Raw genomic sequence first — 72089 nt, 5'->3', positions numbered from 1 at the left:
AACCCAAAGATTCCATCCTTGGCCACCAAGTTTCATCTAGGGTTAATTTGAATTTCATTTGGGTGCATTTGGCATTGTGAATTTCGGTCATGCACTCTCCAAATGCAACCCTAGATGCCTCCCTGTCGCCACCGGCCCAAACGGGCCTCGGCGGTCGCGAAGACGGTCGAGCTCGTTTTTATTTTAGTTTTGAAAATGTATTGGATTATTAGAACGACTTGTTCTCAAACTGAGACCTTGTCGATCTTATCCAATTTATTTATTAAAAGTCTCACCGATCCATGTTAATCCCAAGCGGGACCCTCCATGGATTAGTGGTTTTCGTAGTAAAAGGGTTCATGGAGTCGCCACCAATGTTTTACTCAAAACATTGGAAAAAGGGATAAGGCAATTGATTTTATAAATCAACTTCGGTCATTACAACCAGAGTTGGGTAAGGGAGTCGGTTACGTGTGGGGAAGGTGTTAGCACCCCACAACGCCCCTTTCGGGTTCCCTATGACAGATTATTTCTAAAAACAATAGTACAAAATTACTAAATTACCCCTATTTATTCTAAGCAATTATAAATTAACTATCTACATGATGACAGTTTAAATACACACAGAAAGCAGTAAAAGGAAGGACTTTAAGAAGAAACCTTTGAAGCGTGCTTTTATATATTTCAAGTAAAACTGGGAAGCTTTTTGGCGTTCCCTCGCTCTACAAGCCCGCTCGCTCCCTCCTAGAAAATTTTAACTATGGAAATCCGGAGGATTTCCCTTCGACTAGGTTCGAATCTCCAAGCTAAATGCTCGGAATTCCAGAACTTCGTCGGATCGACTCCCAGAGAGATTTCTAGGGCAGAACACTGCTCAAAAACCCCAGAAAACTCAAGGAGGGAGTCAAAACTGTGTGGAAAAGTGTGAAATGACGTCCAATTGACGTCATATTTATAGGGAACAGGCCCAATACGGGCTACAGAATCAATACGGCCGTATTGAAATTTTTGAACTTCAATACGGCCGTATTGAGTTCAATACGGCCGTATTGAAGCTCAGAAATTTCAATATGGCCGTATTGAGTTCACTGCGGCTGTATTGAAGCTTCAATACGGCCGTATTGATTTCAGTACGGCCGTATTGAAGTTCAGAAACTTCAATACGCCGTATTGAGTTCACTGCGGCCATATTGAAGCTTCAATACGGCCGTATTAAGTTTAGTACGGCCGTATTGGGCTTCATTCCCTCCACTTCCTTATTTTAAGCTATTCTAAGACCTCTAGACCTACAGAGAACCCTCCTAGGGCCTTCCAGGAGTCCTTCTGGCTGATCTTCCTTCAGTCTTCGAGAGTCTTCAAGCTTTATTTCCGACCCGGACAATTTTAGGGGTCTACAGCTGCCCCCCCTTTACTTAGTCAAACGGTCTTTTGGTGTACCGGCTGACAAGTAAAGGAGTTGACCCAATTGTCCGGGGAATAAGCCATCCTTCCGACTTGTAGTGTCTTCAGGTGGGAAAATTGTTGAGTAGCCTCTCCAGGTTGAGTATTAGTCGTCGCCTCTCCAGGTTCATGCATACCTCGGTGCTCTCGACAACTGGGTAGCTGAGTACTGCCTCTCCAGGCCTGTGCATACCTCGGTGCTCTCGACAACTGGGCAGCTGAGTATTGCCTCTCCAGGCTTGTGCATACCTCGGTGCTCTCGACAACTGGGCAGCTGAGTATTGCCTCTCCAGGCTGGTGCATACCTCGGTGCTCTCGACAACTGGGTAGCAGAGTATTGCCTCTCAGGCTTGTGTATACCTCGGTGCTCTCGACAACTGGGTATCTGAGTATTGCCTCTCAGGCTTGTGCATACCTCGGTGCTCTCGACAACTGGGTAGCTGGGTATTGCCTCTCAGGCTTGTGCATACCTCGGTGCTCTCGACAACTGGGCAGCTGAGTATTGCCTCTCCAGGCTTGTGCATACCTCGGTGCTCTCGACAACTGGGTAGCTGAGTATTGCCTCTCCAGGCTGGTGCATACCTCGGTGCTCTCGACAACTGGGCAGCTGAGTATTGCCTCTCCAGGCTGGTGCATACCTCGGTGCTCTCGACAACTGGGTAGCTGAGTATTGCCTCTCAGGCTTGTGCATACCTCGGTGCTCTCGACAACTGGGTAGCAGAGTATTGCCTCTCCAGGCGGGTGCATACCTCGGTGCTCTCGACAACTGGGCAGCTGAGTATTGCCTCACCAGGCTGGTGCATACCTCGGTGCTCTCGACAACTGGGTAGCTGAGTATTGCCTCTCCAGGCTGGTGCATACCTCGGTGCTCTCGACAACTGGGTAGCTGGGTATTGCCTTTTAGGCTTTGATATGATTTTGTCTCCACTGTCCACGATGCTGCTTCGACGGTTTTTCTGATTTTGTGCCACTGAGGGCTGGATAACGCAGGGATCCGTCTAGGGGATGTGCAGTCATTCATAGGTTCCTGTGCCCCAACTTGCATTGCATTGTTGGTACCCATTGAGGAATTTCTGTTTCCTTGGGGTGTAGACACAGATGCTCTTCTTGAATTGAGCGATGCCTTATGTTTGGCTGACGTCCTTCGACGTTGGTGGAGTATCCCGGTTATCTTTATTCGGGTATCTCTTTTGGGTTTTCTGATTTTTGTCGCCTCTGTGTAGGCTGTTATCCGCTGGGGATTCTGTCGTTGATTTTGATTAGCCTCTTCTGTTAGGCGTATCAGCTTGACATTCAATGATTGGCTAAAAAGCCAAATTCCGCTTGGGGAATTGTTATTGATTTTTTCTCTTTTTTTTTTTTTGGGTTTTCCTTTTTGAAGGAGTGCCTCTTGTGTAGGCGACTGGGGATTTGAAGTTCAGTGTTCGGCTGAGTGCCAGATTCCGCTTGGGGAATACTTATTGATATTTTTGATTTTTCTCTTTTTGCAGGGATGCCTCTGAGTAGGCGATTGGGGAATGAGGGATCTTATGTATCCCAGAGTATTATTTAGGAAGCCTCTGCAGGCTTAGCCTCACTCAACACTTGAGTTGGAGAGCTATCTTCACTGAGGAAGTTTAAATCCTTTGACTTGGATATTCTGCTTGGGAGATCGTACTTCCATTGGGAATTTTGTCGATCTTGCTTTGATAGCTCTCGCTGGGGATTTGTTCCGTGAGCTTGAGTTGAGGTTTCTCTGGGGAGTATTATTTCTGCGAGCCTCTCCAGGCTCATTTATTCTGTACAGTTGGGGAGTATTATTTCTGCAAGCCTCTCCAGGCTTAGTTATTCTGAAAGAGTATTATTTCGGCGAGCCTCTCTAGGCTCGTTTATTCTGTGGGAGTATTATTTCGGCAAGCCTCTCCAGGCTCAATTATTCTGTATGAGTATTGTTTCAGCAAGCCTCTCCAGGCTCAGTTATCCTGTATGATTTGTTTGTTGGATTTTCTATATCCTTGCCTTTTTTATTTTCGGCTTTTTCTGTATTTTTGCCTGTTTGTTAATTTTGGCTTTTTCTGTATTTTTGCCTTTTCTGTTGTTTTTTGGCTTTTTCTGTACAGAAATGTCTCAGTTATTCTGAGAGAGTATTATTTCGGCGAGCCTCTCCAGGCTCAATTATTTTTGAGAGAGTATTATTTCGGCGAGCCTCTCCAGGCTCAATTATTCTGAGAGTATTATTTCGGCGAGCCTCTCCAGGCTCAGTCATTCTGAGAGTATTATTTCGGCAAGCCTCTCCAGGCTCAATTATTCTGTACAATTTTCTTGTTGGATTTTTTTTGTATCCATGCCTCTTTTCCGTTTTCGGCTTTTTGTTGACTGCTGTCATACACAAGCAATTTTCTATTTTTTTTTTTTATTTTTTTTTTTTTTTATTTTATGCAATTGCCTCATGATAAGGTCTTTGAATGTGCAACTAATGTGTGTGTGATGCACAAATGCAAATTTTTATTTTTGCTCATTTATTTAGAAAAGTGAGTGGCTCTCCCTATCCTCTTTTTCTTGGAGGAATCGACGTGAGGGAATATCTTTGTGAGCCTTTTATGCAGGAGATTACGGATTTTATAGGAACCCCTCCAATTTTCTTTATTTGACCGATTATTAAGAGAGTTTCGTACAATTTTTGAAACATCAATTTAGAGGCATAATCACATGGTCAAGAGAGAAAAGAAATGAATAGATATCTTATTGATATTCACAAGTGTTTTTTTTACAGAAAGATATACAGAAGGAAATTTCTGAAGAATGGCTGGCCAGGGTAGGCTATATACATTGGGCTTAACAATTATATCTGTAATTGTTGCTCTTTACGTTCCCCTAATTGCTTCGGCCTGAGCCAGGAGTGTAGATGCTGCAAGACGCTTGCTTCTAGAAGATAATCACTTGAACCGCCTTTCGGTTTTCGATTCAAGCGATCGTTGCTTGCTTTGCTTTTACATCTTATTCTTTTGCCCCTAACTTTTGCCTAGGACGTATCCTAGCGGGGATAATTTTGCCGTTGTTTTGCCTAGTACCCTTGTACTGGCGGGCTTTTATTTCTCCCTAATTTTTGCCTAGGACGCCCTTTTCGGGTTTTCATCCTAGCGGGCTTATGCAAGCAACGTCTTCAAGCATAATACTTCTTTACCACGTCAGTGTTGACTGGGTATCGAAGTTCTTCTCCATTCATGTCTGTGAGGATTAATGCTCCTGCTGAGAAGACTCGTTTTATCACTTATGGTCCTCCGTGATTTGGGGCACACTTTCCGATTTTGTCCTTTTGAGTTGGTAGTAATTTCTTCATTACCAACTCTCCCTCATGGTAGACTCGAGGGTGGACTTTCTTGTCAAGAGCCTTTTTGATCTTCCTTTGATAGGCTTGACCATGGCATATGGCGTTCAGCCGTTTCTCTTGGATAAGGTTCAACCGGTCGTATCGGCTTTGAACCCTTTCTGCCTCGGAAAGTTTTGCTTCCATGATCACCCTTATATAAGGTTTTTCGACTTCGACGGGTAGAACTGCCTCCTGAAGTCCTATAACCATGAAGAGCAAAGGGTAATATCTCGTGTCAGTCTTTAAATGAGACAACCATCTTTTGCACTATTTTCTTGATGTTCTTTTTGGTTGCCTCGACTGCCCCATTCATCTTTGGCCGATATGGGGAAGAGTTGCGGTGTTGGATCTTGAACTCTTGGCACAGTTCTTCCACCATTTTGTTGTTCAGATTAGATCCATTATCAGTGATGATTTATTTCTCCATGCTTCCACTAGATTATTCTAAAATCTTTTGGGACAAGAGAGAAAAGAAGGGAAAAATATTTTTTATTCTGAAGTTTGTGTTTTAGAGGGGATTTATTTTTCAAAAATAGTTTTTGTAAGAATGGATGGCCAAGGTAGGCTTATGTGTTTAGGCTTGTTTGATTAAACACTTATGAAGTTAAAAAGTCGTGTTGTGATTCGACAACTTGGATAGCTTCCCTTGAACCTTTCTTTTTGAATTCGGTTCATGGTACCAACATGGATTTATTTTGTTTTTTGATTGTCCTTATTTTTGCCTAAAACACCCTTTTGTGGCGTTTTAGCGGACCTTTGTTTTTGTTTATTTTTGTAACCCTAACTTTTGCCTAGGTCACCCTTTCGTGGGATTCCTAGCGGGTTCTTTGCTCTTATTTTTGCGCAGTCCCCTTTTTGGGTTTCCTGCCGAGCTTCTTTTATTTTGAAGGATTTCTTTTTATCCATGATGGCACTTGTCGAGGCCAAGGGAAGGTGCTCCAAGTTGTCACACACACTTCCACATAAAAATGATGTGGGTTTATTATTATTAAGATGATTTTAACCTCATTCATGTTTATTCAAACAGGGTTAAAAAATGTGGTTTAGAATTTTATTATAAGCAAGAAAAGAAGCAATGAAGAATGATTTTATTATAATCATAGCGGAAACATGTGTCCTTATTTCATCACTGATATGGGTCCCAATGTTGACCTCTCTTATTTCTCGGCCCTGCCCCAAATTCATGGTCTCCAATTTCTCTTGACACGATTGGAGTAGACGAGTTTCTTGATCTAGCAGTCTTTGCAGATCCGGAGAGATGGTCTCCTCATCACTGCCCAACTCAACCCATTCATCCTCAACTTTTGGATCCCGATCAGAGCGAACAATTACAGACATAATTATTTTATTGGTTCTGTTTAGGTTTAGAATTATTAATGTTAATGAGGAAAGAGAGAAAAGAACAAAAGAGAGAGTAATGTATGAAAAATGCCTCTTTATTGATATATGTATGTAAAACTGTACAAAACCCTTATTTACATGAAAAGGTCCTCATGATCTCGGGTACTGATCATGAGTCCCTATCATGGCTTGTTATTCTCTCTACTCCTGCTTTGGCCGAGGATTCTTGCTCACGTCGGGCGCTATCGAATCAAAAGTGATCCACCCGGCATCAATAAGGTCTTGGACCTTATATTTGAGAGCTCTGCAGTTCTCCGTTGAATGCCCCGATGCCCCCGAATGGTATAAACATTTGTCTTGTGGTTTGTACCAACTGGGATGAGGTGGATCAATCTTCTTTAGTGGAACGTAAGCTAGAAAACGTGCTTCCACTAGCTTCGGCAGGATGTCGCTATATGTGGTCGGAAGTTTATCAAACTTCTTCACAGGTTTGAATTGCGATCTTCCTGACTTCGAAGTGGAAGAAGACGAAGAGATGGTTATGGCACTGACTTCTCTCTCCTTCTTCTTCCCAAAGGTCTTCTTAGCTTTAAATGATTGGGAAGGTTTAGCTGGCTTCCCGCTTTTCAACTCTTGTTCCACTCTTCCTCCAACATGATGGGACTCATGGTCACTGTGCTCAGCCCCTTGTATGTTGTGGTGACGCATGAGTTCCATCATTTGCGCCATTTGCTCTTTGAGCTGTGAGAGCTCGGCTGTAAGCTCCTTATTTCGTTCCTCCAACGCGTCCATTTTCTTGTTGAGCTGAGAGAACTCGGTTGTGAGCTTCTTATTTTGCTCCCCCAGCGCTTCCATTTTCTTGATCTTCTTTGCGCGTGTGAGGACAGAGAGATGACCAGCCACTTTCTAAAATGAATTTTTTTAATCTAATTAGTTTATTCATGAATACGCTCTTGACATGAGCTTGATAACCCTCCATTTTTAAGGCGCTGCCTTTTTAAAACAGAGTGTTACTACCCTCCTTGACTTATGATCTCTCCTCAACGGAGAATCTCGATAATTATGGGTCTCTTTTACTCATGTCAAGAGGTATTGGTGAACCTAGAATGCATGGTTTATGAGGATGCATGATATCTTTATTGGTAATGATGCACATGCTCCTCACTTTTATTATATTTTCACACATGGTCTTTCCTCTCATGTCATGGTTTTTTCATGCATGGGGATTATTCTTTAGACCTTATCACGAGGTTTATTATTAATGCACAAACAATTGCACATAAGCATTTACACAAACAATTCACTCATCCACGAACAGTCACGAGCGAATCACGAGGTAGGGGTATCCTGCAGAAATGGTGCATATTCAAGGTAGGTTCTAACTGTTCTCACCAGTCCAAGGCCCCCAAGGTGCCCCCATTATAGGGACCCAATTCCTCTCATCGTAGGTCGATGGAAAGCTCCAACGCACCGTCGGACTCAAGTTCATGGTTATCACCTTGAGTGATGTTTTCCGACAACGGTCTACGGGCACCTATAGACCCATTCGACAACCGGCCGTACTAACATCCACTCCCTATGGTTAATCACTCATGCCCCCGGGTATAGAGGGAACTGTTGTGTGCAAAGGTTTGTGTGCAGTTTTTATTTCAAACAATTGCGTAAATTTAAAAATACAACAGTTATTTAAAGCCAAATAGATAAACATGTTATCATAGAAGTGAGGGGTAATAAAGTAATTTTAACTATTATTTGTTAAAAATAATCTGTCACTAAATGGGACTGACTCTCGAGGCTTCCCCAGTGGAGTCGCCATCTGTCGCCACCGGCCCAAACGGGCCTCGGCGGTCGCGAAGACGGTCGAGCTCGTTTTTATTTTAGTTTTGAAAATGTATTGGATTATTAGAACGACTTGTTCTCAAACTGAGACCTTGTCGATCTTATCCAATTTATTTATTAAAAGTCTCACCGATCCATGTTAATCCCAAGCGGGACCCTCCATGGATTAGTGGTTTTCGTAGTAAAAGGGTTCATGGAGTCGCCACCAATGTTTTACTCAAAACATTGGAAAAAGGGATAAGGCAATTGATTTTATAAATCAACTTCGGTCATTACAACCAGAGTTGGGTAAGGGAGTCGGTTACGTGTGGGGAAGGTGTTAGCACCCCACAACGCCCCTTTCGGGTTCCCTATGACAGATTATTTCTAAAAACAATAGTACAAAATTACTAAATTACCCCTATTTATTCTAAGCAATTATAAATTAACTATCTACATGATGACAGTTTAAATACACACAGAAAGCAGTAAAAGGAAGGACTTTAAGAAGAAACCTTTGAAGCGTGCTTTTATATATTTCAAGTAAAACTGGGAAGCTTTTTGGCGTTCCCTCGCTCTACAAGCCCGCTCGCTCCCTCCTAGAAAATTTTAACTATGGAAATCCGGAGGATTTCCCTTCGACTAGGTTCGAATCTCCAAGCTAAATGCTCGGAATTCCAGAACTTCGTCGGATCGACTCCCAGAGAGATTTCTAGGGCAGAACACTGCTCAAAAACCCCAGAAAACTCAAGGAGGGAGTCAAAACTGTGTGGAAAAGTGTGAAATGACGTCCAATTGACGTCATATTTATAGGGAACAGGCCCAATACGGGCTACAGAATCAATACGGCCGTATTGAAATTTTTGAACTTCAATACGGCCGTATTGAGTTCAATACGGCCGTATTGAAGCTCAGAAATTTCAATATGGCCGTATTGAGTTCACTGCGGCTGTATTGAAGCTTCAATACGGCCGTATTGATTTCAGTACGGCCGTATTGAAGTTCAGAAACTTCAATACGCCGTATTGAGTTCACTGCGGCCATATTGAAGCTTCAATACGGCCGTATTAAGTTTAGTACGGCCGTATTGGGCTTCATTCCCTCCACTTCCTTATTTTAAGCTATTCTAAGACCTCTAGACCTACAGAGAACCCTCCTAGGGCCTTCCAGGAGTCCTTCTGGCTGATCTTCCTTCAGTCTTCGAGAGTCTTCAAGCTTTATTTCCGACCCGGACAATTTTAGGGGTCTACACTCCCACTCCTATAAATACCCAATGCACCACACCTTGTAAATACTTTGGATTATATGAATTTGAGAGAGCATTTCTTTGCCTCAAATCCTATCCTTAGTCCCTAGGTTAACTTCGGCTAACCACCTTCATTCTCCACCCTTGGAGAGTGAAACCCTAGAGTGGCCTCCATCTACACTTGGAGTGAGCCAACCACCTTTGAGCACCCTACACTTCCGCCACCCTTCACTATCTCACGCCTATCATCCTTTGTCCACCAAGCATCCCATTTTCTAACCTTTGGTGAGCCTAGATCATGGGCAAGGTGACCCTCTTCAAGAAGCTATTCTCAACCATGGAAGGGAGGTCTCCATCAGTCTTTAGCTTGGGTAATATAATTCGTGTCAAGGTTCGAATTTGACCCTGGCTTGATATAATTCGTGCCAAGGTTCGAATTCGACCCTGGCTTGATATAATTCGCGCCAAGGTTCGGATTCAACCTTGGCTTAATATAATTCATGCCAAGGTTTGGATTCGACCTTGGCTTAATATGATTCGTACCAAGGTTCGAATTCGACGTTGGCTTAATATGATTCGTACCAAGGTTCAAATTCAACGTTGGCTTAATATGATTCGTACCAAGGTTCGAATTCGACCTTGGCTTAATATGATTGTAGACCCCTAAAATTGTCCGGGTCGGAAATAAGACTCGAAGACTCTCGAAGATCAAAGGAAAGTCACCCGGAAGGACTCCTGGAAGACCCTGGAAGACCCTAGGATGACAATCTGTAGGTTTAGAGGTCTTAGAGTAGCAAAAAATAAGAAAGTGGAGGGAATGAAGCCCAATACGGCCTCCCAGAAGTTCAATACGGCCGTATTGAAGTTTCTGAGCTTCAATACGGCTGCATTGAACTCAATACGGCTGCACTGAACTTCAATACGGCCGTATTGAGGTTTTTGAACTCAATACGGCTGCACTGAACTTCAATACGGCCGTATTGAGGTTTTTGAACTTCAATACGGCCGTATTGAATTCAATACGGCCGTATTGTAGTTCAAAACTTCAATACGGACCGTATTGACCCTCATAAACCGTATTGAGCCTCATCCCTATAAATATGACGTCAATGGGACGTCATTTGACACTTTTTCACTGAGTTTTAACCCTCTTCTTGAGTATTCTGGGTTTTTTTGAGCAGTGCTCTGCCTAGAAATCACTCGGAGAGTTGATCCGACGAAGTTCTTGAGTCACGAGCCATTTGCTTGAGTCTCGAACCTAGTCGAAGGGAAATCCTCCGGATTTCCATAGTTAAAATTTTATAGGAGGGAGCGAGCGGTCTTGTAGAGGGAGGGAACGCCAAAACGCTTCCCAATTTCTGTCAAGATATATAAGAAAGCACGCTTCAAAGGTTTATCTCTTTAAAGTCCCTTCTTTTACCGCTTTCTGTGTGTACATATTTAAACTGTCATCATGTAGATAGTTAATTTATAATTGCTTAGAATAAATAGGGGTAATTTAGTAATTTCGCACTATTATTTTTAAATAATCTGTCATAGGGAACCCGAAAGGGGCGCTGTGGGGTGCTAACACCTTCCCCACGCGTAACCGACTCCCTTACCCGACTCTGGTTGTAATGGCCGAAGTCGATTTTTGAATCGATTGCCTTAAACTTCTTTTTCCAATGTTTTGAGTAAAACATTGGTGACGACTCCATGAACCCTTCCTTTTTATGAAAACCGCTAATCCATGGAGGGTCCCGCTTGGGATTAACATGGATTGGTGAGCCTTTTAATAAAATTGCTTGTTTGACGAGGTCTCAGTTTGAGAATAAGTCATCCTAGCAATCCATATTTTTAAACAAATAAAAGAGTCCAACCATCCTTCGCGAATGCCGAAAGCCCGTTTCGGGCCGGTGGCGACAGATGGCGACTCCACTGGGGAAGCCTCGAGAGTCAGTCCCATTTAGTGACAGATTATTTTTAACAAATAATAGTTAAAATTACTTTATTATCCCTTGTTTGTATGATAACATGCTTTATTTATATGGCTTTAATAACTGTTGTATGTTTAAATTTTCGCAAATGTTTGAAATAAAAATTGCACACAAACCTTTGCACACAACAGTTCCCTTTATACCCGGGGGCATGAGTGGTAAGCCATAGGGAGTGGATGTTAGTACGGCCGGTTGTCGAATGGGTCTATAGGTGCCCGTAGACCGTTGTCGGAAAGCATCACTCAAGGTGATAACCATGAACTCGAGTCCAACAGTGCGTTGGAGCTTTCCATCGACTTACGACGAGAGGAATTGGGTCCCTATAATGGGGGCACCTTGGGGGCCTCAGACCGGTGAGAACAGTTAGAACCACCTTGAATATGCACTTTTCTGCAGGATACCCCTACCTCGTGATTCGCTCGTGACTGTTCGTGGATGAGTGAATTGTTTGTGTAAATGCTTATGTGCAATTGTTTGTGCATTAATAAATAACCTCGTGATAAGGTCAAAGAATAAATCCCCATGCATGAAAATGTCATGACATGAGAGGAAAAACCAATGTGTGAAAATATAATAAAAGTAAGGAGCATAGGCATCATTATTAATAATACCTCATGCATCCTCATCATCATTTATAAGTTCACTAATACCCTCTCGATGTGAGTGAAAGAGACCCGTGACTATTGAGATTCTCCGTTGTGGAGAGGTCATAGGCTAGGGAGGGTGATAAAACTTTCATCTTAAAAAGGCAGCGCCTTAAAGATGAAAGATTATCAAGCTCACATCAAGAGTGTATTCATATCATAAATAAGCTAATTAGAATAAACATTCATTTTAGAAAGTGGCTGGTCATCTCTCTGTCCTCACGCGCGCGCAGAAAATCAAGAAAATGGAAGCGCTGGAAGAGCAAAATAAGAAGCTCACAACCGAGCTCTCTCAGCTCAAAGAACAGATGGCGCAAATGATGGAGCTCATGCGTCACCACAATGTGCATGGATCACACCACAATGACCATGAGTCCCATCATGGAGAGGAAGAAGAACACGAGGAAGAGCCTCCACACGCTATACCTATAGGGGCTGGAATTGTAATCAAAGAGCCCGAGGTTTCAAAGGAACAATTCCACGCCCTAGAGGATCGGTTGAGGGCTATGGAGGGGCATGATTTTGACATCAAAGATGTCGCCGACATGTGTTTAGTGAGGGACATCCAATTCCCTCCTAAATTTAAAGTGCCGGATTTCCCAAAATATGTGGGATCGACTTGCCCTAAGAGTCATCTCACCATGTACTGCCGAAAGATGGCTGCATATGCCACAAACGAAAAGCTCTTGATCCACTGCTTCCAAGAGAGCTTGGCTGATACCGCGCTCAACTGGTATATGCAGCTAGATGGAAATCTAGTACATACATGGAGGCAGTTGGCCGACGCCTTTCTCAAGCGCTACAAATACAACATCGACCTAACACCCGATAGGTCAGATCTTCAAGCCTTGAGTAAAAAGAATGATGAATCCTTCAAGGCGTACGCCCAACGTTGGAGGGAGTTGGCGGCACAGATAGAGCCCCCGCTGTCGGATAAGGAGACGGTGTCCTTATTCATCAATTCGTTGACTGGTCCCTATTATGACAAGATGATAGGGAACACGACAACACTCTTCTCGGACATCATCACCATTGGAGAAAGGGTGGAACAAGGACTCAAAAGTGGGAAGCTGGCTAAACCTTCCCAACCATATGAAGCTAAGAAGGCCTTCGGGAAGAAGAAAGAAGGAGGAGTCAACGCTGTAACCATTTCTCCATCTTCTTCCACTTCGAAGTCAGGCAAATCGCAATACAACTCTGTGAAGAAGTTTGACAAACTTCCGACCACTTATAGCGATCTCCTGCCGAAGCTAGTAGAAGCCCAACTTCTAGCTTATGTTCCACCGAGAAAGATCGACCCACCTTACCCCGATTGGTACAAACCACAAGACAAATGTCTATACCATTCGGGAGCGCCGGGGCATTCAACGGAGAACTCCCTAGCTCTCAAGCACAAGGTCCAAAGCCTTATTGACGCTGGTTGGGTCACTTTCGATTCGACAGCGCCCGATGTGAGCAAGAACCCTCTGCCAAAACAGGAGTAGAGAGAAGGGCAAGCCATGATAGGGCCCCTCCACATTTTTCTTTTAGGGACTCATGATCAGTACCCGAGATCATGAGGACCTTTTCATGTAAATAAGGGTTTTGTACAGTTTTACATACATATATCAATAAAGAGGCATTTTTCATACATTATTCTCTCATTTTGTTCTATTCTCTCTCTCTCATCAATATTAATAATTCTAAACCTAAACAGAACCAGTAAATAATTATGTCTGTGATTGTTCGCTCTGATCGGGATCTGAAAGCCAAGGATGAATGGGTTGAGTCGGACAGTGATGAGGAGACTATCTCTCCGGATCTGCAAAGACTGCTAGATCAAGAAGCTCGTCTACTCCAGCCATATCAAGAGAAATTGGAGACCGTGAATTTGGGGCAGGGTCAAGAGTTACAAGAAGTCAATATTGGGACCCATATCAGTGATGAAATAAAAACGCAATTGATTCAATTGTTGAGGGAATACAAAGACGTATTTGCATGGTCGTACCATGATATGCCCGGTTTGGACTCCAACATCGTCGAACACAAGTTGCCATTAAAAGAGGGGTTTCGACCCATTAAGCAAAAGCTTCGACGAATCAAGCCCGAATGGTCCTTAAAGATTAAGGAGGAGGTAGAAAAACAATTAGACCCGGGATTCTTGGTTGTATCCCAGTATCCCGAATGGCTGGCTAACATTGTGCCAGTCATCAAAAAGAATGGGAAGGTTAGAGTGTGTGTTGATTATAGGGATTTGAATCGTGCCAGTCCAAAGGACGATTTTCCCTTGCCCCACATCGATACACTTGTGGATCACACTGCCACAAACACACTCTATTCCTTTATGGATGGATACTCGGGGTATAATCAAATAAAGATGAATATAGAAGACCGCGAAAAAACTTCTTTCATTACACCCTGGGGCACTTTCTGCTACAGGGTGATGCCTTTTGGACTTAAAAATGCGGGTGCCACCTACCAACGAGCGATGGTGACGCTATTCCACGATATGATCCACAAAGAAATTGAAGTATATGTGGATGACATGATCGCAAAGTCGAAGGACGAGATGGACCACATCCAATATTTGAGAAAATTATTCAATCGGCTTCGTAAGTATCAGCTTAAGCTAAACCCGGCTAAGTGTACTTTCGGAGTTCGGTCGGGTAAGCTTCTCGGGTTCATCGTCAGTGAAAAAGGCATAGAGGTGGACCCCGATAAAGTAAAGGCAATAATGGAAATGCCTCCTCCTAGAACTGAGAAAGAAATAAGAGGATTCCTCGGCAGGGTGAACTACGTCGCGAGGTTCATCGCACAATTGACTGACACGTGCAAACCGATATTCAAGCTGTTGCGCAAGAATCATTCCGAAACTTGGGATGAGAATTGTCAACAAGCTTTCAATAAGATCAAACAGTGCTTGGCCAATCCACCAGTGTTGGTGCCACCTGTCGAGGGAAGACCATTAATCCTCTATTTAACGGTACTTGATGAGTCCATGGGAGCTGTGCTAGGACAACAAGATGAAACAAGGAAGAAAGAACAAGCCATCTACTACCTGAGCAAAAAGTTTCTTGATTATGAAACCCGCTACACGCCGCTAGAAAAGACGTGCTGCGCGTTAGCATGGGCAACACAAAGGCTCAGGCAGTATATGATTAGGCATACTACTTGGTTGGTTTCCAAAATGGACCCAATTAAGTATGTGTTCGACAAACCCATAATCACTGGGAAGATTGCCCGATGGCAAGTGCAATTATCAGAATTTGACATCATACATGTCACCCAAAAGGCCATCAGGGGCAGTACCCTAGCTGATTACCTAGCACACGGGCCGACCAATGACTATCAATCCCTTCAGGATGATTTCCCCGATGAGGATATCATGAACTTACAACATGAAGAGCGCAAAGATGATGCGTGGACCATGTATTTTGATGGAGCCTCCAACATGCTTGGACAGGGGATTGGAACAGTGTTAATCTCCCCACAAGGAAAGCATATTCCCCTAACAGCAAGACTCAATTTCGACTGTACAAACAACATGGCCGAATACGAAGCTTGCGCGCTAGGAATCCAAGCAGCTATCAACAATGGTATCCTAAAGCTCAAAGTGTTTGGAGATTCGGCTTTAGTCATTCATCAGCTACGAGGTGACTGGGAAGTCCGAAATCCTAAACTAATACCATATGTTGAGCATATCAAAGACTTGACACATCTTTTTCAAAGTGTCGTCTTTGAGTATATTCCAAGGGAGGAAAATCAGTTTGCCGACGCTCTTGCTACACTCTCGTCGATGTTCGCCTTGGATAAAGAGCATGAAATGCCCATCATTAATATCCGACGGCATGATAAGCAAGCGTTCTGCCTTCTGATAGATGAAGTTATCGACGATTGTCCATGGTTCCACGATATCAAACAATATCTGAAAAAAGGGGAATATCCTGATATGGCCAACGATAACGACAAAAAGCATATCCGAAGAAGGGCCATGGGATTTCTGCTGATAGGAGAAACCCTCTACAAAAAGAATTATGACTCGGTTTTGTTGAGGTGTGTAGACCAAGTCGAAGCTCAAAATGTGATCAAAGAAATACATGAGGGGGTTTTCGGTACCCACATTCCCGGACCTGCAATGACTAAGAAAATCCTTAGGGCAGGGTACTATTGGTCGACCATGGAAAGGGATTGTTACCAATACGTTCGAAAATGCCACAAATGTCAAGCATATGCCGACAATATTCATGTCCCACCAACGCCACTCAATGTATTGGCTTCACCTTGGCCATTTGCAATGTGGGGCATGGATGTTATTGGACCCATCGAACCAAAGGCATCCAATGGACATAGATTCATCCTGGTGGCCATTGATTATTTCACCAAATGGGTAGAAGCGGCATCGTATGCTCATGTGACCCGAAAGGTGGTAACATCCTTCATCAGAAAAAACATTATATGCAGATACGGTATTCCCGATAAGATCATCACTGATAATGGATCCAATCTAAATAACAAGATGGTGGAAGAACTGTGCCAAGAGTTCAAGATCCAACACCACAACTCTTCCCCATATCGACCAAAGATGAATGGGGCAGTCGAGGCAGCCAATAAGAATATCAAGAAAATAGTACAGAAGATGGTTGTCTCATTCAAAAACTGGCATGAGATGTTACCCTTCGCTCTCCATGGATACAGGACTTCAGTGCGCACATCCACAGGAGCTACTCCATTTTCCCTTGTTTATGGAATGGAGGCAGTTCTGCCTGTTGAAGTCGAGATACCTTCTCTGAGAGTAATCATGGAAGCAAAACTTTCCGAGGCAGAATGGGTTCAAAGCCGATACGACCAATTGAACCTTATCGAAGAAAAACGACTGAACGCCATATGTCATGGTCAAGCCTACCAAAGGAAGATCAAAAAGGCTTTTGACAAGAAAGTCCACCCTCGAATCTACCATGAGGGAGAGCTGGTGATGAAGAAATTGCTACCAGCTCAAAAGGACAAAATCGGAAAGTGGGCCCCAAATTACGAAGGACAGCGATCCTTCTCCGGAGGAGCACTGATCCTCACGAACATGGACGGAGAAGAACTTCGATACCCAGTCAACGCTGACGTGGTAAAGAAGTATTATGCTTGAAGACGTTGCTTGCACAAGCCCGCTAGGATGAAAACCCAAAAAGGGCATCCTAGGCAAAAGTTAGGGCAAAACGAAAAGCCCGCCAGTACAAGGGTACTAGGCAAAACAAAGGCAAAATTATCCCCGCTAGGATACGTCCTAGGCAAAAGTTAGGGGCAAAAGAATAAGATGTAAAAACAAAGCAAGCAACGATCACTTGAATCGAAAACCGAAAGGCGGTTCAAGTGATAATCTTCTAGAAGCAAGCGTCTTGCAGCATCTACACTCCTGGCTCAGGCATCTCACCCGAAGCAGCTAGGGGAACGGGAAGAGCGACAATTACAGATATGATTGTTTAAGCCAAATGTATAAATAGCCCACCTTGGCCAGCCATTCTTCAGAAATTCCCTTTGCAAATCTTTCTGTAAAAACATTTTTGAATATCAAATAAAATATCCATTTGTTTCTTTTCTCTCTTGACCATGTGATTATGCCTCTAAATTGATGTTTTAAAAATTGTACGAGACTCTCTTAATAATCCGTCAATAAAGAAAATTGGAGGGGTTCCTATAAAATCCATAACCTCCTGCATAAAAGGCTCACAAAAATATTCCCTCACGTCGATGACAGAAATTCCTCCAAGAAAAGGAGGATAGGGAGAGCCATTCATTTTTTTAAAAAACATTAAATAATAAAACTTGCATTTGTGCATCACACACATTAGTTGCACATTCAAAGACCTTATCATGAGGCAATTGCATAAAATAGAAAATAGGAAAAATTGCTTGTGTATGGCAGCGGTCAACAGAAAAAGCCGCAAATCAACAAGAAAAGGCAAAAATACAGAAAAAGCCAAAAAATGACAAAAAAAGGCAAAAAAATACAGAAAAAAGCCAAAAACGACAAAAAAGGGCAAAAGATTTAGAAAATCGATCGCCTCGTACAGAATAACTGAGCCTGGAGAGGCTCGCCGAAACAATACTCCCTCTTAGAATAATTGAGCCTGGAGAGGCTCGCAGAAATAATACTCCCCAGAGAAACCCCAACTCAAGCTCACGGAACAAATCCCCAGCGAGAGCTATCAAAGCAAGATCGACAAAATTCCCAATGGAAACACGATCACCCAAGCAGTATATCTAGTCAAAGGACTTAAAACTTCCTCAGTGGAAGATAGCTCTCCAACTCAGGCGTTGAGTGAGGCTAAGCCTGTAGAGGCTTCCTAAATAATACTCTGGGATACATAAGATCCCCAAATCCCCAGTCGCCTACTCAAGAGGCATTCCTACAAAAAGGAAAAAAATCAAAAGATCAATAATCATTCCCCAAGTGGAATCCGGCTCTTGGCCAAACATCAAGCGTCAAGATGATCTGTCTAACAGAAGAGGCTAATCACAATCAATGACAAAATCCCCCAGCGGATAACAGCCTACACAGAGGCGACAAAACCAGAAAAACAAAAAGAGTCCCCCGAATAAGGATAACCGGGATACTCCACCATCGTCGAAAGGACGTCAGCCAATCATAAGGCACCGCTCAACTCAGAGAGAGAGCATCTGTGTCTACTCCCCAAGGAGTCAGAAATTCCCCATGGGTACCAACAATGCAATGCAAGTTGGGGCACAGGAACCTATGAATGACTGCACATCCCCTAGACGGATCCCTGCGTTATCCAGCCCTCAGTGGCACAAAAATAATCGTCAAAGCAGCATCGTGGACTGTGGAGACAAAATCAAAATCAACATCCAGAATACCCTCAGTGGATAATAGCCTACACAGAGGCTACAAAAATCAGAAAAATCAAAGAGAGACACCCGAATAAAGATAACCGGGATACTCCACAACGTCAAAGGACGTCAGCTAAACATAAGGCACCGCTCAACTCAGAGAGAGAGCATCTGTGTCTACACCCCAAGGAGTCAGAAATTCCCCATGGGTACCAACAATGCAATGCAAGTTGGGGCACAGGAACCTATGAATGACTGCACATCCCCTAGACGGATCCCTGCGTTATCCAGCCCTCAGCGGCACAAAATCAGAAAAACCGTCGAAGCAGCATCGTGGACTGTGGAGACAAAAATCATCTCAAAACCCTGGAGAGGGTAAACTCACACTGCCGAATGTTAAGAGGCAGGGCCTGGAGAGGCGATACTCAACTGCCGAATGTTAAGAGGCAGGGCCTGGAGAGGCGGTACTCAACTGCTGAATGTTAAGAGGCAGGGCCTGGAGAGGCAATACTCAACTGCTGAATGTTAAGAGGCAGGGCCTGGAGAGGCAATACTCAACTGCTGAATGTTAAGAGGCAGGGCCTGGAGAGGCGATACTCAACTACCTCATGTTAAGAGGCAGGGCCTGGAGAGGCGGTACTCAACCATCAGCGTCGTCAAAGGCACGTTGGTGTTCAACTTCCGGCTCGGGCGTCGAGTGAAGTTGACCCTGGAGAGGGTAAACATAGCTGCCTAGGTCGTCAGAAACAACCGAAGCAGAGCCTGGAGAGGCGGTACTCAATCATCAGTGATGTTAACACTGGTGTCTAGCTTCCGGCTCGGGCGTTGAGTGAGGCTAGGCCTGGAGAGGCGGTACTCAACCATCAGCGTCGTTAGAGGCACGTTGGTGTTCAACTTCCAGCTCGGGCGTCGAGTGAAGTTGACCTTGGAGAGGGTAAACTTATCTGCCTAGGTCGTCAGAAACAACCGAAGCAGAGCCTGGAGAGGCAGTACTCAATCATCGGTGATTTTAACACTGGTGTCTAGCTTCCGGCTCGGGCGTCGAGTGAGGCTAGGCCTGGAGAGGCGGTACTCAACCATCAGCGTTGTCAGAGGCACGTTGGTGTTCAACTTCCGGCTCGGGCGTCGAGTGAAGTTGACCCTGGAGAGGGTAAACTTAGCTACCGAGGTTGTCAGAAGCGCCAAGGTATGCAACAACCTGGAGAGGCTACTCAACAATTTTCCACCGGAAGACGCTACAAGTCAGAAGGTTGGCACATCACCCGGACAATTGGGTCAACTCCTTTACTTGTCAGCTGGTACACTAAAAGGTCGTCCGACTAAGTAAAGGGGGGGCAGCTGTAGACCCCTAAAATTGTCCGGGTCGGAAATAAGACTCGAAGACTCTCGAAGATCAAAGGAAAGTCACCCGGAAGGACTCCTGGAAGACCCTGGAAGACCCTAGGATGACAATCTGTAGGTTTAGAGGTCTTAGAGTAGCAAAAAATAAGAAAGTGGAGGGAATGAAGCCCAATACGGCCTCCCAGAAGTTCAATACGGCCGTATTGAAGTTTCTGAGCTTCAATACGGCTGCATTGAACTCAATACGGCTGCACTGAACTTCAATACGGCCGTATTGAGGTTTTTGAACTCAATACGGCTGCACTGAACTTCAATACGGCCGTATTGAGGTTTTTGAACTTCAATACGGCCGTATTGAATTCAATACGGCCGTATTGTAGTTCAAAACTTCAATACGGACCGTATTGACCCTCATAAACCGTATTGAGCCTCATCCCTATAAATATGACGTCAATGGGACGTCATTTGACACTTTTTCACTGAGTTTTAACCCTCTTCTTGAGTATTCTGGGTTTTTTTGAGCAGTGCTCTGCCTAGAAATCACTCGGAGAGTTGATCCGACGAAGTTCTTGAGTCACGAGCCATTTGCTTGAGTCTCGAACCTAGTCGAAGGGAAATCCTCCGGATTTCCATAGTTAAAATTTTATAGGAGGGAGCGAGCGGTCTTGTAGAGGGAGGGAACGCCAAAACGCTTCCCAATTTCTGTCAAGATATATAAGAAAGCACGCTTCAAAGGTTTATCTCTTTAAAGTCCCTTCTTTTACCGCTTTCTGTGTGTACATATTTAAACCGTCATCATGTAGATAGTTAATTTATAATTGCTTAGAATAAATAGGGGTAATTTAGTAATTTCGCACTATTATTTTTAAATAATCTGTCATAGGGAACCCGAAAGGGGCGCTGTGGGGTGCTAACACCTTCCCCACGCGTAACCGACTCCCTTACCCGACTCTGGTTGTAATGGCCGAAGTCGATTTTTGAATCGATTGCCTTAAACTTCTTTTTCCAATGTTTTGAGTAAAACATTGGTGGCAACTCCATGAACCCTTCCTTTTTATGAAAACCGCTAATCCATGGAGGGTCCCGCTTGGGATTAACATGGATTGGTGAGCCTTTTAATAAAATTGCTTGTTTGACGAGGTCTCAGTTTGAGAATAAGTCATCCTAGCAATCCATATTTTTAAACAAATAAAAGAGTCCAACCATCCTTCGCGAATGCCGAAAGCCCGTTTCGGGCCGGTGGCGACAATGATTCGTACCAAGGTTCGAATTCGACCTTGGCTTAATTGATATAATTTGTGTTGAGGTTCATATTTGACCCTTAATATAATATAAATCAAGACAAAATGAGACTGGGGGAATATAAGTAAAATGAGTTATTTTTATTGATGTTGTGTGTGCGCCTCGTTAAAAACCTTTTCATCCAAAACCCATTATTCTATTTTTCGGGACAAAAGACTGAGTGAGGAAAAGAGTGCGCAACCCTCTTGTACATTTCAGCTGAAGTAGAACTTGAGATGTGTGGCATTCCAAGTTCGCGGGATGGTTTTACCGTTGAGCTCTTCTAGTCGATATGCTTCGTTCTCTAAGTCTTCTGTAACTCGGAAATGGCCATCCCAATTAGGTGCGAGTTTCCCTTCCTATGGGTCTCTTCTAGCTTCGCCTTGTAATCTCCATACCAGGTTGCCTACCCGGAAAGTGCGAGGTCGGACTTGGGTGTTATATCTTCTAGAGGCCAGAAGTTTGCAAGCTTCTTCTTGAATCCGAGCCTCCTCTCTTAGCTCGTCGATCAGATCGAGGTTGGCCGTCGTTTCCTAAGCGTTTTGTTCACTGTCAAAGGTGTGACACCGATGAGATGTCTCACTGACCTCTACTGGGATCATGGCATCGGCTCCGTAGGTCAGCCTGTAAGGTGTTTCTTGAGTTGTTGATTGAGGGGTAGAATGGTACGCCTAGAGAATGTTGGGGAGCTCGTCAACCCATTGTCCTTTGAGTTCTCGGAGTATTACTTTGTTTGCGGCTTCAGCTTGGCCATTGGTTTGGGGGTGTTCCACCAAGGTTGGGAGGTGCTTGATTCCGAGTTCTCGGAGGAAGTTCTCGAAGCTTTGCGTGATGAACTGCCTGCCGTTATCGGTGACGAGGGAATGTGGGATGCCAAACCTGCAAATAATGCTCTTCCAAGTGAACTTCTGCACATTTTCAGTGGTGATCTTCGCGAGTGGGCATGCCTCAATCCACTTTGTGAAGTAGTCGATTGCCACCAAGAGGAATTTGACCTGACCTTTCGCGGGGGGAAAGGGCCCAAGGATGTCCATTCCCCACTGGGCAAAGGGCCACGGTGACATCATCTTGTGGAGGACTTCAGGTGGTTGCTGATGTGCATTGCCAAACTGTTGACATTCCTTGCACCTTTGTACATAGTCTTGACAATCCAACTTTCAATCTGAACTGCTGACATTCCTTGCACCTTCCAGGTCGATGCCGTGTTTTTGCCGCATTTGATTGACTTGCTCGATCAGCCGCTTCAATGTCGCTTCGCCTTCCATTCTTGTTGTGTGATCTTGTTCGTCAGTTTCTCGTCTACTATGGCTTTGGGTGAAAACCATAAGCGTGGCCGATAAGAGATGTCTCGATCGGCCCCACAATGGGTGCCAAATGTTCTTACCAGAGATTAGTCGTAGGGGACGATCTTCTGGGCAAGATTGGTGAGCCTCCTTCGCTGGGTACGTCCGCTGTTCCGAGATGGGGGTGGTACCTGCTAAAGAGACTCTGATGCTAAAGTTAGTGTTTGTGGGTGTATGGGTCTCGTATATGTAATGCACGTACCTTAGTGTGAATTAGGGTTTATCTGGGCCTTGGGCTTGAGATCGGTTGTGACCTATTCAGATAGTGGGTCTTTGTCTTGGCCGATGTCATGTGGCGTAAATCTGATGTCAATTTGCGCTGTGATGTCGAGCTCAAGCTTAGCTTCGCGGTACGGATAGTACACTTCGTATTTTAAAAAATTAGAAACATTATTTTTAATCAAATTTAAGAATTTGAAACTAATAAATCATTTTTACAATAAATACTTTTGGTTTTCATTTTTACATGAATCATTTTATTCTTTATTTATTTTTTAATAACTACTTTTTTATGAGTAACTTTTCATTTTTTTTAATATAATGCAGGCACGGAGTGCCTTTTTCCTGCTAGTAATTTATAATGATAATATAATTTATAAAATTATAAATATTTATTTATTACATACTTATAAATTATATTTTAACAATTTAAATAAATTATTAATTAATTGAATATATTTATTTATCTTAAATCAAACATATAAAATTCAAAAAATGTATTTATCCTTGTTTTATTTTCTAATTATCAACCATTAATAAAATACTAACTTAAAATTTTATCTAATTATATCATAATATTTTCATATTGAATTTAAAACCAAATATTAGTTATACAAAAATATTAAGGTCATATAGTAAATTGTCAATAAGATTTTAGTTAAATAATTTAAAATAATTAATAATTCAATTATATTGTTAATTAGTTTTTTCTATATTAATCATTAGTAAAATTTAAGAATTTTTAATTTAACAATTAATTGGATCGATGAAGTTCAACACATACTATGAGTTATTGATCGAAATAACTTTACCAAGAGTTATTTTATAAGTTATTTGATTCTTCCTCTCTCTCTCTCCCTCTCTCTCTCTCTCTCTATATATATATATATAGAGAGAGAGAGAGGGAGAGAGAGAGAGAGAGAGAGGGGATTATACTAACACCGATGTAACTTTTATTAAGTATTGCACACTGCTCAATAACTTTTTATTAAATGTGAATTTTGTAAATCTAACCGTTAGATTACTATAAAAATATATAATAATATATAATAATTATATTACAAATAGTAATAATAATAATATATTTAATTAATCTTTATTTATATATACTTACTTTTATAATTAACAATATACTTATTTCTATTTAAAATTATATTTTAAATTATTTACTTTTAGAATTTATAATGATAATATAATTTATAAAGTTATAAATATATATTTATTACATACTTATAAATTAAATTTTAATATTTTAAATAAACTATTAATTAGTTTAATATTTTTATTTATCTTAAATCAAACATATAAAATTCCAAAAATGTATTTATCCTTGTTTTATTTTCTAATTATCAACCATTAAAAAAATACTAACTTAAAATCTTATCTAACTATATCATAATATTTTCATATCAAATTTAAAACCAGTTCTTACATTTTCGACAAATATAAATTTGTCCAAAATATTCCATAAATAATATAGTTTTTTGTACGAAATTTTTTTCACCGAAAATATAAATTTTCTGACAGATTTAATTTTGTTTTATAAGAAATCATCTTCGATTAATATAAAATTTTGTATATATGATTTAAGAGTAAATAATTTTCAATTTAACGGTTAGATTTACAAAATTCTCATTTCAAATAAAGTTATTAAGCGGTCTAATACTTAGTAAAAGTTATACTGGTGTTATTATAAACCTCCTCATATATATATATATATATATATATATATATATATATATATATATTAAAAAATTTATTGATCTTTTTTGATATATGATTGTCAATTTTTGTAAGAAATTCTTACATTTTCGACAAATATAAGTTTGTCGAAAATATTCCATCAATAATATAAATTTTCAAACAAATCTTTTTTCATCAAAAATATAAATTTTCTGACGGATACATTCGTCAAAAATTTTTGACGGATTTATCTGTCGAAAATATAAATCTATCCAAAATATAAATTCTTCAAAAATTTCCGACAGATAAATTCGTTAGAAATTTCTGACTGAAATATAAATATGTCATAAATTTTTTATGGATTTATTCGTTAGAATTTTCTGACGAAAATATAAATTCGTCAGAAATTACTGACGGAAATATCCATAAGAAATTTTCTGTCAAAAAATTTATGTTTTTTGACAAATTTGTATCTGTTAGAAATTTGCGTTTTTCTTGTAGTGATATAGAGAAAGAGAGAAAAAGAAATCCACTTACTACAAGAGTAAGTCTTGGTCTATAAAATTTGTAGACTTTATCTATACATTAAAAACTTTTAATTCAATAGTTGAATCGTTGGAATTTGATAAGTCTATCAAAACTTACTGTTGGAGTAAATGAACCCCTCCTTATATATATATACATATATATATATATATATATACATATATATATATATACATATATATATATATACATATATATATATATATATATATATATATATATATATATATATATATATGCACGGTAAGAGAGAGAGAGGGAGAGAGAAAGAAAGAGATATGATGAATTCATTTACTTTAGGAGTAAGTATTCCTAGAGTTACTTCGCTCTATAATTCATATACTACATCAAATTTCAATGATCTAATTATTGAAGTTAAAGTTCTTAATGCGTAGATTCAGTTTGCAAATTTTTTAAAATTTGAAAAATATTTAATACTTTGTTTCATTAATTTAAATTGACAGATAATCATAAAACCATATTATACACTGATTTGAATTAATAAAATAAAGTATTAAATCGTTTTCAAATTTTTAAAATTTGTAGACTTAATCTATACATTAAAAAATTTTAATTGAATGATTGGATTGTTACAATTTGATGTAAGAAATATGAATAATTGAATAAAATAAGTTAAGGTATATATATATATATATATATATATATATATATATATATATATATATATATATATATATATTAAGAATAATGTAAAAATCTAAGTCTCCACTCATAACGACAAAATGCACAGTGATATTTGTGATTTATTTTCTTGCTGTATATTGCAGGTAGAGTTATGTTTTGTAAGAGAAAAAATAATTCAAGAAAAGATAGAAATGAAAATAAAACAAAATAAATATATAAAACAATGCAGTGTCTAATCGAATCCTGTACAAATAATAAAATACAGATGAACAAATAATTCTTGGAAAACAAAAGAAAGGTGGGTGAAGCGACCGAATCTACAAGCATCACAATTCACGCAGAATAAACAAAGAAATCCCAGCTGGATTTCAGAGTAAAATTGTACCAATCTCAACTTAGACCCTTGAAATTAATCATGAGCTCCATTTAACATAAAACCATACATGCATATGGGAATTCCCAACATGGATGACTAACCTGTTTCCTGGTCAACAAAATCTATGATCCTCATGCACATTAAAATAATGGCCAAAAAATATTTGATCTAGAATACAGAATCTAACTCAGGGGTTCAAATGCATAATTTAATTGACATGCCAGCCAAAAAAAACTTATGTATCTCACATGGTATTTATAAATTAGTGTGCCGCCTAATGTTCTGAGACTATTATAATGTTCTAAAGAATCCAATAAATTTGTTACAAACATCCGTCTGATTTGCATTGGTTACATTGGTCGGTGTGGGGACCAAGCTGCAGAGTTATTCTTTGCGTTCTTGTATTCTTTCTCTCCTTCCAGTTGCAGTCAGGAATCCACGTACTGGCCATGCACTTTCATCCAAATCTTGGATTTGTTGTTACTCTTTTTCACAAATATATAAATAACAAACCTTCTTCTATTCACCAACCATTTTATCTCTCACCACACACACTTTATATATATATATATATATATATATATATATATATATATATATATATATATATATATATATATATATATATATATATATATATATATATTATTTATTTATTTATTTATTTATTTTAGAAATAAGTTTAAATACTTAAACTTATTCATTCAATAATTCATATATTATATTAAATTTTAAAAATTTAATCATTAAATTTAAAATTCTTAATATATATCAATTTATAAATTTTTTAAAATTTTAAAAATTATTTAATATTTTGTTTCATTAATTCAGATTGACAAATAATCATAAAAATATTTTATATATTAATTTAAATTTGTTTAAAAAAATATTAAATATTTTTCAAATTTCTTAAAAAAGTTGTAGATTTGATATGTTCATTAAGAACTTTTAATTCAATGGTTAGATTTTTGAAACTTGATATCGAATATGAGTTATTGAGTAAAGTAAATTTACGAAAACTTATTCTTGGACTGATTTTATTTGTCAATTTGAATTGATGAGACAAAATATCATATAGTTTTTAATTTTTTAAAAAACTTGTAGACTTAATTTATATATTAAGAACTTTTAATTTAACAATTGAATCGTTGAAATTCAACGTGGATGATGAGTTATTTAGTAGAGTAAGTCTTTTAAGAGTTGCTTTTAGAGTAAGAGAATCTCTCTCTCTCTCTCTCTCTCTATATATATATATATATATATATATATATTTCTGTTTTTTTTTGTTTGCTATGAGTAATATATATCTGAAAGTGCTAAATAAAAGCTTACAAAAAATATGTTTACATTAAAAGTTAAAACCCTTGCACATATTACAACACGGTTCTCGGGTTTTAGAGATACAGTGCGATCGCCTGTCTTGAATTTAGTTTCAATATGAAAATAAATAAAAAAATGTTATTTATCAATAGTTAGGCATCGGAATCGGTTCGATAAGTTCTGTCGAATGAAAAGTAAAACTACTAAGATAAAAAGAAATTAAAATTATAAGGTAATCAATTTTAATTTATATTAATAAAATGTTGCATTGTACTTCTTAACAATATGTATGAATAATATATGTGTTAACGTTTGTCTCAGTTTGGACTATAAGTATACAAAGTAATAACATATCTTAGTCATGGTTAAATGAAAAAGTGAAGGGTTTTCATATTTCATTAAATGAATTGAATGGTCAACTAATTCTATGCTATGTTTGAGACCCTTGTCATGTATAGAGGAGCTTTGCATAAGATCAGTTGAGGTACTCCTTGTCCCCACAAAATATGGTTTTTTGTTGATCAAAGAAGAAAAATAATCATTCCTTTTAACTAATATTTTGTATAAAATATTTATATTTTTATTAGTTAATTCTTTTTATCCTTCTTTTATTTAATTGATTTAATTTAGTCTTTTTATTATTAAAAAATTTAATTTAATTCCTTAATTTTAAAAATTGATACAACATTTTTACATCAGTTTAATTCAAATTCACATCATAAATTTACACATAACATAATAAAAAAATGACACATACTTACCACGTGCAGTAAGAATTAATAAAGGTTATCTAAATTGAACTAAAATGATAACATTGTGTAATTTTAAAATTATTAAAGAATTAAATTCAACCTTTTAACTATTAATGGAACAAATTATACTAATTAAAAAGAAGAAGAAAAAATCAAAAGAGTAATTTACCTTGTTGTATCGATAAATATTTCTACTTTATATTAATACAATATATATAATATTATTGTATTAGTATAGGCCTACAAAAAATTTAATTTCTGCTGAATAAAAACTCTATCAATAGAAATAATTTTAATGCCTAACCGTACGTGTTGTTTCACAAGAGAGAGTGTGGTAGAGTTGGTCACACAAAGATCATCAAAATGTGTTTTGTTGTCTTATCACTATCTTCTGCATGTATACAACTACATAACCAAATTCCTATGAACATGCTATCTACCAAAAATTAACTATGTTGTATAATCTTGGTTTATTTAGTGATTGTTATTGAGACTATCAAGCCACCATTATTATCAAATTATTATTCGACCACACAAGCACTACATGTCTAGTTTTGGAAGTTTCATGCTCAAATTGATAATAGGTGGCTTATAGTCTTAGTAAATCCTAAACCCAAAAATAAATGTGGAATGAGAAAAAGAATTGGAAGAATATATAGTCACACTCCTTGAAGAATTGATGAAATAAGGAATATTTGCCACTAAGGACATACAAATTCTTTGATAAGAATCAAAGAACTCTAAAACAATGAGAGTTTCTCCCACAAGTTAGTGTTTTACACAAATGAGTCAACTTCTTTTCCAAGTCAATAAATAATTGTTTATATCTTAAACATACGTGTCGCAACCCGAAAATTTCTGATCTTGCGACCTATGGTTTAGACATCCTTTTAAAAATCTCATTAATTAAGGAATGTCCGGACACCAGACTAATCCTTAATTAATGATTTTGAAAAAAGGTTCATGGAGTCGCCACCAATGTCTTACTTAAAACATTGGAAAAAAGAAAAGGTTTTTAGAAGTCCAATAATGGCCTTGATAACCAGAATTAGGTTTGGGGGTCGGTTACGTGTAGGGAAGGTATTAAGCACCCCTACAACGCCCTAAATCGGTACCCTATAATGAAGATAACGTAATAAGAATTAACAGTTTAAATTACACGATGAACCCTAAGATATCTACATGATTGCGTTTATTATAATATATGAAATAAAAGAAGAGAAAGATAGAACAAGAGATTGATGAGTAATACCTCGTAACAAGCTTTATTAGATCTTCAACTGTGGATATTTTAGGTGCTTTGCAGCAACGTTTCACACTACAATATGCCTCACAAAACTCAAGAAATACAATAGGAGAGAGAGAAATTTCGAGCTCTAAGGAGTCTTGGACGAAATTTTTTTTGAGGCCACAGAGAACTGTGCCCAAGCTGTCTATTTATAGGTATTAGAAGGGTGCCAGAATGGCCTATTCCAAAATCAGAATGGCCCATTCTGGATCTGACTGTTTTCTGTGTTAATTTTGTAACCGGAACGACCCGTTCTGAAACTAGAACGGCTTGTTCCAAAGATGAGATTAGCATATAATTGACAAGACTAGAACGGTCATTTCAAACAAGGGTTTTTAGGCCTTTTAATAACTTGGAATGACCCTTTCCAGTTAAAGTTTTAACCCCTTTTTTAGGAGCTTGAAATGGTCCGTTCTAGTTTTGGAACGGCCCGTTCCACTCTAGGAATGGCCCGTTCCACTCTAGGGTTTAGGCCCTTTTAGGAACTTGGAACGACCCGTTCCAAATTGGGAACGACCCATTCCAGTTTTGCAATAGCCCGTTCCAGGCTACTAAAACCAGCTTGTTTGGGATTTTAGGCCTCCTAATGTCTTGTCCTTTTATTTCAATGCTTGGGAGCTCCATTTCTTTGATGATAGATGTCCATTTCATAGCTTTTGTTGGTCTGGACGAAATTGGGTGTCTATAGCTGCCTCTCTTTACTTGTCCTTTGGAATAGCTATGTGTTGCTTTTTCAAAGGCAAGTAATGACGTAGACATTTCGTCTGGGTTTTCTCTTCGTCTCTTTGGTGCTGGTGTTTCTGTGTTGTTTCCCATGGATAGCTGTATTTGCTCGTACAAGGCTGACAAACTGTACACCTGATCTTCAGTCTTCGAGTAGAAGCTTCATTGTTTCTCTTGTGATAATGTGTTCCTTTATTTGTAGCTTGTTTCACTCTAAGGTTAGGTAACTCTCTTCAATCTTGTACTAGTTTTGGGGATCTAGCAACCCTTTCACTCTAAGGTCAGGTAACCCTCTTTGTACTAGTTTTGGGGATCTAGCAACCCTTTCACTAAGGTCAGGTAACCCTCTTCGTTCTAGTTTTGGGGATCTAGCAACCCTTTCACTAAGGTCAGGTAACTCTCTTTGTACTAGTTTTGGAGATCTAGCAACCCTTTCATAAGGTCAGGTAACCCTCTTTGTACTAGTTTTGGGGATCTAGCAACCCTTTTACTAAGGTCAAGTAACCCTCTTCGTACTAGTTTTGGGGATCTAGCAACCCTTTCACTAAGGTCAGGTAACCCTCTTTGTACTAGTTTTGGAGATCTAGCAACCCTTTCACTAAGGTCAGGTAACCCTCTTCGTACTATTTTTGGGGATCTAGCAACCCTTTCACTAAGGTTAGGTAACCCTTTTCGTACTAGTTTTAGTGATCTAGCAAGCCTTTCACTAAGGTCAGGTGACCCTTTTTATACTTGTACTTGATGTCTTCTCATTGGCATTGTGGGATGAAAGACTGCCCCTAGGTGGATGGGCAGGAGAGGTTTGATGTGCCCCTATGTTGGTGGGCAGAGAAGTGGATGGCTGGTAGGGATTCCAGTGTTGCCCCTGCCACGTGAGTATTGTGATACCTCTCCAGGCGCCTACTTGCGGTAGATTTTTTTTTTCTTTCTGAATTTCATTTTTGTTTAGCTTCAGTTCTTTCTTGTTTGAAGCTTGCCTTTTTTTTGCTATTTTTCTAAATGCTTTAGCTTTTTCAACATTTACGAAACTTGCCTTTTTCTATCTGTGGCGAGGACGTCTGATGAAAACGAGGATTGCTCGTAGGTGGTGCCCTTGTGCTGGTGGGAAAAGGAGTAGATGGGTGACAGGGATTCTGGTGTTGCCCCTACCATGTAAGTATTGTGATGTCTCTCCAGGCGTCTGCTTGTGAAGTCCCTTCGGTTCATTGATGACTGATTATTTATGCTCTCCTGATTGATGATTGTTGATGCCCCTAGTTTGGGCTGCTTTTGCCTCTTGTTGGGATGATATCAATTGGAACTTATGTTTCCCTTTTTGGCTTTTCTTGTTGAGATGCAAAAAGATGTTGAATTCTTATTTATGCATGATGGTAGTTATTGTATATTTTGAATAATTCCCCTTTGATAAAGAAAGTTTCCTAAGTGTGTGAGATGTTTTTTTTTAGATGCATGCGATGCATATTTTAGTTTCCCCATTTTTTAGATGGTGGATTTTCTTTTCTCTTTCCCTCGAATGGACTGCTTTGATTGATGTGCAACATTAGTCATATTAGCCGTTTGGTGTATTGAGTCATCTTGGGGCTCCTTTTTTTCTTTTTGTTTAGAAACCCTAATTTTTGCCTAGGATGTATCCTAGCGGGTATTTTTTGCTCTTTTTATTTTCCCTAATTTTTGCCTAGGACGCCCTTTATGGGTTTTCATCCCAGCGGGTCTTTTTCATTTTTTTTGTTTCTCATTTTTTGTACTTGTTTAAATTTTGACAACCATCAACAATATACGTCATTAAGATTGGACAAGACAGAAAGGAAAGAAAAAGATGATTTAGAATGAATGGTTAGTGGAGGTAGGATGATTTAGAATGAATGGGTAGTGGAGGTAGGATGATTTAAAATAAATGGGTAGTTGAGGTAGGTGAGTGTTTAAGTTTTTCTAAACAAACATTTCCTTGGATAATTATTATAATCATTCTCCTAATTATCTTGAACTACATATCTGAGTCTCAAGCAGAGTCTTCGCAGAATTTGGCCCCTTGTAGAAGTGTTCAAGCCGTCTTTTAGCTTTCAACTATGCGAATCATCACTTGCTATTTTTATCCTTTTTAGATCCTTAATTTTTGCCTAGGACGTGTCCTAGCGGGAACTTTCGATTTTTGTTATTCTTTTTTTTTGCCTAAGATGCCCTTTGCGGGTTTTCATCCTAGCAGTATTTTGCAAGTGATATTATTTTTTGGCATAAAACTTATTTGCTTTGACAAAATCTCCTGCCATCCGCGTTTGGGAGGACCACCGTCTTTGATGATTAACACTGCCCCCCATCCCGTACATCAAGGAGAAAGATGTAGCCTCAACCTACGGGTGTTGAGAGAGTTCTTTCATGAGCCGAGATTTGTGCTTCCTTTGTCGGCCAAATTGAGCGAAAGTTGTTTTTTTGTAAGACTCTTCTGATCACTTTCTTATTTTTGTGTGTTTTGAGGAGGTGATCTTCTTATCTACCTTAGACTCAGATAATGAGTTGTAGATTTTCGAAGCTTTGATTAATTTTATTATCTTCGGTCATGTTTGTTTTTTATTGTGATTGATTTTAGAATTTAATATGTGGGAAGAGGGGGGAAAGAATAAACATAAGAGATTTATGAAAATGACATATATTATTGATGAATTTAAAAGAAAACAAGCCCTTATTGTGAGATCCCACAACCCTAGGCAAAAGTTATGGGCAAAAAGAAAACAAAACTTAATGGAGCCCCTGCCCTAATGGCCTTTCAACATTGCATTCCAAGGTCACTTCTTATCATGCTTGTGCAACGGGTATTTGTTGATATTTGGTGTATTGCTGTCAAATTTCAACCAACCGGCGTCTCTAAGTCCTTGCACACGAAATCGTAGGGCCTTGCATCGCTCCATGGAGTTTCCCGAAGAGTCAGAATGATAGTCGCACCTTTCCTCAGGCTTGTACCACGATGGGTAAGGAGGGTTCATCTTCTTCGTTGAAGGAAGTCATACTAACATCGAGGCCTCCAACTAGTAGCTCTGCATATGTGATGGGGATTTTGTCTACTACCTTGTCATCTTTAGGCTTTGCTTATGATGCAGCTCGACTCTTTGAAGCAAAGATGACAGCGTGGACCCCTTCTCCCCTCTTCTTTTCATAAAGCCCTTTTGACAGACCATTTTCCAATGGTGGGGGCTCTATGGTTTCATATTCGAATGGGATGTCTTGTATTAAGTGGGTCCCGATCGCATTTTTTTACCACCAAATTTGTGGTCCTCAATGGTTCTCAATCTCTCCTCTAGGGCACCTAGATAGCCTCTAATGTCGTCAATGTCGTGTTGCATTCTAGTCATGGTCTCAAACATCTTAGCCATTTGTTGTTTGAGCTGTATGAACTCCTTAAAAAGTACACGAATTCCTTCTTATAAAGCTTCCATGACTCTTCCACCCTAAGCGTTCGTGAGTATGGAGTGTTGAAAAGCCACCTTTGAGGGATAAGATAATTTCTTATTAAGCTTATTTAAATGATGATGCATGAAGGAGGTCTCTCAACAAAGACTTTCTAACCACTCCTTTGAACGTGAAATCATAGTGTCCCTTTTCGTAAATTTTTACGATGTGACAAAGGTCACACTAATTGGAGTTCATTAGTCTTTGTGAGAAATCTCCTAGTGATCCTAGGAATGTATATGGTATGCATGTCCCTCCTTTTTAATCTCTCCTTTTATTTTTATTTTTTTTTATTTTGTTATTTTTTTGGAAAATGCATGATGCCCCTTTTTTAAAGAAGGGATGTATACTTTTCACAGATCTTATTTTCACACTAGGTTTTCCCTCATGATAATGTATTTTAATTTTATGTTTTTCTTTACCTTGGGGGAATTATAAAAAATAAATGAATGGTTTGAATAAACAAAATGCAACAAACATATGCTCATACAAAGTAACCCACGAACAGTCACAATCAAATCCTTAGTTTGTGGTCCTTGTTAAGAAAAGTGCGTTGTATAGGATAGTTCTAATCTCACTGGTCTTAAGGCCCCAAAGGTGCCCCTATTATAGGGACCCAGTATCTATGTCGTTGTCACTTGGCAAACTCTAAGGTCTATCGCAATATTTCAGGCTAGAGTAACCAGTTATCACCTTGAGTGTGATTTTTGACAAGGCTCGCAGGCTCCAAGGCCAAACTTGGGCCGGTCGTACGTCAACCACTCCCTATGTTTAATACCCTCATGCCGCCGGGTGTAGGGGGAACTGTTGTGTGCAAAGGTTTGTGAACAATTTTATTCAAACAAATGCAGAATTTAAACAGGCAAACAGATATTAAAGCCAAACAAATAAAACAAATAAAGTAAAGTGAAAAAATATTTAAATTATAATTCTTATTTTATTAACTTCATCATTTATATGGACCTGACCCTCCTAAAACGCCCCTAGTGGAGTCGCCATCTGTCGCAATCCGAAAATTTCCGATCTTGCGACCTATGGTTTAGACATCCTTTTGAAAATATCATCAATTAAGGAATGGCCGGACACCAGACTAATCCTTAATTAATGATTTTGATAATAAGTTCATGGAGTCGCCACCAAAGTTTTACTCAAAACATTGGAAAAAGAAAAGGTTTTTAGAAGTCCAATAATGGCCTTGATAACCAAAATTGGGTTCGAGGATTGATTACGTGTAGGGAAGGTATTAAGCACCCCTACAATACCCTAAATCGGTACCCTATGATGAAGATAACGTAATAAGAATTAATAGTTTAAATATTTAATCCCCTTTATTAATGATTATTTACATAAAAATTAAATTACACGATGAACCCTAAGATATCTACATGATTGTGTTTATTATAATATATGAAATAAAAGAAGAGAAAGATAGAACAAGAGATTGATGAGTAATACCTCGTAACAAGCTTTATTAGATCTTCAACTATGGAGATTTTAGGTGCTTTGAGGCAACCTTTCACACTACAATATGCCTCACAAAACTCAAGAAATACAAAAGGAAAGAGAGAGAAATTTCAAGTTCTAAGTAGTCCTGGACGAAATTTTTTTTTAGGCCACAGAGAACTGTGTCCAAGCTGTCTATTTATAGGCATTAGAAGGGTTCCAGAATGGCCCGTACCAAAATCGGAACAGCCCGTTCTGGATTCGACCGTTCTGTGTTAATTTTGTAACTAGAACGGCCCGTTCTGAAACTAGAACGGATCGTTCCAGAGATGAGATTAGCACATAATTGACAAGACTGGAACGACCGTTTCAAACAAGGGTTTTTAGGCCTTTTAAATAACTTAGAACGACCCATTGCAGTTTGGGAACGACCCGTTCTAGTCTAGGAATGGCCCGTTCTTGTGTAGGAACGACCCATTCCAAACTAGGGTTTTAGGCCCTTTTAGGAACTTGGAACGGCCCGTTCCAAATTGGGAATGGCCCGTTCCAGTTTTACAATAGCCAGTTCCAGGCTACTAAAACCAGCTTGTTGGGGCTTTTAGGCCTCCTAATGTCTTGTCCTGTTATTTCCATGCTTGGGAGCTCCATTTCTTTGATGATAGACGTCCATTTCATAGCTTTTATTGGTCTAGATGAAATTGGGTGTCTACAATATGAGAACACAAAGCCCAACTCAATATGTCCAATATGAATTGAATGTTAACAAAAATAAATGATGTCACCTATATTGGACCAAACAAGGTATCCTTTAATTACTTGCTCTATTGAAGGCCCAACAACATAATTTGATCCCTTAAAACCCAATTACACAAAACTAGGTTCAAAACCCAAAAATTTGAAAACAAGGCTCAAGGCCCAAATACAAAGAAAAACCATAATTATAAGGAAAAAGTTTCCCAATCTAAAATTTGGCTTATATTAAGTCACTTTACTAATACACTGGTAGGGAAAGAAACATTTTGTGCCTTATAAATCTTTTTCTTGAAGGCCAAATATTGAATTAATAAGATATGTAGATTGTAAGAAAATGATATGAACCTAGAGGGATGGATTCATTTTACTGATCTATCTAGGTTGGAAAGCTCATAATTAAGAAATTAAAAGAAAAAAATATGGATTGAGGTAAGAAATGGAAGAACAACGCCACAATTCCTAAAGATTGATAAGTTGAGGAAGATTCGTCACTTTAAATTAGGAAATTCAAGTATAAGAATCAAAAGTAGTTCCTAAGAACCTAGAGAGAGAAAATCCTCTCAATTGGAAAAATATCTAAATTATGAATAATTCATTTTCTCCTTCGTCTAACTTTTACAAATGGTTTCTATTTATAAGCTTAGATGGGCAAGATGACATAAAGTCCTACTAATTTCCCACTAACACTTAATATCCACTAGAATTGACTCCTCACCAGCGCACTGACTCATTAAATTCCACTAAGCCTAAAACAATAAATGTTGGTCTAGGTAACTTGGAAAGTCATCTGAATTATTTAATAAAATTAATAAAACAAAAATTACATTAAAAAATAAGATAATGGACTTACTTAATTATTCAACTCCAAACTACTTAATTTCCAGCCCATTAATCCTTCTTCTTTATCATATGACTTTAGGCTTGTTAGTCTTCAATTTTACACTGCTGGATTTACATCATACCGTCTTTCTTTGAGAAGATTCGTCCCGAATCTTAAGGATTTATTTATTTCCTAGTTTATTTAATTCACTAACTACTGCCGGAACACAAATGCTTCCTTCTGGGTCGAAGACATCTCGCTTGTATCCATCTCTAGCTTCACCTTTTGGTAAGTTATTAATCATCAATGAAACAAATAAAACCTCTTCAAACTCATAACCACAAACGTACTCAATGAATAGCAATTGAATCCCATTCAAGTGGCAACTTTGGAAAATAGTAACTTCAAACAACAAATCAACTCCATTTTCTAGGTGCAAGGTCTCTTGAATTTTATTTTGAAAGCTGGACTGATTGTATAAAGGTGCATTAGGAATGATGTTGACATGCTTCTTCAATCAAGAAAACTTGTCCACCTGTTCCTGTATATTTGACACATCAAAAGAAGAAAATGTAACGTTAGAGTTCTCATCTTCCTTTCTATGTATCTCATCATCTGCTCTCATCTTCTCTTCTCTTTCTTTTTCTATCTTTATTTTCAATTTCAGTTGATCCTCATGTACAATGTTGATTGATAGACATATCAACTTAATCCTTCGTCCACCATGCACAAAACAAATAGAAGGTCGTTCAGGATTTATAATTTTATTGTACAGCCATGGCCTCCCTAATAACATATGGAATGTCTCCAAGGGGGAAATATCACAAAGAACTTCATCTTCATATTTTCCAATAGAGAACTTAATCGTTGCTTGTCCATTTGTAGTGGGCAGACATGATTTCTCAACTACCCTACTGCTCACAACATTTCTGAAATTGAATTCATCTACTGTGACCAAGAACGGAGAGTCATCCACCAAACATCTTGTATAGTAAATTTCCATTTCCATTCCAAACCGAGAGCCGAAGCTCTGATACCAAATGATGTGAACCTAGAACGATGGATTCATTTTACGAATCTATCTAGGCTGTAATGGTCATAATTAAGAAATTAAAAAGAATGAATTGAGGTAAGAAATGGAAGAACAACGCCACAATCCCTGAAGATTGATAAGTTGAGGAAGATTCGCCACTTTGAATTAGGAAATTCAAATATAAAAATCAAAAGTAGTTCCTAAGAACATAGAGAGAGAAAATCCTCTCAACTGTAAAAATATCCAAATTCTGAATAATTCATATTCTCTCCAAACTTTTACAAATGGTTTCTATTTATAAGCTTAGATGGACAAGATGACATAAATTCCCACTAATTTCCCACTAACACTTAATATCCACTAGAATTGACTCCTCACTAGCCCACTAACTCATTAAATTCCACTAAGCCTAAAACAATAAATGTTGGTCTAGGTAACTTGGAAAGTCATCTGACTTATTTAATAATATTAATAAAACAAAAATTACATAAAAAAAACGATAATGGACTTATTTAATTATTCAGCCCCAAACTACTTAAATTTCAGCCAATTAATCCTTCTTCTTTATCATATGACTTTGGGCTTGTTAGTCTTCAATTTTACCCTGCTGGATTCACGTCATACCCTCCTCCTTTGAGAAGATTTGTCCCGAATCTTAAGGCTTTATTTATTTCCTAATTTATTTAATTCACTAACTACTGCCGGAACACAAATGCTTCCTTCTGGGTCGAAGACATCTCGCTTGTATCCATCTCTAGCTTCACCTTTTGGTAAGTTATTAATCATCAACGAAACAAATAAAACCTCTTCAAACTCATAACCACAAACGTACTCAATGAATAGGAATTGAATCCCATTCAAGTGGCAACTTTGGAAAATAGTAACTTCAAACAACAAATCAACTCCATTTTCTAGGTGCAAGGTCTCTTGAATTTTATTTTAAAAGGTGGACTGAATGTATAATGGTGCATTAGGAATGATGTTGACATGATTCTTCAAACAAGAAAACTTGTCCACCTGTTCTTGTATATTTGACACATCAAAAGAAGAAAATGTAATGTTAGAGTTCTCATCTTCTCTTCTCTTTCTTTTTCTATCTTTATTTTCAATTTCAGTTTATCCTCATGTACAGCGTCGATTGATAGACATATCAACTTAATCCTTCGTCCACCATGCACAGAACAAATAGAAGGTCGTTCAGGAGTTATAATTTTATTATACAGCCGTGGCCTCCCTAATAACATATGGCATGTCTCCATTGGGGCAATATCACAAAGAACTTCATCTTCATATTTTCCAATAGAGAATTTAATCGTTGCTTGTCCATTTGTAGTGGGCAGACATAATTTCTCAACTGCCCTACTGCTCACAACATTTCTGAAATTGAATTTATCTACTGTGACCCAGAACGGAGAGTCTTCCACCAAACATCCTGTATAGTAAATTTCCATTTCCATTCCAAACCCAGAGCGGAAGCTCTGATACCAAATGATGTGAACCTAGAAGGATGGATTCATTTTACGGATCTATCTTGGCTGGAATGGTCATAATTAAGAAATTATAAAAAATGAATTGAGATAAGAAATGGAAGAATAACACCACAATCCCTAAAGATTGATAAGTTGAGGAAGATTCGCCACTTTGAATTAGGAAATTTAAATATAAGAATCAAAAGTAGTTCCTAAGAACCTAGAGAGAAAAAATCCTCTCAACTGTAAAAATATCCAAATTCTGAATAATTCGTATTCTCTCCAAAACTTTTACAAATGGTTTCTATTTATAAGCTTAGATGGCCAAGATGACATAAATTCCCACTAACACTTAATATCCACTAGAATTGACTCTTCACTAACCCACTAGCTCATTAAATTCCACTAAGCCTAAAACAATAAATGTTGGTCTACGTAACTTGGAAAGTCATTTGACTTATTTAATAATATTAATAAAACAAAAATTACATTAAAAAAATAAGATAATGGACTTATTTAATTATTCAGCCCCAAACTACTTAAATTTCAGCCCATTAATCCTTCTTCTTTATCATATGACTTTGGCCTTGTTAGTCTTCAATTTTACCCTGCTGGATTCACATCAGAAAGAGTGCAGTGTCTTTTTATTTCCAATTATATCTTGATTTTTAAGTGAGTGAAAATACAATTAAACTAATTATCGAGGGGTAAAAATGTATATTGAAATGTGAAAATCAAAACAATAGTATTCTTTTTATATATTCTTAAAGATTATCAATATCATGGCCTCCAAAGGTGTTAAGCTTCCTCATGAGTTCCCCTTCAATCTGTTAGAAAAGAATGGCACAATCCAAGAGGGGGGGTGAATTGGATTCAATGACCCTTTAAAAATTTATCAGAGTATTTTGGATCTTAATTTCAATCAAAACTTTTCTATGACAGAATTTCCAAATGAAGCTCTTCTAAAGACTTGTTACGAAAATATGAATGCAATATGCTCACTTGATTACAACATAATGAGGTTCAACAATAATGTTCAATTACAGATTTAAACCATCAAGATTCACATACACTTGTTAATCAAGTTTTATCTTCTTTAAAGTTTAACCAAGAAATTACACAAAGTAAAAGATAAGGTAGAAGAAGATTGCACAAGTCCTTTATACTGGTTCAGCCACTCCACTTGTGACCTACATCCAGTCCTTAATCACCACCTGATTAAGATTTGTTCCACTATCTTTAAGCAAGAAGGTTTACAAGCACACACACATGCATATACTTCAATACTAAAAGATAACCACTTTCTTGACCCCAAGAAAGCACCCCTTGTAGAACCCACTACAAGAAACCTTACCACTTGATAAACCCTTCTCAAGATTTTCCACAAAGATTCACAAAGAATAAAAGGAACGAATTCACCTGGAATTCTTGAACAAATCTTTATCTTCCCCTTTCAAGAATATAATGATGATGATCTTCTAACAAAGCTTTTCACAAACGTTTTCACTCTTGGATTTCACAAAGAAAACTCTCCAAGATGTCACAAAGACTCACAAAAACGTTTTTCACAAATTGATTATCAGTTCTAACTCCTTGTCTGAAGTTTCTCAAAGTTCAAACTATTTATAAAAGTTTTAGACACAAATAATCAATTATTTTAAAGAATAATCCATTATTTTGTTCTTCAGATTTTCTGGAAATCAACCAAGAACAATATAATCGATTATTTAGCTGGATAATCGATTATTCCAGAGAGTTGTTCCTGGGATAATCGATTATTTTGGCAAATAATCGATTATTACAGCAAGGCATGCAACTCAGCCTATTTGCTAAAATAATCGATTATATTTAACAATAATCGATTATTTTGAGTTAGTACTTAAAACTTCATTTTAAGTCTCAAAATAACTTTTCAATGTTTTAACTCATCATCATATATTCTTTACTTGGTTTAGATAAGATTTGCTTATGCACAAAGCATACTTAGCACACACAATATAAAAACACATTCAAAACAATTTATTTCCTAAGTTCTATTACATAGCTCCATTTCATAGCATTTTCTTGACTCTTCTTTAACTTTGTTTTTGTGCTCCAAGTTGTTGTTGTATACTTGTTGTGATCATCAAAACTCCTTTAAGATTCAAGCTCTCCTAAGCTCAACACAATCGTCTTAGCCATTTACCTAGTCATAGGTCCTTTAACTTCAAGTTCTTCATCATCTTTTTGAAAATCTTCAAGCAAACTTTAGGAGTTATGTTATGCCTAAAACTAAATTTTGAAAAGATATCAATGCCTATCTTATCGATTATTGTTGAGTCTATCTTTTCATCAGTTACAAGGTCATTATTGGACAAGTCACATATGTCAAATCTTACAAGTTTCTTGCATCGAATGTCAAGTTCTTGTTGTGATGAACTTGTGTTAGTAATCACATGTCATCTTGTGATATGGCCAAAATATAAGTGGAAGATATCTTTTACCTCTTAAGCTTGATTTTGGGAGTTATGAATAAAACTCAAATTTCAATATGTATCAAAGACTATCCTAGTGAATATTGTAAGCCTTATTGTATTGTTCGTTATAGGCTTGTTATTAGATCATTTGCAAGAGTCCAATCTTACAGCTTCAAACTCCAAAAGCTTAGTCCTCAACGCGAGGGAAATGTGTTGGAAATTCATTAAGTAATATATAGTCAAAATAATGTATATTAGCATGAAACAATCTTCACCTTTTGAGCTAGCTTTTGGAGATAAGATAACCATAACCTCAAATTCTAAGATGATATATAAGTCTATACTAATTTTTTTTTGTTAAATTTATTATAATCGCACAATCTTCATATATATGTACATATCGTCAAAACATGGTATATAAGTGAGGTACAACTCCCACCTCTCGAACTAGCATTTGAGTTATATATGTTTAAACCTAAATTCTAATATGAGATCAACATCTATCCTAAAAAAATGTTTTTGAGCCTATTATTAATCTAACATATATGTGTTATCAGGTCATTATTATACTACCAACATATATCTAACCTTACATATTTTACATTCAAAATGTGCAATCCTTAGCATGAAGGGTGTTAGAAATCCCATATTAAATGGTGAGGACAACTCTCATATCTCAAGCTAACTTTTGGCACTATAATAAGCGTTGATCCAAATTTTAAGAACTTCAAATGTGTTCAAAATCTTAATTCTTCACATATTATATACCATCAAGTTGTAGTGGAATTCCATCTCCAAATATTCTTGATCACTTTCCACTACATGGTGGAAACTAATGACACTTGATCGATCATTCTTGGATAAAAAAATTGTCTAATCTGAAGATCCAATGATTATGATCTATTCTTAAAAGAACTAGAGTGAAGTAGCTGTATGTCAGCTTTCCCCTATTTTGCTTCTCGAGAGTAATATAAGGAAGGAAGATAGACAATACGAGTCAAACGGAGTTAGATATGTTTCCACCCAGCCTCCATGCGAATATTCTGTTTCGCTTTTTCGTTTGTTAGTTGCATGACCCAACTAGTTTTGTTCCTGTTGCAACACTTTAAAAATGAAAAGTAATATTTTCCTGTGATCTATAGTTCTTATCTTCATCCATTAGATAAAACTCCACTAGGCAAACGGTATATCTATTAGTACTTCTTAATTATCAGTACAACTATTGAAATAAATAAAATAACAGTTACCATATGTCTTAAATCTGACTATATACAAAATTCAATTCTCTAACAATGCAGCAAATACGGAAGTTGTCCAGTTGTATTATGGCAAGGCAATACCATTATTGTTAAGAACTTATTCAATAAGAACTTCCGATATAAGAATTTATTCTTAAGCTGCACTTTAAGTTTGGTAATTAAGTGAAGAAGAGTTTATTTTAATAAAAAGAATAATGTGAAATTTATCTGAAAGAGTTAAAAGTAATTTATGAACATGTAATGAGTAACTTTCATTAACTCAAAATAATTTTTTCGAGCTCTCTAGCACCACATGCATTAATATATAATCAAGCATATTGAGATGCATTTTAAAGAACTGAGCATCGAACACACGAAAGATACACCACAAAGTTCGATTTCATCAACATATAAAATTATAGAAGTACATTTGTTTGCGCTAAAACCGGGAATGTAAAGTATATGTAATTGTTAACTAGATATAGATATATGGACTTCTCTAATCACATAGTAGATCTCTAATATTTTGAACCACATAAAAGAGTACGAGAATGGGATAAAAAGAAAGAAAGTAACAGGCAATTTATAGGAGAAACATGTAACAGAAGCTTCCACTGGTGCTATGTTATTAACTGTTGAACAGTTCACACTTGTGTTTGCTTTGAAACCTGAAACCAAAATTCAATGATATATCTTAATAAAAAAAATGATTAGTTGTGCAGAAAGAACAGCCTCCGATCCCAAAATAATATTTCGTAGACAAAACAACAACATAAAAGACAACAACGTTAACAATAATAATATGAGGGAGGAATCAATTGTTAAAGGAAAAGAGTTTTATTAGAGGTAATTAAGTAAAAGGGACCCCTTTGCGGATAATGTGACATTCTGTGGTTTTGTCTTTTTGGTAATTATAGAAATGACCACATAACAATTGTTTACACTCAACTGACCCAATTAAAGTCAAATCGTAGTTAATTAAGCAGGCAGATGATGGTTGTATTTTGTTTTCTAAATAGTGCATTAATTAATCTAGATAATTGCATCAAATAATGTTTTACAGGAACAGCATATATAAATACTGCATTGCGGGCTGAAATACCCTTAATAAATTTAGTTTATTAAAAAAATTTCACTGAGAAACAATACCAGGATAGAAACAAACAATTAAGTTGGAGTTATGTTAAGTTCTAACCAGAAAGTAGCTTTCACCATGCTGCAAGCCCTGCATCAAGAAACCAAACTCATTGGTCGGAACTGACACTCCGGAGGAATGAACTAACATTACATCTTCACCAAACGTTGCTTTGATGTCAATTGGGCCCCTTGGAACTTCTGTTGCAACCCCATTGATAAACACCGTGATGAATCCTGAAGGAATCCCTCCAAATCCTATGCCCCAAAATTAATAAAACAAAACTTAGAACATCAAACATGCATAATCATGTTTTTGAATAACGCATCAAATATGCATAATTGATCATACAAAATAAGAAAGATTCATATATGTTTAATATATAAGGTAAATGTAAATGTAAAGGCGTATTTTCAAAATTTGTCTGTCAATTCCTGAATTTTGAAGGCCTATTAAAGAAATAAGCCATAACACATAATGTAGTGCCTCGTGGCACAAAATATTAACGTTACTCATGTATATTATACAGCCATGATGTGTCATTTTTATTTAGTAACCCCCACCTAATTTATGACAGGTAAATTGTATACTGAAGAACATGTTGAACATCATTGATTTCTTTCAATGATTATATACAAGGAGGTGGCCAATTTAATCAAATTAGACAAAGGCAAACTAAAACGTCTAGGGTTTGCAAATCTTTTGTAAAGAGGTTGGGGAAAAACCCAGGGATTAAAAGGTGAGGAGGGTATAAAAAGGGAGAAACAGAAACTGCAAAACGAAAGCGACCTCATGATTTTCCTGAATGTACAATTCTCATGCAATTCAATCGCAGGAACTGTCAAATCATGAAAAAGTTTACCACTTTCTTCAATGGTCCCCCTACTAAACCTAATCAACGGGAAAAGAACAACTTTTACACACAAAAAGGCATGAAACTAATAAAACACTTGAATAAAAACTTTAGAATCAAGCACCCATTTTGAGCCTTGACCTGGGCTTAAAAAGTGGCTTTGTCGTGACACACCTCTTATGGGAAATTTATGTGGAGAAAACTCGGCAGATATTAATAATAAACAAAACAAAACAAAAAAATGTATTTTCTTTATTATTTGACATAATTATTATTATTACTATTATTATTATAGAAAATAAAAAACAAAAAATATTTTCTTTATTTAACTGTAAAATAAAAAATCTGAGGACCAACAAAAATTATTTGATCAGTATCAAGTCACAAGTTTGTATAAGAAAAAAATGGACAAGAGGTCCCATTTTAGTTCCCATAAATGCATTTTTTCCTTAACTACAAAAAAACAAATAAAACAAATCGCAGAATGAACACACAACACAAGCAAGCAAATTAATGAAATACTAAATTAATTACCAGAGTGATAGTTCAAATTTGAAGCTTCTGGGGGATACAGAACTGAAGATGATACAGATGAAGCATGGTGATCAATTCCAGGAAAACCCATTTGAGTAGAGGGTGAAAAGAACTCACTTAAGCTTTCTTGGCTACTACCACCGAATGAAGAAGAAGAGGAGCCAGAAATATAGGAAGAGTTAGGGAGAGAGGAGTTAGCACCACCACCAAAACCCATGTTCGCAACAAGAGGAGTGTTGTTTTGGTGGTGATGCTGATATAGATTGTTATTATTATTATTACTACTTGCACCGCCAACTTGATTTAGGGAGGCCTGAATCTGGCGTTGGCGGCGGCGAGAGCGGGAGCGGCGGTTTTGGAACCAATAGAAGACGTTGGCATCACCAACGGTGCCAAATTTCTCAAGGAGCTTTCTTATTCTGACTGTTTCATCTTTTGGGGGGTTAACCATGCCACTGTTGAAGATGGACTCAAGTATGAGGATTTGTTCTGGCTTTGGAGTCCATCTTGACCTCACGGGTTCACTTCTCTCGGATCCTTGTTGGTTATTTGGACTATTTGGCTCCTGTTGCTGTTGCTGCTGTTGCCCCTGGTGATCTTCCATTCCAATGCACAAGAAATAAAGAAAGTGTTTCTGAAGCTGATGATGAAACCTAGGTAAAATAATATAAAGAGATATGTATAAAGTACATGGAATACAGTAACAGTGGTTTTGGAGTTAGGAGGGTTTATATAAAGAGGTGGAGAATGTTGAACAGTTAAATTACATCAATGCCCCTCATTACTTCATCACCCTCATCTTCATGCTTTGCCCCCTTATTTTAGGCTTGGCATCATAGGCAAGTCAAAAAGTCCACCGGATTCTTAGATTCTAGATATGGCTTCTGTTCCTATTACTTTTCATATCCACCGAGTTTCTGATAAAGATCATAGATCATGTGTATTTATTATTGGAGAGAATTCTGTTAAAGTATATAGAATAAGATTGTTACCTGCAGTATTAAAACTTTCTCTATATTTAACAAATTTCAATACACATAACTGAAACTTCAAACTATAAGTTAAATCAAAACAATTTCCTAGTAATGTTGAGTTTTAAATGAATAAATGTGCTTTAACTCATTTTAATATTTCTAGAATTAGATTTTGTTATTTGAACCAGAATGAACCTCTCACTTTATGTCTATATTACACCCGAAAGGTACCATAAATGCGTTCATATGTAAAAATCAATACATAATCCTTATAGGTTGATGTATTATTTATATTAAAGAAATACTTACATGCATCACTCATCTCTATTTGAATCCCACATAAATAATATATGGGGATATTCATATTTCTAAAAGATACAAAGTTGATGTGAATTTTATGTCCAAACAAAAAAGTTTGTGATTTTAGAATTGTTTGATAAAGGATAATAATTATTAACATTAATCTTTACATTGTATACACCCCGAAGTGAAAATATATAGGGTAACACATACTAATGATAATAATTTTCATTTTAAAAATGAAACAAAATATAAATCCAACTTATACAAGTATATAGAAGTGATTATGATGGAAAATAATTATTGTATTACTTAAAAGTATTATGCATATTTATTGTATTTTATAATAAATAAGACTTCTTGCACAATATGTTCCGCGACAAGTCATGTGCAAACTTACTTTAATATGATTTTTTTAATAAACTATTCTTTTTTTAAGGTGAGAAATTCCATTGCTATTTATTCAAAAGATAACGCAGAATTCCTCAAAACCCGTTCTCACATTGGAATAGCTATATAGTTGAGTATTAATGAAAGTCATCTTATTTCCGTTCAAAGAGATAATAATAATAATAAAAAGAAAATGACAGTCATCATATTTGGTCATAGTGCCATTGCTTTATTAAGGAAGTTTAACTTAGTTGTTTTAATAATATATGTATATGAGTTGTTGTAACCGAGTTCAATTCTTAAATGTAAAAAAGTGTCATTGTTTTTGACAAAGTGAAAACTTCACTTTTAATTTATTTGTTTAATTTAATGATTGAGGACATAAGATTATTATATAATTGCTCGAGTTCAATTCCTACATTAATGGAATTCTGGAAAATCCACTGTACTAAAATTCGGTTCTAAATTTGTTAACCAGTTATTTTGTATACTTTACTGATAACCCCCTAAAAATATGGCATTCTATATTGTTATATACGGTGTTTATTAAAATGTGATCAAATATTGTTTAGATGAGTAGTAAACAAAAAAATAAATAAATTAAGCTTGCTTCTAGAATTAATAAACAAGTCAACATATAAAAATCTTTAAAATTTAGATTATTTAATAAATTAAAAATATGATGTGCTCTAAATTATGTATAATTGACAACTCTTAAGCTGAATATTAAATTAGATCTTTGATCTCAAATTTTAATTATTTTATTTTTAATTAAGTTTTTTTTATATATTTAAAAAGTCTTGCTTTAAGTCCTTTAAACACATGCTAGAATATGTTTATTATTCTGTAAGTGTATGCATTAAATTGGTGTTAATTTGGTGATATGTAACAAACTGGCAGAGATATTGCTTAAATAAAAATTATTATTGTTAATACTAACAATTGCGGAAAAGTCCAATTTCAATTTGATCTAACACATAAAATTTAAAGTATCAAAATAAAACCTTTTACATTTTAAAAACTAAACTGATACAGAAAAATTAAAAGGACTTACCTTAATTCTATTTTAGCTTAAACTTAACTATTCGTACAAACAGGCCATTTTATAAATATTTTGGGCGGTATCATGGACTTGATAACTTTAGTAAAAGTGGCACCGGATTCAGGTAAAAGCCATAACATTAATTCTCATAATTATTAATGGAAGAAATAATATATTTTAGTGAAATTGCATGCACTTAAATATACACAATAGATTATATATCCACACTCGTGTCACTGTCTTAGTGATAGAGAAAAGAGGTCGGTTAATCGATTATGGGCACATGTATTGGAACCAATTGCATTTATGCCAAGAAAATTTTCAAGTAGGATAATGAGTTGGAATCTCACTATTTATCTTTATTTTATCATCAATTTGAGGAATGTCGAGACAAAAGGATAACTGTGTTACTTGTATTTTCCATGAAATTGGACTTTCCTCAAGACTTTACTTATTTGTGAGGTGTAACATTTAATGGTTTCATGGCTCCATAAGGAAATTTTCAAATCCCACGTCAAAAATAGTATTATCTGAAAAACATATATAACTTTTTTTACATGGAAAATCAAAATTTAATAAATTGAATTAATGTTTGTGAATAATATATGTGCTTGGTCTGTGGATGGATATAATCAACTCATTCAGTTGTTCTCTATACATTTTGCATCCTAGTTGGTTTTCAAATACTATATAGGATATGGGCTAGAGAGCATAAAGTATGCCTTTTCAGAACTAAAAGTGTTTGGAATAGTTAGTTTATTTTTTATGTTAAAATATTGGAAGAATGAATATTAATATTTGAACCAAACAGACCATTCAATTCGACTCGACTGATGATGATTGGATGGAAAAACGTATGTGTAACATTGCAGATGTGCCATAAACATTGGGCTTATATTTTGTTATGTGATCGATTTCTACACTTCACACACAAATTGTGTAGTGATTAAACTATTTTGAAGACTAATGATTTCAATTGGAATTGTTGAGCGGAGAAAGTAAGGGTATATATGTTTGGAGCCTAATTCTTCACTCTCAAACACCTCCATCTCTCATCTCTCTTTCAAAAATAAAAAGAATTTATCTACTTGATACGTTACCTTTGTAACCACAGCTCCCTATCACATTAATTAAATGATAAGTATGTTTTAAGTAACCATTTTAACCAAGGTTCTTGCCTCAATAGATACAGGGCCTGTTTTGGGACGCAGACTTGTGTTTTCATGATTAATTTTCATCGATATTAAAAAACTAAAATTATATTTTATCAATAAAAATCACATCTTATATTGTTAGTTTATGAATTATCAAATAATAAAAATTTATTTAGTTGGTAGAAGGAATGGGGAGGCAAATTTATAATGATAGGCTTAGTTGAGAGGAAAACTAGTTTAGAGGAATAGTTGGAATAGATTTGAGTAGTGAAAATGACTTACTAGTTACTTTGTATAAAAATGTTTGGTACATGGCCTATTTATAGGCCTCAACACCTCATTCATGTTTTATGTAGAAAATTCTAGAGATATCTATTTCTAGAGTTTTCTATCTATATGTAATTTTCTACATGATTCTAGAATTTGTATCTAGTAGTTACTAGCATACCTATGTATTTTTCTATAAGAATCTAATTATTCTAGAAGTTTGTATCATATTTTAACACTCCTCCTTGATACAAATTTCTTTAATTCCTATCATAGTGCAAAATTGTTTGATTATTGCTCTCGGTAGTGCCTTTTTGTGTTGCAAGAGCTATTAGAGATCTAATTGTATCTAGGCGTGCTACTAGGAAAAATGTCTCTTTGTAGTCGACTCCAGGTTGTTGTGAATAACCCTTAGCTACCAACCTTACCTTGTGCTTTTGTATGGTTTCGTCCGGATTGAGCTTTGTCTTATAAACCCATTTCACTCTGATGATATCTTTGTCCTTTGGATAGTCTTAGATCCCATGTGTAATCATTTTTATCTCTTCTTCCATAGCCTTGACTCATACTTGTTGCTTTGACGCTACTTCAAAGCTTTCAGGTTCAAGTATGGCCAAGTTGGAGGTTTATATATATCCACCAAAGATCTAACTCGTCTTGGAGTAGACTTTGGTGATGGAGTTTGTTATTGTGGAGGAGAACGAGGCTCACCTGGACTTCTGTAGTTACTCCTTCTGGTTGCTGAATTGAGATAGGAATATTTTTCTCTTCTTTCTCATCATTCCAATTCCAAGTCGCATTTTCATCAACTTCAACATCTCGACTAATAATCAGCTTCTTGGTTTGCAAGTTGTAGACACGGTAGCCTTTTGACTGTTTGTTATATCCAAGGAAGATAACTCGTACTGTCTTGTCTTTTAGCTTGTGCCTTTTCTCTTATGGAATGTGTATGCAGCAAATAGATCCAAATACCTTTAGGTGCTTTGCTGATGGTTTTATTCCGCTCCAAGCTTCAATCGGAGTCTAATCTTGGACTACCTTAGTTGGGCATTTATTAAGTATGTAGACAATAGTATAAATTACTTCAACCCAAAATGTGTTTGGTAATCCTTTCTCCTTGAGCATCGATCTGGCCTTCTCCATTACTGTGTGATTTTTCCTTTCAGATACTCCATTTTGTTGTGGAGAATATGCAACTATAAGTTGTCACTCAATGTCTTCATCTTCGCAGAATTTATGAAACTCATGGGAAGTGTATTCTTTGCCACGATCACTTCTAAGTACTTTTATTTGTTTGTCACTTTGCTTTTCGACAAGGGTTTTAAACTTTTTGAAAATACCAAAGACTTCTAATTTTGCTTTTATGAAGTAGACCCAAGTCATTCTAGAAAATCATCTATGAAGAGAATGAAATACCTGTTGTTATGGAGTGACAACATCCGCATTAGTCCACATATATCTCTATATGGATCAGCTCCAACAAGTCCTTTGCTCTCCATGCTTTGCCTGTTGAAAATGGCAGTTGATGTTGCTTGCCAAGAAGACATCCTTCACAAGCTTCACTATTCTTCTTTAGGCATGGGAGATCTCTCATCATATTTTTTTGATATAATAACTTTAAGGCATGTGTATTAAAGTGGCCAAATCTTCGATGCCAAAGCCATGAGTCATCTACTTCTACTTTCATGGCAATGTTAGGGCCTTGTCTTAGGCTTATAGGGAAACTTCTATTCCTCTTCTCCATTTTTACTTGGCCAATTTCTAGTTTTTTATTGTCATATATTTTACATGTGTCTCCTTCGAAATGGAGAGTATAACCTTTCTCCATCATTTGGCCAATGCTCAAGAGATTTTCTTTAAGATTGGGAACTAGTAGAACATCAGCAATAAGTCTCGTACCTTTCTTCGTCTCCACCATAATTGTGCCTTTGCCTTTTGATTCAACGACAGTGTTGTTCCCCATTCGAACTTTCACCTTGACGGGTTCATCAATATCCTTGAAGATGCTTGCATCTTTGGCCATGTGATTGATGCAGACGCTATGCAAGTACCAATTTTCACTTGTTTCACTATTGGAATCTTGGGTAGCATAGAAAAGATGTTGCTCACCATTTTTCTCTTCAACAAATTTTGCTTGATGCTTATTTTTGTTGCGACAATACTTCTCCACATGTTCAACTTTATTGCATGGCGACATTGTGGCTTTATTTCCACGATATCGACAGTCTTTCTCGGCATGATTTGTCCTCTTGCAAATGCCGCATGGAGGATATTCATTCTGATAATTTATAGAGAAATTTCTAGAATTCTCTTTATTTCTAGAAGTTTCTCCATTATTCCTTTTATCTTTATTTTGAGACTGTAATTTGAGCTTTGATTGAAAGGCATTTTCAGTTGAGTTCTCATCATGCCTATTCAACCTTTGCTCATAAGCTTCAAGTGACCCCATCAACTTTGTTACTGATAAGGTAGATAGATCTTTTGTTTGCTCAATCGTTGTCACGATTGGATCATATTTACGGGAAACACTAATTAGAATTTTCTCCACAATTTTCTTGTCAAGAATATTTTTACTGTACGCTCTCATTTGGTTAACTATTTCTTTTATCTTAGAATAGTAGTCCTTTACCGTCTCAGATTTCTTCATATTTAACAATTCAAAGTTACGCCGTAGAGTTTGTAATTTTATGGCACGTACCTTTTCACTTCCTTCGAACTCCTCCTGCAGCATAGACCATGTTTTTTTGGTTGTTGTTGCACCCATTATTCTCGAAAAAATTGTGTCGGTCACAGCTTGTTGCAAAATGAATAACGCCTTTGAATTTTTTTGTTTGTTCTCTTTTAACTCCTTTTTTTGAGCCACAGTAAGGGCTGAGGTATCTTCTGGAGTAGAAAATTCTTCTTTTATCATGTAACATAAATCTTGAAAGGAGAAATATGTCTTCATTTTTTTACTCTAAAAATCATAATTTTCACCATTAAAAATGGGAATAGGGATAGATGATGGTTGAATGGTGTTAGCCATGGATTAGAAATTTTTTTTTGAAAGTGGGTAGAATATTGAGAAATTTTTTTGGAAGGAGTGGGGTAATATTTCTACGCCTAGTAGATTACCGAACATAGCTCTGGTACCACGGTTAGTTTATGAATTATCAAATAGTAAAAACTTATTTGATTGGTAGAAGGAATGGGGAGGCAAATTTATAATAATAGGCTTAGTTGAGAGGAAAACTAGTTTAGAGGAATAGTTGAAATAGATTTGAGTAGTGAAAATGACTTACTAGTTGTTTTGTATAAAAATGTTTGGTACATGGCCTATTTATAGGCCTCAACACCATATTCATGTTTTATGTAGAAAATTCTAGAGATATCTAGCTATTTCTAGAGTTTTCTATCTATATGTAATTTTTTACATGATTCTAGAATTTGTATCTAGTAGTTACTAGCATACTTATTATACCGCATGGGCCGACCTGACCGAACAATTGTATGGCACCGACCCGACCGAGCACTCTAATTTATAACCGAATAGTCCGTGTACCCGATCACACCGACCATTCACGAAATGGAACATCTCGTTGTGCTCGGCCGAACTGACGACATTCACCAGTATGATTACGGAAGGGTTAATTTGCATAATACGCCAGGTTAGTCCCCTAATTTTCCGGGGCCCAATCCCTAATCACGGCCCAACAACAAACACTATAAATAGACCCCCTCTTAAGGTACGTAACCAACTTTCACCTACCGCATTTATTACGCCGAGCACTTACTTGAGCGTTGGAGTGTCTTTGCAGGCACACCCCCCCTTCGCATCAGACTACCCGGATAGGAGCGAGAAGACCGAGACCTAAGACCCGACCTATTAGAACAAGGATAATTGAAGTGTGTTTCCTAATACCGGAACATTTGGCGCCCACCGTGGGGCCGAAGAGACGTTTTCAGCCCCTTTTTACTCTACGACTGAGACCGAGATATGGTAACAACGCGCAAAGGACAATCGACAACGACTCACCCGATTCCTAACCCCGAAAGCAACCCCGTCATGACCAACCAAGAGTGCTACCCGTACGGGATGCCTCAGACCCAACCGGAACCTGTGATACAGCAAGTCCAGCCGAACACCAGTCAAACTCAACCGAACTTTCAAGATGACTTGCGAGCACTTCGCGAGGAAATGGCGGCCATCCAAAGGCAAAGAGAAGCCGACGCCCGAGAGCTGGCCGAGCTACGCCGGCAGAACGCTGAGCTTCGGCATCTGAACCAAACATATGTGCCGACCACTCCTACGCTCGTAGAAGAGTCCGCCTATCATGCCCCAACAGACCAGGTCACCCGAACCCCAGTCACTTCTTTGATAGCCAACAAGGCCGACACCACCGTTCACTCCCTAAGGCATCCTTTTTCTAGGAGAATCATGGAGGCAACACTGCTGGACCATTGGAAGAGCATGCCGATTGAGAAGTACGACGGATCCTCCGACCCAGAAGAGCACTTGAATGTTTTCTTGACTCAAGCAACCCTCTCCACTCAAGACGACTCGGCTCTGTGCCGAATATTCCCCACGTCTCTGAAAGGAAGGGCCCTGGTTTGGTTCACAAGGTTACCGAGCTCTTCCATCGACTCGTTCAACGAACTGTCTTCCCAATTCACTCTCCAGTTCGCAACGAGCAAGCCGTACAGGACGACCTCACTAGCCTTAGCGGGGGTTCGTCAAGAGAAAAAAGAGAGTCTGAGGACTTTCATGGACCGGTTTAATAAAATCGCAATGGAAATCGGCGACCTCAACCCCGCCGTGGCAATGGACCGGCTGAGCACGGCACTCATGCCCGGACCTTTCGTAAATAGTTTGTGCAAAAAACCGCCGGTGGATATGAATAACCTCCGACGCCGAGCAGAAAAATACATGCAAATGGAGGAGTTGGCAGAGACCCGAAATCAGGCCAGAGCCGAGGAGGGTTATAGCCGAAAGGAGCCCGGACGAGAACCAGTGAGGAAGACCAACGCCGAACCCCTAAACACCCGCCCCCCGAGAGGACCCCACTATACAGCGTATACTCCCCTCAATGCAAGCAGGGCCAAAGTAATGGAGCAGGCTCTTGCATCAGAAATCATGGCGATGCCGAAAAGAGCGAACACGCCCCCTAGAGCCGACAAGGCGAAGAATTGCCGATTCCACCGAAACCGGGGACACTCCACCGAAGAGTGTTCAACATTGAAAGACAAGATCGAGGACCTCATCAAACAGGGTCACCTCAAAAGCTTTACCACCTCCCAAGACCACGGGTCAAGGGAAAGAGAGCATTTTCGTGAAGCTCGTCCACCGAGGGACCGACGCCGCCGGTCCCGTTCGGCTGAACGCCGAGACCGATCACAGCATCCCAGGGAGGACAATGACCGAACACGGAAGGTGATCAATACAATAGCCGTGGATTCGCCAGAGGCGGCTCCTCCTCCTCAGCACGAAAGCGACACCTCCGAGCTATTCGATCAGTGAATTATGTGAACCAGCCAAGAATGCCAAAGATGCCACCCATCACTTTTACTGACCGAGATTTTCGTGGCGCCGACCCTGTACAAGACGACCCCATGGTAATCTCGGTCGAAATGCATAACTGCATTGTGAAGAAAACGTTAGTCGATCAGGGGAGCTCGGCCGACATCTTATATTGGAACACGTTTGTACAGCTGGGGATTCCGGAACAAAGCCTGGAATCTTACAACGAACCACTAGTGGGATTTTCAGGCGAAAGAGTGGTGACGAGAGGGTGCATCGACCTATACACGCGTTTTGGTTTCGACCAAAAGTTATCTCGAGAGATAAAGATCCGCTACATCGTGGTGCATCCAAACACGTCCTACAATATCTTGCTAGGCCGACCATCCATCAACGCACTAAGAGCCATTGTCTCGACCCCTCATCTGTGCATGAAATTTCCGTCGAAAGATGGACAGGTAATAACCGTCCATGCTGATCAAAAGACAGAAAGGGAGTGTTACCTTTCTAGCTTGAAGGTACAACTTCTTGCCGACCCCATAACAGCAGCAAGAGGTGTGAATACGGTCAGACAGGAGGTGGCGGAAGGTATCGATCTTGATCCACGATTAGGAGAAGAGGAACGAATTGAGCCCGCAGAGGACCTTATCCCTTTTCAGCTTGGCCGAGCATCCGAATAGGTCACATACTTGGGATCCCTACTAAGCAAAGCAGATTCAGACCGTGTGCAACGAGCAGTCCGAGAAAATAGGGACCTATTTGCTTGGACGGCCTCAGACATGCCAGGGATCGACCCCAATTTTGTATGCCACCGATTGGCTGTGTGCCGAGACGCTCGACCAGTGGCCCAAAAGAAGAGAAAAATGGGAGACGAGAAGAGGAAGGCCGCCAATGCCGAGGTCCAGAAATTATTACGGGCACAATTTATCAGAGAAGTCACTTACACCACCTGGCTGGCCAATGTGGTGTTGGTTAAAAAGGCGAACGGGAAGTGGAGAATGTGCACTGACTACACCAACCTTAATAAAGCTTGCCCAAAAGACGCCTATCCTCTCCCTTGCATTGACCGACTCGTCGATGGGGCAGCCGGCCACTCGGTATTCAGCTTCCTCGACGCGTACTCCGGCTACAACCAGATAAAGATGCATCCTGCCGATGAAGAAAATACGGCGTTCATCACCGACAACGCCAATTTTTGTTATAAAGTCATGCCATTCGGATTGAAGAATGCCGGGGCGACCTACCAGAGGTTAATGGATAAGGTGTTTCAGGGCCAAATCGGGCGAAACATCGAGATTTACGTGGACGACATGGTGGTCAAGTCCAATTCCTTGGCCGATCACGTGGCCGACCTAGCCGAAATCTTCAATGAACTACGCAAACACAACATGAGGCTCAATCCCGAGAAATGCACTTTCGGAGTTAAAGGAGGAAAGTTCCTAGGATTTATGTTATCGGCCAGGGGGATAGAAGCAAACCGAGACAAATGTCAGGCAGTGTTGGATATGAGAAGCCCGAACAACCTGAAGGAGTTGCAACGACTTTCAGGAAGACTAGTCGCCTTGTCCCGATTCCTTCCCCGTCTGGCCGACAAAATAAGCCCAATGACAAAGCTTCTGAGGAAGGCTTCGGCCTTCACGTGGGACGAGCCATGTGAAGAGGCCTTTGCAACATTGAAAACAACTCTGGCGACGCCACCGATACTCACGAGACCTGATCCCCTAAGCCCACTACTTGTGTATTTGGCTGTTTCTGAGGAGGCGATCAGCTCGGTTTTGGTGTAGGAAAGAGAAAGCACCCAAGTCCCCATCTATTTCATCAGTCGGCTTTTACAAGATCCCGAAACCCGATACCAGTTGATAGAGAAGGTGGCGCTTGGTTTAGTGCACACCTCCCGACGCCTACGACATTACTTCCAGAGCCACCGAGTAGTGGTTCACACCGACTGCCCAATCTCGAAGGTCTTAGGCAAGCCGGAACTCGCAGGAAGGATGATGGCTTGGTCAGTGGAACTTTCGCAGTTTGATATCACCTTCAAGTCGAGAGGGCCGATCAAGGCTCAATGTCTGGCCGACTTCATAAATGAGCTCCATCCGCATGGCCAGTTCGAAGAACATTGGTGGACTCTCCATGTGGACGGCTCCTCAAACTGCCAGGGGAGCGGAGCAGGGGTAATTCTGGAAGGACCCAAAGGAATAATTCTAGAACAGTCCCTCCGTTTCCGATTCAAGGCCTCGAATAACCAAGCCGAATACGAAGCACTGTTGGCCGGACTGAGGCTAGCCGAAGACATGGGGGCTTCGAAAATCAAGTGTTTAACTGATTCCAAGGTGGTGGCCGAGCAGGTCGGGGGTAATTTCCAAGTAAGAGACCACAACATGTTGAAGTATTACCATGCTTATCAGAAGTTGAAGTCAAACTTTGAAGAGGTGCTGGTCGAGCACATCCCACGCGAGGACAACACTCAAGCCGACCAATTGGCGAGGTTGGCCGCAACCAAGAAGCCAGGACAACTGAGAACCATCATTCAACAAGAAATCGACCACCCTGTAGACCCCTAAAATTGTCCGGGTCGGAAATAAAACTCGAAGACCCTCAAAGATCGAAGGAAAGTCAGCCAGAAGGACTCCTAGAAGACCATAGGATGGCTATCTGTAGGTTTAGAGGTCTTAGAGTAGCTTAAAATAAGGAAGTGGAGGGAATGAAGCCCAATACGGCCGTACTAAACTTAATACGGCCGTATTTAAGCTTCAACACGGCCGCAGTGAACTCAATACGGCGTATTGAAGTTTCTGAAACTTCAATACGGCCGTACTGAAATCAATACGGCCGTATTGAAGCTTCAATACAGCCGCAGTGAACTCAATACGGGCGCATTGAAATTTCTGAATTTCAATACGGCCGTATTGAACTCAATACGACCGTATTGAAGTTCAAAAATTTCAATACGGCCGTATTGATTCTGTAGCCCGTATTGGGCCTGTTCCCTATAAATATGACGTCAATTGGACGTCATTCCACACTTTTGAACATAGTTTCAACCCTCTCCTTGAGTATTCTGGGGTTTTTGAGCAGTGTTCTGCCCTAGAAATCACTCGGAGAGTTGATCCGACGAAGTTCTTGAGCCCCGAGCCATTTTGCTTGAGGATCGAACCTAGTCGAAGGGAAATCCTCCGGATTTCCATAGTTAAAATTTTATAGGAGGGAGCGAGCGGGCTTGTAGAGCGAGGGAACGCCAAAAAGCTTCCCAGTTTTACGAAATATATAAAAGCACGCTTCAAAGGTTTCTTCTTAAATCCTTCCTTTTACTGCTTTCTGTGTGCATATTTAAACTGTCATCATGTAGATAGTTAATTTATAATTGCTTAGAATAAATAGGGGTAATTTAGTAATTTTACGCTATTATTTTAGAAATAATCTGTCATAGGGAACCCGAAAGGGGCGCTGTGGGGTGCTAACACCTTCCCCACGCGTAACCGACTCCCTTACCCAACTCTGGTTGTAATGGCCAAAGTTGATTTATAAAATCAATTGCCTTATCCCTTTTTCCAATGTTTTGAGTAAAACATTGGTGGCGACTCCACGAACCCTTCCTTTTTATGAAAACCACTAATCCATGGAGGGTCCCGCTTGGGATTAACATGGATTGGTGAGCCTTTTAATAAAATTGCTCGTTTGACGAGGTCTCAGTTTGAGAATAAGTCATTCTAGCAATCCACATTTTTAAACAAATAAACGAGTCCAACCATCCTTCGCGAATGCCGAAAGCCCCGTTTGGGCCGGTGGCGACAGATGGCGACTCCACTGGGGAAGCTTCGAGAGTCAGTCCCATTTAGTGACAGATTATTTTTAACAAATAATAGTTAAAAATTACTTCGTTACCCCTTGCTTGTATGATAACATGATTTATTATATGGCTTTAAATAACTGTTGTATTTTTAAATTTACGCAATTGTTTGAAATAAAAACTGCACACAAACCTTTGCACACAACAGTTCCCTCTATACCCGGGGGCATGAGTGATTAACCATAGGGAGTGGATGTTAGTACGGCCGGTTGTCGAATGGGTCTATAGGTGCCCGTAGACCGTTGTCGGAAAACATCACTCAAGGTGATAACCATGAACTTGAGTCCGACGGTGCGTTGGAGCTTTCCATCGACCTACGATGAGAGGAATTGGGTCCCTATAATGGGGGCACCTTGGGGGCCTTGGACTGGTGAGAACAGTTAGAACCTGCCTTGAATATGCACCTTTCTGCAGGATACCCCTACCTCGTGATTCGCTCGTGACTGTTCGTGGATGAGTGAATTGTGTGTGCATTCGCTATGTGACATTGTATGAGCATACATTTGCACCTTTTTAAACATACAACATTCTTGTTTACAATAAAATAAGAATAAATAGAAATAAGAATCTTCCATTACATGGTGTTAACATCTACCTTCATCACATGCATATAGGTAGTTTCCCTTTTCACCCAAAAAATACAAAAAAGATACAAAATATCCAAAAGAAAAAATATGTATTTATCCAAACCAAGCAATATCATGCATCATTTTAGGAAAACCTCGAAAACATGATAATGCTTAGTTGAATAAACACTATGCATGCATATTCAACCACCATCATCTCATATCATGCATATAGATCATGGAGGGATCTAGGAGTTATTCATTTCATACATCTCTCCTAGTAATCCATTAATAAACATTAATAAAAAGAAAGAAATAATCGATGCGTATATTCAAAGAATGGATCGCACGCCGTTCGTTATCAAGTGTAAGCCAACAACCGCGCCAAGCGAGCACACGTCAACTCCGTTGTTGGTAATCAAGACGAATAAAGGGGAAAGTCCAACACCATTAAGGATCACAGTTCCAAGGCCTTTCCCTTACGAATCAAATAAGGCTGTGCCGTGGATATACGACATCCATTCTTCTGCCGACAGCGATATCTCCAACATCGCTGGACTTGGGGGCATGACTAGGAGTGGCAGGATCTACACTCCCGAAGATCTTCATGATAAAGCTCCCAAGAATAAAGAAAAAGAAGAAAAGAAAACCGAGGAAAAAGAATCCGAGGAGGAGACAGACGAGCTGTTAAAGTATATCCGACAGAGCGAGTACTCCATCATGGATCAACTTCATAAGACGCCAGCAAAGATTACTCTGTTGTCGTTGATCCTATGCTCCGAACCGCATCGACAAGCTCTGTTGAAAGTCTTGAACGAGGCATATGTGTCGCACACTATCTCCCAAGACAATTTTGAGGGGATTGTTAGTCACATCACGGCTAGTGATCACCTCACCTTCACCGATGAAGAGATCCCCGCCGAGGGATCAAATCACAACAAGCCCTTGCACATCTCTGTAAAGTGCAAGGAGTATCACATCGCAAAAGTCTTGGTAGATAATGGATCTTCCTTGAATGTGATGCCAAAAAGAACGCTCAAGCAATTGGCAATCAAGGGAGTCCAAATGCGCCCGAGCAACATGATCGTTCGAGTTTTCGACGGCTCTAAAAGAGAAGTGGTGGGAGAGATCAATCTTCCAATCCAAATTGGACCCACTATCTTTAATGTCGAATTCCAAGTGATGGACATTACTCCCGCATACAGCTGTCTCCTCGGCTGACCTTGGATTCATGATGCGAAAGCTATTCCTTCTACGCTCCACCAGAAAGTCAAGTTCATAATGGATGACAAACTGGTGACTGTACAAGCTGAAGATGACATACTCATCAGCAAGCCATCCAACATACCTTATGTGGATGCAGCAGAGGAAGCTTTGGAAACCGCCTTCCAAGCATTGGAAATTGCCAATGATGAGACGTTTCCCCGAGAAATGAAGAAGGTAGCCCATATGCTCACTAAGAACGGATACTTGCCAGGACAAGGATTAGGCAAGGACTCCCAAGGGATCCCGGAGCTAACTATTATCAAGGACAATCCAGGGAAACAAGGGTTAGGATACAACCCTAGCAAAGATCAAAGGACGAAGAGGAATCAAGATCCTTCTCGACGTTCTTTAAGCCAGATCTTTAGGAAGGCTGGTTCATAAACGTCAAGGCCAGCTGTCGTCATCAAATGTTCTTTTCCTTCTAATAGGGATGTGTAAATTCAGTGACTATTAGAGATCATTCCTCGGGGACAGCCCGACCCCCGAGCCTCGATAGGGCACATGTTTCCACTGTGATTATAATAAAATCATTCATTATTATTTCTTATTGCTTCTTTTCTCGCTTGCAATAAAATTCTAGACCACATTATTTTTAACCCTGTTTGAATGAACATAAGTGAGGTTAAAATCGTCTCAATAATCAATAAACCCACATCATTTTGTGTGGAAGTGTGCATGACAACTTGGAGCACCTTTTCTTGGCATCAATAAGTGCCATCATGGATAAAAGAAATCCTAAAGATAATAAGCTCGGCAGGAAACCCAAAAAGGGGACTGCGCAAAAATAAGAGCAAAAGACCCGCTAGGAATCCCACAAAAGGGTGACCTAGGCAAAAGTTAGGGTTACAAAATGAAGACAAAAACCCGCTAGGAATCCCACGAAAAGGGTGACCTAGGCAAAAGTTAGGGTTACAAAATGAATACAAAAGCCCGTTAAGACATCACAAAAGGGTGTTTTAGGCAAAAGTTAGGGCCGTCAAAAAAAGAAAACAACAAAATAAATCCATGATGGTACCATCAATTGAATTCAACAAGGGGCTCAAGAAAAGCTATCCAAGTTGTCAAAACACAATCATTAATAACAAAGATGTGCTTAACCTCATAAGTGTTTAATCGAACAAGCCTAAACACATAAGCCTACCATGGCCAGCCATTCTTACAAAAACCATTTTTCAAAAATAAAATAATCCCCTCTAAAACACAAACCTTTGAAAATATATCATTTCCTTCTTTTCTCTCTTGTCCCAAACGATTTTTGAATAATCTTGTGGAAACATGGAGATATAGTGGTCAATAGGAGGGTTGACACATCTTCTAAAGAAAGGGAAGAATCATTTGGTTGATGACACCAAAATCAAATATGCATCATTCCTCGGTAACAGAAATCGGCAGAGCACAGTCCGTCTGGAGGAATGGCAAAATCCAAACACAAAAACGCATCGGTTAATTCTTTTGAAAAAAGAATCAAATAGAATTAGGTGCATCATACTGCATATATGCATACAGATGATAGGTGTACTGGAGGATCACTTATTCTCTGTTTATTGAAAAAACAAAAAAAAAAAACAAAAAACAAAAAACAAAAAACAAAAAACAAAAAATATATAAACTTCAGAAAAAACAATGCGCCCGTACCATGTTCAGTACACCCGTACTAAAATTGGGGTTATGAACAAATTTTTAACTCAAACATGGGCGTACTGAAATGGATGCGGCCGTATTGGCCATAAAGAAATTTTCAAAGACCTCGTCATGAGGCAATTGCATAAAATAGAAAAAATAGAAAAAATTGCTTGTGTATGACAGCAGCAAACAAAATGCAAAGATTCAGAAAATCAACAGCGTCATACAGAATAACTGAGCCTGGAGAGGCTTGCCGAAAGAATACTCTCAGAATAACTGAGCCTGGAGAGGCTTGCCGAAAGAATACTCTCAGAATAACTGAGCCTGGAGAGGCTTGCCGAAAGAATACTCTCAGAATAACTGAGCCTGGAGAGGCTTGCCGAAAGAATACTCTCAGAATAACTGAGCCTGGAGAGGCTTGCCGAAATAATACTCTCTCAAAATAACTGAGCCTGGAGAGGCTCGCCGAAATAATACTCTCTCAAAATAATTGAGCCTGGAGAGGCTCGCCGAAATAATACTCTCTCAGAATAACTGAGACATTTCTATACAGCAAAAGCCAAAAACATAAAAAAGGCAAAATACAGAAAAAGGCAAATCAGAAGAAAAGGCAAAATACAGAAAAAGCCGAATCAGAAGAAAAGGCAAAATACAGAAAAAGCCGAAAATGAAAAAAGGCAAGGATACAAAAAATCCAACAAACAGTTTGTACAGAATAACTGAGCCTGGAGAGGCTTACCAAAATACTCCTCATCCTCCACATCAAAGAATAATTGAGCCTGGAGAGGCTCGCAGAAATAATACTCCCCAGAGAAACCTCAACTCACGCTCTTGGACTCAAAATCCCCAGCAAGAGCTATCAAGCAAGATCGTCAAAGTCCCTAATGGAAACACGATCGCCCAAGAAGAATATCCAAGTCAAAGGACTTTAAAACTTCCTCAGTGAAGATAGCTCTTCAACTCAGGTGTTGAGTGAGGCTAAGCCTGCAGAGGCTTCCTAAAAAATACTCTGGGATACATAAGATCCCCAAATCCCCAGTCGCCTACTCAAGAGGCATCCCTGCAAAAGGAGAAAAATCAAAAAAATATCAATAAATATTCCCCAAGCGGAATCCGGCACTCAGCCAAACACTGAACCCCATTCCCCAGTCGCCTACATAAGAGGCACTCCTTCAAAAGGAAAAATCATAAAAAGATCAATAATCATTCCCCAAGTGGAATCTGGCTCTCAGCCAATCATTGAACATCAAGGTGATATGCCTAACAGAAGAGGCTAATCAAAATCAACGACAAAATCCCCCAGTGGATAAACAGCCTACACAGAGGCTACAAGAAATAAAAAATTGAAAAGAGACACCCGAATAAAGATAACCGGGATACTCCACCAACGTCGAAAGGACGTCAGCCAAACATAAGGCACCGCTCAATTCAAGAAGAGCATCTGTGTCTATACCCCAAGGAAACAAAAATTCCCCATGGGTACCAACTAAGCAATGCAAGTTGGGGCACAAGAACCTATGAATGACTGCACATCCCCTAGACGGATCCCTGCGTTATCCAGCCCTCAGTGGCACCAAAATCAAAATCAAACCGTCGAAGCAGCATCGTGGACTGTGGAGACAAAACTATCACTAATCCCTGAAGAGGGTAAACACGTATTGCCGAAGTGATCAGAAGACACGGACGCAGACCCTGGAGAGGGCAAAACTCAGTTGCCTGGGTCGTCAAAGACAACCGAAACAAAGTCTGGAGAGACGATACTCAAACAAAGTCTGGAGAGACGATACTCAAACAAAGTCTGGAGAGACAGTACTCAAACAAAGTCTGGAGAGACGATACTCAAACAAAGTCTGGAGAGACGATACTCAAACAAAGTCTGGAGAGACAGTACTCAAACAAAGTCTGGAGAGACGATACTCAAACAAAGTCTGGAGAGACAGTACTCAAACAAAGTCTGGAGAGACGATACTCAAACAAAGTCTGGAGAGACAGTACTCAAACAAAGTCTGGAGAGACGATACTCAAACAAAGTCTGGAGAGACGATACTCAAACAAAGTCTGGAGAGACAGTACTCAAACAAAGTCTGGAGAGACGATACTCAAACAAAGTCTGGAGAGACAGTACTCAAACAAAGTCTGGAGAGACAGTACTCAAACAAAGTCTGGAGAGACGATACTCAAACAAAGTCTGGAGAGACGGTACTCAAACAAAGTCTGGAGAGACGATACTCAAGGTCTGGAGAGACAGTACTCAAGGTCTGGAGAGACAGTACTCAAGGTCTGGAGAGACAGTACTCAAGGTCTGGAGAGACAGTACTCAAGGTCTGGAGAGACAATACTCAGCCATCAGCGTCGTCAGAAGCACGTTGGTGTTAAACTTAGCTACCAAGGTTGTCAGAAGCGCCGAGGTATGCAACAACCTGGAGAGGCTACTCAACAATTTTCCACCAGAAGACGCTACAAGTCAGAAGGTTGGCACATCACCCGGACAATTGGGTCAACTCCTTTACTTGTCAGCCGGTACACCAAAAGACCATTTGACTAAGTAAAGGGGGGGCAGCTGTAGACCCCTAAAATTGTCCGGGTCGGAAATAAAACTCGAAGACCCTCAAAGATCGAAGGAAAGTCAGCCAGAAGGACTCCTAGAAGACCATAGGATGGCTATCTGTAGGTTTAGAGGTCTTAGAGTAGCTTAAAATAAGGAAGTGGAGGGAATGAAGCCCAATACGGCCGTACTAAACTTAATACGGCCGTATTTAAGCTTCAACACGGCCGCAGTGAACTCAATACGGCGTATTGAAGTTTCTGAAACTTCAATACGGCCGTACTGAAATCAATACGGCCGTATTGAAGCTTCAATACAGCCGCAGTGAACTCAATACGGGCGCATTGAAATTTCTGAATTTCAATACGGCCGTATTGAACTCAATACGACCGTATTGAAGTTCAAAAATTTCAATACGACCGTATTGATTCTGTAGCCCGTATTGGGCCTGTTCCCTATAAATATGACGTCAATTGGACGTCATTCCACACTTTTGAACATAGTTTCAACCCTCTCCTTGAGTATTCTGGGGTTTTTGAGCAGTGTTCTGCCCTAGAAATCACTCGGAGAGTTGATCCGACGAAGTTCTTGAGCCCCGAGCCATTTTGCTTGAGGATCGAACCTAGTCGAAGGGAAATCCTCCGGATTTCCATAGTTAAAATTTTATAGGAGGGAGCGAGCGGGCTTGTAGAGCGAGGGAACGCCAAAAAGCTTCCCAGTTTTACGAAATATATAAAAGCACGCTTCAAAGGTTTCTTCTTAAATCCTTCCTTTTACTGCTTTCTGTGTGCATATTTAAACTGTCATCATGTAGATAGTTAATTTATAATTGCTTAGAATAAATAGGGGTAATTTAGTAATTTTACGCTATTATTTTAGAAATAATCTGTCATAGGGAACCCGAAAGGGGCGCTGTGGGGTGCTAACACCTTCCCCACGCGTAACCGACTCCCTTACCCAACTCTGGTTGTAATGGCCAAAGTTGATTTATAAAATCAATTGCCTTATCCCTTTTTCCAATGTTTTGAGTAAAACATTGGTGGCGACTCCACGAACCCTTCCTTTTTATGAAAACCACTAATCCATGGAGGGTCCCGCTTGGGATTAACATGGATTGGTGAGCCTTTTAATAAAATTGCTCGTTTGACGAGGTCTCAGTTTGAGAATAAGTCATTCTAGCAATCCACATTTTTAAACAAATAAACGAGTCCAACCATCCTTCGCGAATGCCGAAAGCCCCGTTTGGGCCGGTGGCAACACCCGAGTGTCGAAGCGGACATGGTAGCAAGTGTGGATACCGACCACACCGGACAAATCAACACGCCCGACTGGCGACACGAAATCAAGGCATTTATCATTAACGGTGTCATACCAGCTGATCCCACCGATGCCAGGTGATTGAGGATGCAAGCCAGTAGATATGTCGTCATCGCCGATCAGTTGTATAAGCGTGGCTACTCCACCCCGCTATTAAAATGCCTAGACCCCGCCGAGGCCAATTACGTGATGAGAGAAGTACACGAGGGCATTTGCGGGATGCACTCGGGCGCGAGAACAACAGTTTCCAAACTGTTACGAGCCGGATACTATTGGCCGACCATGAATACGGACTGCGCAATATTCATAAAGAAGTGTCAACCATGCCAGAAACACGGCGACTTAATCCACCAACCGGCCGAGCAGCTGCACAGCATACCCTCAGCATAGCCATTCACTACTTGGGGGGCCGACATACTCGGGCCCTTTCCAGTCGCTAAGGGACAGTGCAAATTCCTCATCGTCGCCGTAGATCTGTTTTCCAAATGGATCGAAGCCGAGCCTTTGGCATGCATCTCAGCTCATCAAGTCCAAAAATTCTTATGGAGAAACATCATAACAAGGTTCGGCGTCCCGCACACCCTGGTGACCGATAACGGTCTTCAATTCACCGACCGAAAACTCAATGAGTTCCTCACCGGCCTAGGGATACAGCATAAGACAACTTCGGTCGAGCACCCACAAACAAACGGTCAAGCCGAGGCCGCCAACAAGGTTATTTTGAAGGAGTTAAAGAAACGGCTAGGAGAAGCAAAAGGAGCCTGGGCCGAGCAATTGCCCGAGGTGCTATGGGCTTATAGGTGCACACCTCAGTCGACCACACAGGAAACCCCGTTCCGCCTAGTATATGGATCCGACGCGATGATCCCGGTCGAAATCGGAGAACCATCGTTCCGCCGAGACCACTTTAATGAAGCAAATAATGAGGCCGAGCTCCGAACGAGCCTAGACGTAGTTGAGGAAATTCGAGACCGAGCATTAATTGTGGCCGAAGCTACCAAGCAACGCTACAAGCGAAGATTTGACAGCAAGGTGAAGCCCAGAGAATTTCGACAAGGAGACCTTGTGTGGAGAGCCACCGGCGATGCGAGAAAAGACCCGAGACAAGGAAAGCTCGCCCCAAATTGGGACGGACCCTTCCGAATACGACACAACCTAAACAACGGGGCATACAAGCTTGAGTACTTGTCAGGGGAGCCAGTTCCGAGAACTTGGAACTCCTCACATTTAAAAGTGTATTACAGCTGATGTAACAGTGCACTCTTTTCCTTGACCGACTTTTTTTTCCCTAAGGAGGGTTTTGGGTCGGCAAGGTTTTTAACGAGGCACTCTATTAATACAACACATTTTTGAAATGATCGCCTTTTTTACTATTTGCATATACGAACACGTTCAAATCATCCTCGTGCAGGTCCTCCTTCGGAACGCACGAACGCAGAGGTACCGAGCAACCCCCGGCCGACCACTCGAAAACGTACTCGCGCTTGACAGGTTTCCCTCCCGAGTAACCTCCTCGGCTAAGGACGCACCTGGGCCGAGTACTACACACAAACGCGTCGGCACCGAGCTATCCTCGGCAAACCACTCGAAAACGTACTCGCGCCTGACAGGTTTCCCTCCCGAGTAACCTCCTCGGCTAAGGACGCACCTGGGCCGAGTACTACGCACGAACGCGTCGGCACCGAGCTATCCTCGGCAAACCACACGAAAACGTACTCGCGCCTGACAGGTTTCCCTCCCGAGTAACCTCCTCGGCTAAGGACGCACCTGGGCCGAGTACTACGCACGACGCGTCGGCACCGAGCTATCCTCGGCAAACCACACGAAAACGTACGACAGGTTTCCCTCCCGAGTACCCTCCTCGGCTAAGGATGCACCTGGGCCGAGCACTACGCTAGAACGCGTCGACACCGAACAAGCCTCGGCCGTTCGCTCGAAAATGTACTCGCGCCTTATGAGTCTCCCTCCAGAAGACCCCCCTCGGCTAAGAATGCACCTAGGTCGACCACTACGTTATGCAGGTTTTGTTCCTCGGCTAAGGCACCTAGGCCGAGCATCACACAAAATATGCGCCATAACCGAACGATCTTTGGCCGAGCACTCGAAAACAAACCCTTCTCGACTAGACACAGGCAGAGTACTACACGCTAGCGCAACGAATAAGCTTGGACCGAGGCGTCGCTAACCTAACGCTCACGGCTACCGAACACTCTAGTATAAACGAACATAACGCGTTGATCACAATCATAAATCGAAAGGTTAGGCCTCTCGGCCACACATGCAAAGTAAATGTATAAACGCAGAAAGTTGGAATGCGATATATTTAAAACAAGTATATCCGATCATAACGGCTACATACAAAAAAAATCATCAACTATCCACCGGCGCCAATGGCCAAACTACAAAAAGGCACTAACGGCCCGGTCACAAAAACAACCTACTCTACCATCAAAGCTGACCCCTACTTATCGGCCAAGCCGCCCGAATTCCCGTCACCAACCACGTCTATGATTGGGTCATCCTCTTCCGTGGGTGGTGGTTCCGGTGCTTGTGTGGAGATGCCTCGGCGGGGAGCCTCGTCATCAGGGCTAGCCCCTTTAGGGAACTCGGCATAGCTGATGTACTTTCCCCCATAAAAATCCCGACTGACATCAAAGTTAAAATCAGTCGGGATCTCGCAGAAGTACTGAGCTTGTCGGACTGCTTGCCGAAATCCCGCATCGTGCTGATCGAGGATCTTATCGGTGGCCTCGGCTTTCAATTTGGCATGTGCCTCGTTCAGCCTAGCAATCTCGGTCGCAGCAGCCGCGGCCTCGACTTTCATCTTCTGCACCGACAACTTCAAGTCATCGGCCTCCCTCCTGTAGCCGTCGGCTGCTTTCTTCAGTTCTTCGGCCGACTCGTTAGCCTTTGCATTGGCAGTCAAGGCCTCTTTCACTGTGGCCTCGGCCTCCTTTAACCGGGCTTGAAGTCGCTCAGCTGAGACGGTCGATCTCATCATCACGTGCTTGGCCACCAATGAGGTCCGCACATCAAGCTCACAGAAGAGCTTATACTCGGCCTCCGTAGACATACCCTCCAAGTATTGAAGCCCACCTCCGGTAGTGAGGTCCAGGCTAACCAGGTTCTCGGACTGGACGGCCGGGGCCAAAAAATTCGACCCAGCAACAACAGCCGGGACAGCAAACGCCCCGCATCCGGACTGTTCCAGCGTGATTTGTTTTTGACGTTTGGAAGGGCCCGTTTGCTCGGATTCCACGGTCTGATCAGTCTGACGTGTCCGAGATGTCCCCGTTCTCTTTCTCTGATCGGCCACCGGAATTATTACGGACGAGGGCTTATCCCTGGGAATCTTCAATGCCGACCTCGCCGGCGGCACCTGCCCGCTAGCCTTTGCATCTTTGGCTCGCTTCGCGAGCATGGCGGTCACGTCAAGGTCCCCTCCGACCATCAGTCCTGCAACACAAAAAGTCTTAACATCAATTTAAAACACTGCTACACTACCGAAGCCTAACACACATACCTAGCAAAGCCATCTCGAAGTGAGACGTTTCAAATACGTCCAAGAGGTCTCGGACAGGCAAGCCCTTCGGCAACTTGTCAAGAAGCTCCACAATTTCTTTATCCTCGGCAGGGAGCTTTGAAAAAGGCATCGCCTCGAACCGCGTCGGCCGCCTCATCCAATAGAAGGGGAATAGTGGGCTGCCCTCCCGGTCATAAAAGCAATTTCTTAAATCCGAACCCCAACGAACCTTAAAAAACCCACTCTTAAATCCCTTATAAGAGGAGGTGAATGTTCGGAGAAATCCACGTTTCGGCACTCGGGCTAGCGACACCCACTTTACAAGCTTGCTCGGTCGACAAATATAATAATAGAGGAAAGCAAGGGGTCGAGGTGTTAGGCCGAGACAAAGGCATAGATTCCGGAAAGCCTGCATGGCCGCCCAGGCATTAGGGTGTAACTGGGTTGGCGCCACATTTAAAGCACAGAGGACGCCCATCTGAAAATCATCAAAGGGCAATGTCACCCCGAGATCCTCAAACCAACACATGTAGGCGTAGAAAAAGTCGTCCTCATCGGACCCCGATTCCAAGAACACGAAATCAGTGTTCGGCCCATCATCCTCACATGCCTCGGCAAGTAGCGAGATCTCGTCCTCCCCTTTCCCGAAACATTTCTCTAGAGACACGAACGTGTCTAACAGTTCTTGGTCGGATAACTTTGAAAAATATATACCGACCTCACCGTCCACCCATTCATACCCGGGCATCTCCACCGTACCGTAATCAATCTTCGCCTTCGGCTGAACCCTCGAAACGGCCACGGCTTTACTCCGACCAGCGTCAACCACTGCCAAAGCGTCTTCATCTGCCTCGGCAACGCCTGCCTCGGCACGAACACTTTGATTGCCAACCCGTCCGAAACCCCTAACATCCACCTCGGTTGTTTGCGCCAAGGCCACGGCCAAATTCTTGGGGGGTGATACTTCGACCACTTCGTCTCCACTGTCGTCCTGCTCAGCAAAATCAGAAGGAAAGACGACTTCGCATTGCAGGGGAGGCAGCCTCGATACTTCACTTGAATCCGACCCCTCACGATCCGACGAAGCACCCGACACCTCCGAGGATGTACAAGTCCTACCTGAGGAGTAACCCTTATCCATTTATTACCAAGAAAAAAGAATACAAAATTTACCTTTGGTCGGTTTTTTCGGTTAGTCCTGGAGAGTCGAGAGCGCTCGGCAAATTTACAGCAGGTAAATTCACTAGCAGCCCTCCCCCTATTTATAGGCAAGGTGAATGGGGAGGTGAAAAGACGTCTCGACACCCCAGCCGTTCGATCCAAGCCATCCAACGGTCCAGATTTTGTAACCGTTGGACCCGTAACCGCTAGGGCCAACGTGGCAGGCCGTATCCACCGAGGCCCAGATGTAAACTCCAATCGTTTCAAACCCCGGCGTAGGTTTCGTCCATCTGAGGCATCGGTTTAGCTCCATCTAGCCTAGACCTCAGCCTAAGCACTGTCCAGTAAAGGTCTCGGCTTGAGTTCTGTAACTACTTCGGCACAAAGTCCGTCCAACCGAGATCGCGCGTGAGCAGTAACAAGCCACAGCGTAGGTTTCGTCCACTTGAGGCATCGATTTAACCCCAACTAGCCAAGACCTCGGCCTCATCACTGTCCAGTAGAGGTCTCAGCTCGGGTTCACCCATCAACGGCCTAAGCATAACAACCATTCATCCGAGGTCTCGGCCAACATCTTGGCCAGATTCATCATTACTGCCACTCAAATAAAGATCACGTTCTCGACCAATATAGTCCGATGCATTATGGCACTACACAACTGCGGCGTTCGAGAGAACAATTTTCAATCGTCTTCGTCGTTCACATCCTCGACGCTGTGGGGGTTGTATACCGCATGGGCCGACCTGTAGACCCCTAAAATTGTCCGGGTCGGAAATAAAGCTTGAAGACTCTCGAAGACTGAAGGAAGATCAGCCAGAAGGACTTCCAGAAGGCCCAAGGAGGGTTCTCTATAGGTCTAGAGGTCTTAGGATAGCTAAAAATAAAGAAGTGGAGGGAATGAAGCCCAATACGGCCTCCCAAGAGTTCAGTACGGCCGTATTGAACATTTTAAACTACAATACGGCCGCACTGAACTCAATACGGCCGTATTGAAGTTCAATACGGCTGCATTGAACTCAATACGGCTGCACTGAACTTCAATACGGCCGTATTGAGGTTTTTGAAATTCAATACGGTCGTATTGAATTCAATACGGCCGTATTGTAGTTCAAAACTTCAATACGGACCGTATTGACCCCCAGAAACCGTATTGAGCCTCTTCCCTATAAATATGACGTCAATGGGACGTCATTTCACACTTTCACACACAGTTTTAACCCTCTTCTTGAGTATTCTGGGTTTTTTTGAGCAGTGCTCTGCCTAGAAATCACTCGGAGAGTTGATCCGACGAAGTTCTTGAGTCACGAGCCATT

The 72089-nt window shown here is 39.8% G+C and overlaps 2 protein-coding genes across 2 annotated transcripts; one reads left to right on the top strand and one right to left on the bottom strand.

Annotated features, from left to right (window-relative positions):
* Positions 1-43024: 43024 nt before the first annotated feature.
* WOX11 (WUSCHEL related homeobox 11) lies at positions 43025-46093 on the bottom strand. The gene is made up of 3 exons (XM_020374404.3): positions 45305-46093; positions 43978-44174; positions 43025-43450 (listed from the first exon to the last, which is right to left on the bottom strand). The coding sequence occupies exons 1-3, from the start codon at positions 45906-45908 to the stop codon at positions 43427-43429; spliced, it is 825 nt and encodes a 274-aa protein (XP_020229993.1). The 5' UTR covers positions 45909-46093; the 3' UTR covers positions 43025-43426.
* Positions 46094-56922: 10829 nt separating this feature from the next.
* LOC109817307 (uncharacterized) lies at positions 56923-57489 on the top strand. The gene has a single exon (XM_020382523.2). The coding sequence runs from the start codon at positions 56923-56925 to the stop codon at positions 57487-57489; it is 567 nt and encodes a 188-aa protein (XP_020238112.2).
* Positions 57490-72089: the final 14600 nt, after the last annotated feature.

The sequence above is a fragment of the Cajanus cajan genome, chromosome 1 (assembly GCF_000230855.2).
Source record: "Cajanus cajan strain Asha chromosome 1, NIPB_CcT2T_4, whole genome shotgun sequence".
Classification (NCBI taxonomy): Eukaryota; Viridiplantae; Streptophyta; class Magnoliopsida; order Fabales; family Fabaceae; genus Cajanus; species Cajanus cajan.
The sequence above is the reverse complement of the archived record's forward strand: the minus strand, read 5'-3'. Positions and strand labels throughout refer to the sequence as shown.

Coding starts and splice junctions, on each gene's coding strand:
- LOC109817307 (XM_020382523.2), top strand. CDS start 56,923: ATGGCTTGGTCAGTGGAACTTTCGCAGTTTGATATCACCTTCAAGTCG.
- WOX11 (XM_020374404.3), bottom strand. CDS start 45,908: ATGGAAGATCACCAGGGGCAACAGCAGCAACAGCAACAGGAGCCAAAT. Junction 44,175..45,304: donor AAATTTGAACTATCACTCTG/GTAATTAATTTA, acceptor TTTGGGGCATAG/GATTTGGAGGGATTCCTTCA. Junction 43,451..43,977: donor ATGGTGAAAGCTACTTTCTG/GTTAGAACTTAA, acceptor TTTTGGTTTCAG/GTTTCAAAGCAAACACAAGT.